The sequence below is a fragment of the Borostomias antarcticus genome (genome assembly GCF_949987555.1).
Source record: "Borostomias antarcticus genome assembly, chromosome: 29".
Lineage (NCBI taxonomy): Eukaryota > Metazoa > Chordata > Actinopteri > Stomiiformes > Stomiidae > Borostomias > Borostomias antarcticus.
In genome coordinates, this window is record NC_140262.1 from 3,501,948 (window position 1) to 3,574,036 (window position 72,089).

Here is a 72,089-nt window from a genome sequence, read left to right on the forward strand (position 1 = left end):
CTTTTTTCAGTTCCATAGGCCTATCTGTGAATAAATGTTTTGTGCCTTTGTAGATCCACTGTGATCTGTGAGTTATAATGCACATATATAGGCTAAATGATAAATTAAGGCATAATATTGAAATATTGAAAAACAAAGGTAAAGATTTGGAGTTGACGTTATTTCTAGGTTATTTTGCTATTATTTTACTGGCCCGGCCCACTTGAGATCAGATTGGGCTCTATGTGGCCCCTGAAGCAAAATGAGTTTGACACCCCTGATCTAATCTATCTAATCTATCTATCCATCACCCCCTCTCTCAGCCTCTCTCATATGAATGCCCCTGTGCTGTTCACATTGTGTAATGTGTTTTCTTCCTTGCCAGTTTCCCCCCACAGGAGGAGCTCAACTCTGCTCTGGCATGCCCCCCCCCCGCCCCCTCCCCCCCCCCCCCCCCCCACCACTCCTACAGTTGCCGTGCAACAGCCACGCACAGGCGGAGGCTTTTCAGCGCACGCGGCGCCGTTTGAATGAAAATGATCCAGAATATGCTAATAAAGACGGCTTAATACTCCCACTGCTTCCACTCGCAAACACTCCTCCCTCCCGTTGCCCTGTTCCCAAGGAAGGACCGGAGGTGCCCTGGCTCCCGAGCGTAGATCAGAGCAGCTGGGCTTTGAGGGCCCGCGTGCTTTGAGGGGGCCCCATAGAAGCCAGGTAGGCTACTGTGTTTATGCAGGGGATACCATTCCAAACTCCCATCTGCAACCCCCCCCCTGTGTAGTGCTAAAGACAGCTGGCCAAGCAAACAGGGACAAGGGACATACTGAATTTAGTGGTTGTCACATTGGGAGCGCTTGGAAGAGTCGGCTGCATTGAGTTATATATCACTTAGAGTACTGCAGTGGCACATATTTCTAGGTGTTTATAAGGGGGGTGTACACACTCCAAGACACTGTATAATGTATAAATGGATGGAGTAGAAAGATGAGGTGCGGGATGGAGCAGCCAGGATACTGTATCATGAGGCCATGTTTTTAAATAGATTTGCTGTCACTTCAACGATCTCATACACAAAATGAGTTGCTTGAGCTTGTTTGTGTTGAGTTATGTTTTTCATTTTGAGAGAGAGAGAGAGAGAGAGAGAGAGAGCATTAGCTTAAAAGTATTGTGTGAATTTTCATCTACCCCTCGGTTTCAAGTCAGCATCTGAAAACCCTCGTTTTGGAGGGCTGTTTGAACGTCCACTAGCCCTCGATATGCCCCCTAGCCCTAGAAGCTAAAAGGAATGGGACACACTACCCTACGCGTGAACGCGCAAAATGTAGGGGTAGGGGCTAGGGATAAGGGGGGTATTGGGATTGGGCCATAGTCTTCATTAGGACCAATGATGCAGATGCAGTGTGGGAATAGTATAGTCTTCATTAGGACCAATGCACCTGATGAAGTGTGTGGGAATAGTATAGTCTTCATTAGGACCAATGCACCGGATGAAGTGTGTGGGAAAAGTATAGTCTTCATTAGGACCGATGCACCTGATGAAGTGTGTGGGAAAAGTATAGTCTTCATTAGGACCAATGCACCTGATGAAGTGTGTGGGAATAGTATAGTCTTCATTAGGACCAATGCTCATGATGAAGTATATGGGAATAGTATAGTCTTCATTAGGACAAATGCACATGATGAAGTGTGTGGGAATAGTATAGTAGGAGAAGATGAGAGCTCCTATGGTGAGCAGGTTATTGTTTATTGTTGTCGGCAGTAGGCCTAATGTGTGTGATGCTAATAAAAAATTCAAATTTTTCGTTGCGCTCCTAAATTTCTTTCTGTGCTCCTAAATTTTTTCATTTAGGAGCACATGTGCTCCTAGTGAAAAATGTTAGCTTAGAGCCCTGGGAAGGACCCTTAAAGCGTTGTACATACAGTAGAATCCCTTGTCGCACACATTGTGTCTCTGTCTCTCTCTCCTTAACACTTCCACTCCTCTCCATCACCCTCCCCCTTGATCTTTTTCTCTCTCCCTCTCTCCCTCCTCTCACTCTGTCTTGCACATTTCCCCCTTCCCCCACCATCTCTCTCTCTCTCTCTCTCTCTTTCTCTCTCTCCCTCTGACTCTCTCTCTTCCTCTCTCTCCCTCCCTCTCTCTCTCTCCCTCCCCTTCTCCCTCCCTCTCTCTCCCTCCCTCTCTCTCTCTCTCTCTCTCTCCCTCATTCCCTCCCTCTCTCTCGTTCTCTGGGCTGAGGGGAGGGAGCAGGGAGCGGAGTGGGTCCCTCCCAGACCCTGAGTGTGCCGGTGAACGAGGAGCCGCCAGTCAGTCAGCGGCGATGGTGTGTGAGAGCGTATCTCCTGACTGACAGACCGCCGGCAGCACAGGGACTTTTATAGATCTCCATCATTAGTATCGTTGACTAACCAGGAAGCCTGGGTGGAGAGGGGGAGAGGGAGGGAGAGATAGAGGGAGAGATAGAGATAGAGGGAGGGAGAGGCAGAGGGAGGGAGAGAGAGAGAGAGAGAGAGAGAGAGAGAGAGAGAGAGGGAGAGATAGACAGAGAGACAGGAGACAGAGGGAGAGATAGAGGGAGAGACAGAGGAAGAGGGAGAGAGAGAGAGGGAGAGGGAGAGAGAGCGGCAAGCAGGTAAAGAACAAGGGGAGGGATAAGGAGATAGCGTTGAGTACGCGCAGCACTATAAAGTGGTGAGGGGATGACTGCAGAAAAGTGTGGGCTGGGTTCAACCGGTATTTAAGAAGGGAGCTTTGTCGTGGCTGTGGATCATTTGACTCACAGACAGAAGCAGGGAGACGAGCGCTCGGATGAGAACGCCGCCAGGAAAGTGCACATTCACTGCAGCAACAAGTGCACTTCTAGCCTGCCTCTTCGCCTTGACCGGCTCGTCGTGGTTTTTCATCTTCACTTTCTTCAACTCTGTTGGCGGAGAGTCCGGCGGACCCAGAATGCTCCGGGCGGCGCTGCTACTGCTGCCGGTCCTGGCGCTGTCCAACGGGATACCGGACCACTGGCTGCCAGGAAACTACCTCCCCACCGAGAATGGCGCCCACCTGTTTGCCAGCAAGTACAACGACACGGCCGAGGAGGTCCTCTTCTACAGCACGACCGCCAGCTGGAACTACAACACCAACCTGACGGACCACAACTCCCATTTGCAGGTACTGTACTGTCAGGATTACCTCGGCACACGCACACACACACACACACACACACACACACACACACACACACACACACACACACACACACACACACACACACACACACACACACACACACCCTAGGACAGTATACTGTATGTTTACCTTCAGCTTCAAGGTTTACAGTTGACAATGTTTGTCTTTGACGTTATGTCCCCCAGCCCTCATAGGAAAGTTGGCAGAGTAAATAAAAAAAAAAAGACCACAAAAATGCCGTCTCTCGTGTTGCGTTTGCCAGCGGCAGCCGAACGGCTCTCTTGTATCACAACTGAACCCCGCAGTGGGTCCTGTCGAGCTGAGCCCTGCAGGACTCTGGACACGTTACGTCGTCTATTCACGGCCGTCCAGAATGACACGCTCGGTTCCCTCGGCGATGGGCCAGCCCAGCGTGTGTGCTTATTGGTCCCATCAAAAGGGGTCCGAACACATGTGGCTCGAACGTCTTCGAGTTCCAGGGGAGGTTTGGGGGAAATTATGGAGTTTGTTTAGTCAGATGTTTGTTGGTTTAAGCGCCCGATTCGTATTATTTATTCTGCTCTGAGGGCAATGCAGTTTTACAAGCTCGTAACTGTAGTTTTCACAAGGCCGATAGTCTAGTCTGATCTAGAGATAATATTGGACAGAAAAGGGCTTCTCTCCTCTTGAGGTTTTAGAAGTAGGACTTATCAGCATGGAGGTGCAGAAGCTATTAGTTTAATAGTATCCCGCAAATGGCTCCACGTTTACGTCTCTCTCTCTCTCACCATATGCTAGACGTCCATTTGCATACGTGTGCACACGAAGAGGAGACGGCGAGATGGAGAAAGCACTGGGATCCAGACAGTTGATAGTGTAGTGGAGTTAGCATAGCGTAGTAGAGTTAGCGTAGCGCAGTAGAGTTAACGTAGCGTAGTGGAGTTAGCGTAGCGGAGTTGGATCAATGACACGGTGGAGGCGTACCGGGGGTTATTCTTCCCGCAAAAATACACACGCACACACACACACACACACACGCAGGCAGCATACTGTAAGCGTACATGCACACGCACTCACTCATGCAATTCAGATGCACGTACACGCATGCACGCACGCACACACACGCAGGCAGCATACTGTAAGCATACATGCACACGCACTCACTCATGCAATACAGATGCACGTACACGCATGCACGCACGCACACACGCGCGCACGCGCAAATACACACGGTACACACACGTACAGGCATCGACCGCCTTTGCTTCAGTTTTTTTCCCCCTTCTTCTCTTGTGAGGCAGCTGTCTCAACAGTTTTTTTTTTACACCACCAGCCAGGCTTAGGGCTCTGGACTCAGCATGTCCAACACAACAGGTGGAGCCTCTCCGCCCCTCGCTGAGGTCCCCGGGGTCGACCAATACAATGCCTGCCGCTCCCAGAGAGCGCCCAGGATGTGAGGTGCAAGAAAAGCAAGCCCCCGCTCCGACCAGCGGTTTGTCAGCTATGAAGGCTATTATTCTGGACACTTCAAAAGGTGGGATCAAAGGGAATTCTGGGGCTTTGAGCCGGATTGGATCTGGCAGCCAGAGGGGAGCCTGGTTATTGCTGGGCTCAGCTCAGTCCTGAAGCCCTCGCAACGGAGTACACTGGCGCACCCACACCCGGCATACCGGTCAACCTGCGGGCCCGCTCACACCCGGCATACCGGTCAATCTGTGGTCGCGCGAGCTGCGATTCGCCGGGTTCATCTTTGTCTCAGTCCCTTGACATTGAGCTTAAGTGGGAACACACAATTCCAACGTGTTATGTTGGGCATGTTACGTAATAAAAGTAATCAAGTAAAGTTACTGATTACTTTCTCTGAATTGTAATTAGGTTTATTGACTAATTATTCTCTCAGGATCAGTTTTGCATTTTCAGTAACTCAGTAACTGTAATCTGATTCCTGAAAATTCAAATGTAATCCCTTACAAACAAGTTACTGGAAAAGGTAATCTGATAACAGCAATCCATTACTTTGTAATCAGCTACTCCCAAACACCGTCATGGAGTGGCCTAGAGAGTCACACACACACACACACACACACACACACACACACACACACACACACCTTTGAGCTTTCGGTGAGAGATAATTTAATCTCAATGCAAAAGAGGCAGGAGTAGTGCTGACGATCAAACAGAGTGAGGAGGACCAGTGAGCAGCAGTGATAGTGGGCAACCCTTCTGGCTCTTTGAAACACTGCTAGAATACCAACCAGGAACCACTAACTGTCAAAACTGGCCCCAAAACCGTGGCTTGTTTGCTTTCAAAGAGGCTGCTTTCAACTCACACAGTATGATTTCGGTTTCTCAGGGTGAATTGGAGGGGTTGAATGAGTCCCTCAAACCTCTTGAGGTTCACTGCAGCTCACGCCTGCTTTCAAACGAGGTGTTAAAAGATTCCACTTTCAGAAAGACCTTCCCCTTTGAACTTTTACAGTTTAACTTTATATCGACAGACTTAACAAGTCCGTGGACCTTGGGGTGTTTGTGTAACCAAACTACTGCCTCAGTGAAAGTCAGGCATTTACAACAGGAGGGAGTGTGCGAACACACGCACACACACACACACAGTGAGATTGAGTGAACTATGGCAGAGAAACAAAAAACCTTATCTTTATTGTAATACTGTGTCTGGAAAAATTGTGAGGAGTTCAACGTGATTCTCTCGTCGGGCGTGGGGGGGGGGGGGCAACCAGAAACGGGGAGAGAGAGAGGGAGGAGAGAAAAGAGGGAGAGAGGAGTAGAGAAAGAGGTCAGAGTTAATGCCTCAGCGCTGTCACCAATTTTCCGTTCATCGCTGGGTTAATCAGTGGTTGCCAGGGGCAGGACAGATAAGCCAGGATGCAGTGAGGAGACATGACGCTGGGTGAGGAGCTACCGTTCTGTCAGCTGTCTCGCCACTTCAGGATCCTGGGGCTGGGGTCTCCATGATGCACTGTGGTTAAGATAACACCAGCAGAGAGTGTGTGTGTGTGTGTGTGTGTGTGTGTGTGTTTGTATTGTAATGGAGTTCTTAGAGCTCCTTTTCTCCAAACTCTAAATTTAATCATGCGGGCCTAATCTAAGATTTTTTAATTTCATTCAGACTGTATCATGTCAAGTCATACAGTGAAACGGTACACAGCCATTCTGTAGAGTCACTTCCTGACAGCCTTGGAACATCTCGACAGCTGTTTGATGTCAGCATGATGAAACGCCCTTCACCTTTGACCTTTGACCCGGTGTACTTTGTGCTGCCGTCAACGCCACGACACCTCTACCGAAGAACCCGTTCTTTGTGCAATGTTCCTCAGTGGCATTGCCTCAGAGAACACTACAGTAACTTATCACACAGAGGAACACTCGGTAGCCTGCAGTAGCGTGCCATGGGAGGTTCTAGGAGAACAGAGAACATGATGTGTGCTGTTATGCGTGACGACCTCTTGTCAGCTCTGGCCTCTCCTCCGCACTGAGGTGCTTGCCGCTCTCTCTGAGGGCCCCCGGGAGCAGAAAGACATGGCTCTTCTGCTAACTGCTGGGGGAATGGACGACCTCCTTGCTTCCTGCCATCCATATCATACATACAACAATTTGCAGTCCAGTTCCCACAAAATACACATTATACATTATGTACACATATACAGTACACATGAAACACTTCAAAAAGATAAACACTGTATGGAGCCTAGAGCTTACTCTAGATTTATGGAGCTTAATTTGTATATATGTGTACATATGATAAGTAGGCTATTTTGTGGGAATTGGACTGAACGTTTTGGATGCATGTGGTGTTTATTGACGTGAATTGCTCACATGCCCTCTGAGGTGACCCCATGATTTGAGTGCATGTGGAGGAAATGTTTGCCTGTGCTGTTTTATGTCTGAAGAAGGGCTTGCGCCCGAAACGTCACCCTGAGGTGGGGATAATTGTCCATGGGAGCACATCTAGTGGGCGGATTCTGTTTACAATCTACTTGTACTTCTGTCCAGCGCCTAGGACTCATCACATTTGTATGTGACACTGTGTGCTAGTTACAGTACATAGTGTACTGTAGATTAAACATGTATGCTATCAGTGGGGTTGAATACAAATGATGCTGTACCTATGTGCACTGCCTTACTATTTTCAGTTTGGATTGTACCCCTCAGGCTCTGTCTACCATCTTGTTCCTTGCGGCAAAACAGAATTCGGTCAAAGTTGATTTACCACAGCTATCTTCATTTTGAAGTATCACCATACACTGACCTCTGACCCTGACTTGTGTCGCCAGGTGAACGCGTCCATGGAGAAGCAGGCCTTCACAGAGGCCTGGGGTAAGAAGGCCAAGGTCACCTTCCCTGCTGACCTCGTCAACAGCTTCACTGACCCTCTGTTGAAGAAGCTCATTAACAAGATTAAGGAACTGGGAGCTGCCAATCTGCCCACAGCTGAGAGAGAAGAGGTCGGTGTCCTTGTTCAGTACGAGTCAGAGCCGAGTGTTATCCATATTCATATCACTCTCCACATTTAAACAACTGTTTTCTGTATCTGGCGATGCCAAAAACTATAACATTGTATCTAATGTAAGTTCATGGTGATATTGTCAGAGGTTTCAATATGTACTGAGCAACTACTCTATCTGGCTGCAGATGTTTTGAGTGAGGATGAATGATTCTGTAAAATAGGCTTTGTTGCTCATTTTTTAAATTGTTGTATTGTTGTTTAATGTTTGTTGGCCAGGACTCTCTTGTAAAAGACATTTTAATCTCAGTGAAACCGCACTTTTTCCCAGTTAAATAAAGATTCAATGAAAATAAAAAGTGGTAGCATTAAGGAGTACACTAGCATAAAGGAGTCATTTATGATATTTAATCAAATTTCTCGCAGTATAACAGCATTCTCAGCAACATGGACCAGATTTACTCCACGGCCGAAGTCTGCCCCAAACCTGGCGAACCCTGCTGGAATTTGGAACCTGGTACGTGTTAATGACATCATCGCTACTCCACCTCTGAGCAGTCTTCTGATCTTATCTGACAGAATAAAAAAAATTGGCCAAATAATTTGTCAAAGATTGAGATCCTGTTAAAACAGTGATCTCTTAATGGTCCTCTCTCAATTAATTTGTAACGGCCATAGCTCAGGCTTTGTAAAGAGCATTGCTTTGTGGGGAGTTTAGGATTTGGTCCTTGAATGAGTAAAGTGAAGAACATGGTCAGAGAACATACTGTAATGGCGTATAAAAAGAAGAAGCAGGCAGAGACCAAAGATGGTATATAGTACAAAAAATATGAGAGAAGAGGTCCAGAGAGCGATTGTATCGACTTCAGGAAAAAAAACAGGAAAAGGACAATTAGTTTGAGAAGGTCTCAGGAATAAGTGCAAGTGTTATTGCCGGTTTATAATGGACAAGGCTACAGAAACAGTATGACAGACGTTCATTGTGCCGCAAACTCAAAAACACATTGACTTTGTCATTCTTAATCACCAAAGTGTTTGTTGAAACAATGGGAGTGGACCCATGTGTGCTACAACAGCCAAAATTGAATTGAGAGCTTGCCTGCAATTTCCAAAAATATATTAGAGACAGACTGTGATTTATTGTCTTTGTTAAATAGCATTTGCTTTGTTGCTCAGTTGCACAACACTCAGTAGACTTGTAATCGTAGTGCAATACCATCTGGCAATGGACTGAAACCTCAACAGTTCCATATGCTCTGACAGAGTGATACCAAACTAACTACAGCAACACTTCATTCTCAAAGCCTGTTCCTAGACTATTAAAATGGTTCCTGTTCATGGTAGTACACTTGTTTACCGATCTCTGGGCACTTTGAATTGCCTTGTTGCTGAAATGTGCTATACAAATAAATTGCCTTGCCTCTGTGAGATGGGTCATACAACTTGACTATTCCTCATTTCATAATCTACCAAAGTAAACCTTGGGTGGAACACATTTCCCCCAAACTATCTCCTTTATTATCATAACAAACAGGGACCCCTACACTTAAGGGGTCATCTCTTTTTTCCACCCAGCTCACTTTGTTCCGAGGCCTTCAACTTTTCTCTTTCTTAGCCTTTCTTTCCCCGCGGCCGACCTGTTAAACACATGTTGTTTTGTGCCGATCTCTGCCTCCGCGGCGTCATGACAACCCAAGGCTAATCTCAGGACTAATGTGTCTGTTGTGCACCTCTCCCACCGAGAGGGAGTGTGAAGTCAACTAAACACTCATGCGTCTCGTTTAGTCCGAAATGTCGTTGGTAGCCCCCGTAGCCCGTCACATTGCAGTATTAGTGAAGTAGTAATGAAGATGGTGAAGTAAGTCTTTAACCACCTCCACTCCTTCTTTCCAGAGATAACAGAGATCATGGCCACCTCGCGGAGCTACAAGAGGCTGCTCTATGCCTGGGAGGGCTGGCACAACGCCTCAGGCGTGCCACTCAGGGAGCTCTACCCCAGGTTCGTGGAGCTCAGCAACATCGCCTCCAAAGCTGACGGTAAGAATCGCACCACGCTGATCTTGCTTTGGCCTATGACTGCTGAGAGATAATGAGTTTGTGATGACATCATGAGGTCCTCCGATGTGGCTGAAGGCTCCGTTGGGGCACTACTAGATCTTAGTGCAGCTTTTGATACAGTAGATCACTGCATCCCAATAGAAAGGCTCAGGCAGTGGGTAGGTATCTCTGGCAGTGCCCTGGACTGGTAGGAGTTTATCTGTGGCAGTTGGTCCCTATATGTCTGAAACTGCTGCCCTGTCCTGTGGTGTGCCCCAGGGTTCTGTTTTGGGTCCTATCTTGTTTGCTTTATATATGCTTCCTCTAGGACTGATTATTAGCAAATTGTTGTCTCTCATCACTTCTACGCTGATGATATTCAGCTGTATATATCAGACTGACAAGCTATTGGTTTTACATGACTGTTTGGCTGCTGTTAAGGATTGGATGGCCAACAATTTCCTTGAGCTTAACGGTGACAAGACTGAGGTTCTTATTATTGGTTCACATAATGTCACCACTAAAGTTGCTCAATGTTGGGGGCCCCTCTCAACAACTGTACAGTCTAAGCTCAGAAATCTTGGTGTTATTTTTGATCAGGCACTGCACTTTGATCATCACATTAAATCATTGATCCGAAATATTTTTTTCCATCCTAGAAATGTTGCCAAACTCCGATCTGTGGTGTTCCAAGCTGAGCTGGAAATTATTATTCATGCTTTTGTATCATCTCGCTTGGACTACTGTAATTCCCTTTTCACCTGCCTCAGCAAGGCATCTCTGGACCATCTATAAATGGTCCAAAATGCTGCTACAAAGCTGTTGACTAGGTCCAGAAAGTCATGTCACATAACTATCATCCTAGCCTCCTTACACTGGCATCCCCATCAGTTTAAGGATGCTAGGATGAGATGGTCAGGCACCTGCATACATCTGTGACCTGTTCCATCCCTACATCACAAGCAGGTCTCTCGGGTTGTCTGACAAGGCCTGCTGATTGGCCCTGTTCAAAGCTAAAGACCGAGCCTTCGAAGTTGTTCTAAGCTGTGGAACACCCTTCCATTGGACTTATGATCTGTGGTCTCTGTTGACTCTTTTAAAACACAGTTAAAGACTCATCTTTTCAGACTGGCCTTTGCGTTTTTCAACATTGTTTTTAATGACATGGCGATTTGTGAAGCACTCTGTTCTGTGAGAGGTGCTATATAAATAAAATGTACTTACTTAGTGTGAGACTGAGAGACGGAGACAAAGAACCAATAGATTATATGAAATGCCCCAGTTGACGAACAGGACTTTCCCATATACTGTAGGTTACGCCGACACGGGAGCCTACTGGCGCTCCTGGTACGAGTCAGACACCTTCGAGCACGACCTGGAGGAGATCTACAAAACCATCCAGCCTCTCTACAATCATCTGCATGCATTCGTCCGCCGCAAGCTCTACAACTTCTACGGCCCCAAGTACATCAACCTCAAGGGACCTATCCCTGCTCACTTGCTAGGTACAGTACACACACCTTTCTCATTTCTTAATATATTTGATCCTTTTCAGTAAGAATTTGAAATAACATTCAACCCTGTTAACAACCCAAAAAAGGCCCACGTTTTATAGCTCCCAAATCTTCCCTCTTAAACACCTATTGTAGACTATTTTAGATTGCTATTCTTGCACTTTGCCTTCAGCACTAGATTATGCTCTTAGTCACTTTTTTAGAAAGGAGATGCACTTGTGAGTTCTGGCAAGTAATAGTACATGATCTTTTCCTACATTAAAATGCATTTATTGTGAGTCAGTTTGGATAAAAGCGTCAGCTAAAATGACTGTAATGTAAAATAACTACAATGTCTAGCCACTGCTGGTTTCTGCACTATCTGCCTTCAATCAATGATAGCATATCAGCAGTGCTCACAGTGTTTGTGAATGGGGAGGGTCGGGGTTTCATCAACGCTAAGTGCCCGTGCCCCATTTCCTCAGGAAACATGTGGTCTCAAACCTGGAACAACATATATGACATGATGATCCCGTTCCCTGGAAAACCCAACATGGACGTGACAGAGGAGATGGTGAAACAAGTACGTGTGTGAAACATGAGGAGTTCTTATCGGTTCGAAATGACCTGCTGACCCGTGGGAACATCTGCGTCAACTGGGCAAGAAAACATTATATATATATATATATATATATATATATATATATATATAATGTATATATATATATATATATATATATTGAACACTATACTACATATACAACACATACTACATTAGAGCTGAACACACAAACCAATTTATAATTCGCTAATACTGTACAACCCACCCAAGGAGAAACGTAGATTCCACTAAAGCAAATGTCTGTCAGCATAACACGAGCTTGGCTATAGCTACTGTACTGAAGTCTCTCTCTTCCTTTCTCTCTCTCTCCCTCTCTCTTTCTGCCCCTCTCTCTCCCTCTCTCAGGGTTATAACCCCGTGAGGATGTTTCTTGTGGCGGAGGAGTTCTTCACCTCCCTGGGCCTGATCAAGATGCCTGCTAAGTTCTGGGAGATGTCCATGATAGAAAAACCGGACAATCCCGATCACAGGGTGGTGTGTCACGCCTCCGCCTGGGACTTCTACAACCGCGAGGACTTCAGGTGAATCCACAGATTTGTGTCTAAGTGAAAAAATCTCAGGGGGGGCCCCCACAAAGATTGTTCATGTATAGGGCCCTACATTTTGTGTAACGCCCCGGCCCCTGTCCCACAGGATCAAGCAGTGCACCACCGTCACCATGGAGCAGCTGTTCACCGTTCACCACGAGATGGGTCACGTGGAGTACTACCTGCAGTACAAGGACCAGCCGGTGGGCTTCCGCCGCGGGGCCAACCCGGGCTTCCACGAGGCAGTAGGGGACGTGCTGTCCCTGTCCGTCTCCACCCCCAAGCACCTGCACACCATCGGCCTGCTGGACACGCTGACCAACGACATTGGTGCCCAAGAACTCACGACACTTTTGAACGTGGCGTTATTTATAAGGCACTTATAAGGCATTGTTAGGATGTTTTATGTTATGAAAATGTGTGTGTGTGCGTTTGTGCGTGTGTGTGTGTGTGCGCAGAGACTGACATCAACTACCTGCTGAAGATGGCCCTGGAGAAGATGGCCTTCCTCCCGTTCGGCTATCTGATTGACCAGTGGCGGTGGGGGGTGTTCAGCGGGCGGACCCCCCCGGAACGCTACAACGCAGAGTGGTGGAACCTCAGGTCAGCAGCGTTAGCGTCCGCTTGAACCAGCTCTGCCCTCACATACTGATCACAACAGCATCGCAGGTCGGGGGGGTTGGAACGCCGGGCTTACCATGAGTGCAATTCAGATGTCTAGAATAGAATATAGAATAGAATATAGAATAGAATATAGAATAGAATAGAATAGAATATAGAATAGAATAGAATATAGAATATAATGCCTTCTTTGTCATTGTGCCAAGGTACAACAACATTAAAATAGGTTCAACTTAGGTGCTCAGGACAACATACAACAATACAAACAACAACACACGATCGTAAGAAAATATAAAGATATAGGCTACGTATTTAAATTTATGTCTAAATAACCTTTAAAGTCTGCGCTGTATTATACGGACACCAGTGTTGAATTGCATTTAGAGGTGTAGGAGGATGACTTTTTTCTCCCCTTGTAAAGGACAAAATACCAGGGAATCTGTCCGCCCACCAGGCGCACAGAGGAGCACTTTGACGCCGGAGCGAAATACCACATTCCTGGAAACACGCCGTACATCAGGTAGCTAAGGGCTCCCTCCAAACCATCTCACCTGCCTGCATTTACTCACACACACACACACACACACACACACACACACACACACACACACACACACACACACACACACGCACACACACTGGTTGAATTACTCATTGACACTGACTGCTTTGTGCTCTGCAGATATTTCGTGAGCTTCATCCTACAGTTCCAGTTCCATGAGCGGCTGTGCGAGGCAGCCAATCACACGGGGCCACTGCACAGATGTGACATCTACAACTCCACTGAGGCGGGAGCCATGTTAGAGTCAGTATTCCGAGGATGACAGGGCCCCATACAACCCTTCATTCATTTTCACTACTCAAAACCTATCCTAAACCATACCAAAGCTTTGTTTGTAACAAATCGGATAAGCTATTCCAGCATGTTTCCCTCAGAGCCCTTTGCTAATCCCCCATTCCCAAGGAACATATAAAGAAAGAAGTTTCAAGACACCACACCTATATAGCTTGTGACAGTTCGTCAGAGCCCCCCTCAATGGAAACGTACTTTCCCAGTGCGACGGTGGTTCCCACGTAGAACGCGATAGTATGACTTATCTTCCTTCTTTATATGTTCTTTGCCCATTCCAAGGACGGTTCTTCGGTCCGGGTCGTCCAAGCCCTGGCAGGATGTGCTGCAGGCCGCCTTGGGCACCAGGAAGATGGACGCCTCTGCCCTGATGAGATACTTCCAGCCCATCATCGACTGGCTGAAGGAACAGAACCGAAACGAGACGCTGGGGTGGCCCGACTTCAACTGGGTCCCACCCATCCCAGAGGGCTACCCTGAGGATATTGGTAAGAGATAAGTGGACGTGTGGATTTGAATGAGTGCAGTAAACAGGGAGGTTTTTGAATGACTGTAGATGCGCCAAGCCAGCTAATTATCACCGGCGTTTTAATGATGATTCATTTTCTGTATTCACCGTTGACCTCGTCATAAGGTTTCGTATACTATAGCATACAATTGGTGCTGATCAGGCATTGTTACGTGAGGCTGACCACCTCTCTACAGATAAGATCGCAGATGAAGTGCAGGCCAAGGCGTTCCTGGCGAACTACAGCAGCTCAGCAGAGGTGGTGTGGAACGCCTACACAGAAGCTTCCTGGACCTACAACACGAACATCACCGAGACCAACAAGCAGAACATGGTGGGGCTCGAGTCTGTCTCTCTCTTCCTCCCTCTGTCCCCCTCCCCCACACCTCTCCCTCAAACATGTGTGTGTACAGTACACACACACACACACACACACACACACACACACACACACACACACACACACACTCTTTAAAACTGTGTGTGTGTGTGTGTGTGTACTGTATGTCTCTGTCTCCAGCTTCAGAAGAACTTGGAAATGTCCAAACACACGCTGGCCTACGGAACGGAGGCCCGCAAGTACGACCCCACGGACTTCCAGGACCCCTCGGTGACAAGAATCCTGAAGAAGCTCAGCGACATCGAGCGGGCGGGACTTCCTGCCCACGAACTGGAAGAGGTGGGAGCGGAATTGTTGACACAACACCGTAAAATGTTATCAACTGATAGCACATGGAAATCAAGGGGTACACAATTTACTGCACTGACCACAGTGGAGTTTTTGGGGGCCAAGCAGCGAAGCTGCTGCTGAAGCACCAAGACCCATGTCCACAGCTCGAACCCTCTAGCGCCACCAACGTGTCAAAGTTTTGACCTGTAAGGCCGATTTTCAAAAACTAGGGACGATTGGATTCCTTGGCTCAAGCCGAGTTCAACGCACCCTATGACATCATTTTCCGCCATATTGGATTTCCCGCCATTTTGGATTTTATGAAAAACACTTTATCTCCTCCTAGGAATTTCGACCAATCTGCACGAAACTCGGTATAGGCATTCTCTAGACCAATGTGTACAAAAGTTGTACAGGGATTTTCGATTGTCGAAGGCATTCACCTGCTACAGCCAATTGAATTTGGCATCTCAGTAACTTACATGTCTCAGTAACGTTTTGATGCATCATAACCACATTAGGAACACTCATCGGAGACCCTGTCGCCAAGTCTATGTCGACACCTCAAACTCTCTAGCGCCACCACCCTGTCAAAGGTGGAAGTGCGTTTATTCTGAACCGTATGCCTGATTTTCAAAACTGCGGTAGGGATTCGAATGCAGCTATGCCGTGTTTCACTTGATGCCCTGGTCGTGCTTCTTGCTTTGCCATCAAATTGCTGCTTGCAGCTATATTTTGTTTTTGTTTTTTGTAGTACAACAATCTGCTGGCCGACATGGAGACGAAATACAGCGTGGCGCAGGTGTGCAGAGAAAATGGCACCTGCCATCCTCTAGATCCAGGTAATTCACCTGCTACTGTATTCACATGCCTTAGATCCCTACAGAGATCCTCACTTCCCCGCTAGTCTACCTTTACATCCATGCCGGTTCTATGGGGACTGTAGGTCTGGCATGAACATACTAGAAGTCAAACATCTTCCAGGGGAGACCACACCCACTTCCAGACCTCTGCCCTCCATCATGCAAGGACCATTGAGCCTCACAGCTCGCTCGTCTGCGATTGTACTGTATCAACTTGAAGAGTGCATTTGCAAAACCAGATATCTCCGTTTTTATGAATTTTCATAAATCATTTTTTCAATCAAATCAATTGCAAATGAACTCTCACTTGCCTTGAGGGAACAGTGGAGTAGATAGCGAAGATGAAACTATGGGATGATAAACAAAGTTGTGTTCGTTTCCTCCAGACCTCCAGAAGATCATGGCTGAGTCCAGAGACTACAACGAGCTGCTGTTCGCCTGGCAGGGCTGGAGGAACGTCTCGGGCAGAGTCCTGCGCGACGATTACAAGAGATATGTACAGCTGGCCAACAAAGCCGCCACAAGCAACGGTATGGCCTTTCAAAATAAAAGTCCCTGTCTAAAAGAATACATTTTCACACAGACTGACATAGACGGTGCTTTAGTTGCGATGATTGCTGTAGCTTTATGATTGGGGGGATTGTCTTTTTTGTTCTGCGTTGCTTGTTAAAGGATCCATTGCAACAGTATTTTGTTGTTGACGAAAACACAAACTCCGCCCTCATCCTGTGCCGTCTCTCCAGGTCACTCTGATAACGGGGCCTTCTGGCGATCCCTGTACGAAACACCCACCTTCGAGGAGGACCTGGAGCGCCTGTGGAAGGAACTGGAGCCTCTCTACCTCAACGTGCACGCCTACGTGCGCAGAGCCCTCTACAAGAAGTATGGCGCTAAGCGCATCAACCTGAAAGGCCCCATTCCTGCTCACCTACTAGGTAGGAGTCGTATCCTGTATAGCTCAGGGGGTAGAGCGGGTCGTGCAATGATCGTAGGGTTGGCGGTTCAAATCCCGGCTCCTCCTGACTACCTGTCGAAGTGCCCTTGGGCACTGAACCCCAAATTGTTCGCAATGAGCAGGCCAGCGCCTTGCATGGCAGCTGCCGCCATTGGTGTGTGAATGTGTGTGTGAATGGGTGAATGAGAGGCCTTCATTGTAAAGCGCTTTGGATAAAAGTCAATTTACCATTTAGTATACAAGGCCTGTCCAGAAACGGATAAATATGGATATATGGATATGGATAAATAATGACTCTGTTTGTCGTTCTGGCCTGGTTAGGTAACATGTGGGCACAGACCTGGTCTGGTATCATGGATTTGGCCATCCCCTACCCAGACGCCACACAAGTCGATGCTACCCCAGCCATGATAGCTAAGGTAAACCCTAAACTTGCTATGTTGTACTGTATATGGCCACATTCATATACAGATAGAGCACACATGTACGCAACACACACACACACACACACACACACACACACACACACACACACACACCATGAGGTCCCATTCAGAAGGGATTTTGGACTGGCTTCTCCACAGGGCTGGAATGCCACCAAGATGTTCGAGGAGTCTGACATGTTCTTCCGGTCCCTGGGCCTGATCGAGATGCCGCCCGAGTTCTGGGCCAAGTCCATGCTGGAGAAGCCCTCGGACGGACGCAAGGTGGTGTGCCACGCCTCCGCCTGGGACTTCTACAACCGCAAGGACTTCAGGTGCGGGTGTGAAACCGTCTGAAGCTTTAGCGCTGGGGTGTCCAGCTGTCTGGTATGCCGGAATGCAGATGTTGGATGCAGTAATGACGTGGGGTTCAACCTCTCACACCTAAACACCCTGCTGCACCTCAACCCCACTGCCCCACACACTGCCCCCTGGGGACATCACATGTTGGACCCCTCCCCCTCTCACACACACGGGAAGATGCCCAAATTACACACGCACGCACACACACACACACACACACACACACACACACACACACACACACACACACACACACACACACACACACACACACACACACACACACACAATTAACCTGGACTACACCTCTTTGCTCCTGCAATGGACATTTCATGACTAGATTTTATAATTACAGGTCTACTGCATTATTTGTATTATATTTTTTATAATATTCACAATAATGGTTATACACTGCTCATAGTGTTGACTGTTAAAAACATACACTGTGAGATAATCATATTTCTTATACACTGTTTTTATTCTGGTTCATTATCTATTTTATTCTGTCAGTCATGGCTACACTGTTCCCTACTGTGTGTTTACATACGGGTGTGCACACTGCACTCCAAACGCCAGTAGTCCCACCATGCCACAGACCCGCCTTCCTAGCGCCGTAGTCCACGAGGAATGCCATTTTGTATCCGTATCCTATGTATGTGGATGAATGACAAATACACAAACTTGATCTTGAACTTCAAGGGGCCCGGCCCACTCGTTCTGCCCTCTGAAGCGACCCCCACCCGGGCTCTTTGATCCTCAAAGCTTTGTTTACATTCTCCATCAAAACGGCGTGCCCGCGCCCTTCCTCTGTCATAATAATTGGCTCCCCCACTCCCCCCTCCAGGATCAAACAGTGCACAGTGGTGACCATGGATGACCTCATCACCGTGCACCACGAGATGGGCCACGTTCAGTATTTCCTGCAGTACAAGGAGCTGCCGGTCTCGTTCCGCGACGGCGCCAACCCGGGCTTCCACGAGGCCATCGGAGATGTGCTGGCCCTGTCGGTGGCCACTCCCGCACACCTGGAGAAAATTGGCCTGCTGGAAAATGTGAAGACCAACAATGGTAGGTTCCCAGAACTGGACATGCATGGCTCTAAAGATGAATGTTATTGCGGATATTACTCATTTTCATCTCTGTTTCGTCCGCTGTTACAGCTGTATACTGCAAACATGAGAGCGCGCTGTGGTGATGAGATTTAGTGGCGTTACAGTCCATTATGCGGCCACCGGTGTTCTGGTCAGCAGTCCTCAAAATGGGCTGGTGGTCAAAAACAACAACACTGTGTGTATATATATATATACTGTTTTCCTTTTTTTCATATTACGGAGAAACCACTCAATATAACAAACAAACCGTTTTAGACACCTAATAGTCATATTTTGTCAACAAAGTTTCCTGACTGGGAAACATTCAGCTCTAAATCTCTGAGGCACTTTTTCTCTACTTAGTGGTTTCAGGTGTACCAACATTCACAGAAGCATATCTTCTTCCAATATTAGCAGATTTCAATGCACGACACATCATTTGAAAGCTTACAATTTACACTTTTGTAATCTGCAAAAAAGGACCTTGCCCTACTTATGGACTTCTGGATACAGTTCAGTGCCTAATGATTAACACAACTTTTGTGTGTGTGTGTGTCTACCTCCACAGAGAGCGATATCAACTTCCTGATGAGCATCGCCCTGGACAAGATCGCCTTCCTGCCCTTTGGCTACCTGATGGACCAGTGGAGGTGGAAGGTGTTCGACGGACGCATCCCAGAAACCGAGTACAACAAGGAGTGGTGGAACCTCAGGTACGCGTCCCTACAGACTCCTAGTGACATCTAGTAAGACGGAAGGAGGGAAGGAAGGAAGGAAAGAAGGAAGGAAGGAAGGAAGGAAGGAAGGAAGCAAGGAAGGAAGGAAGGAAGGAAGGAAGGAAGGATGGAAAGAAGGAAGGAAGGAAGGGAGCTAGGATGAAAGGAAGGATGGATGGAAGGAAGGAAGGAAGGAAAGAACGAAGAAAGGAAGGAAGGAAGGGTGGCAGGGAGGAAGGAAGGGTGGCAGGGAGGAAGGAAGGAAGGAGGAAGGATGAATGAACGGATGGATAGATAAGTGAGTGAACAAATGAATGAATGAATTAATTAATTAATTAATTTGAACAGTACAGTATTTTACCTGTCTGTCTCTTTCAGAATGAAGTACCAGGGCCTATGTCCACCTGTGACCCGCACTGAGCAGGACTTTGACCCGGGCGCAAAGTTCCACATCCCTGCTAATGTCCCCTACGTCAGGTAAAGCATCTCCATGTGACACGCCCACAACCATGACCACTGCTGAACCCAGAGAGACGTCTTAGAGTATTGAATACACCGTAACTTAAGGACAAGGAGTGTATATTCCAATGACACAAACAATCAACGACCACATTAAATGTCATCGTCACTACTCTTTCTTTATCGCAAGAGTAGAACATATATTAAATACAGAACTATTGAGATACGTGCAGGAAGAGAAGTGGTGTGAATACTGTGTAACCTTGTGTGTATGTATGTGTGTGTGTGTGTGTGTGTGTGTGTGCTATCCCCTCAGGTACTTTGTCAGCTTCATCATTCAGTTCCAGTTCCACCAGGCCCTGTGTAAGGCGGCCAATCACACAGGCGACCTCCACACCTGCGACATCCACCAGTCTAAAGAGGCGGGAAAACTGCTGGGGTGAGCAGTAGCGTTACTCATCATCAAACCTCACACTGCACGACAACTCAGTTCAATTTGATTCATTTCAATTCCACTACAGCATGTTGTTTTTCGATCGTTCCGAAGCATTCGATGCACTGTGTACGAGTCGCAGGTATTTAGACCTGCAACTTTAACGAAGGATCGAAACAGCGTGTCAAATATCTAACACGGGGGACTACGCTAGAGTCACTCCGAGACACGCTGCTCTCTGCCTTACCCTCCGACCCCCTGCTGTTAACAGCGACGTGATGAAGCTAGGCTTCAGCAAGCCCTGGCCCGAGGCCATGGCCCTGATCACCGGGGAGCCCATCATGTCGGCCCTGCCCCTGGTGGAGTACTTCAAACCTCTCACCGCCTGGCTGGAGGAGGAGAACAACAGGAACGCGGAGGTCCGTGGCTGGCCGGAGTACGACTGGAAACCTCCCAGTAAGTCCTGACTGACAGCTGCGTGGCCTCATACCTCATTAAAAAGCTCTGCAAACCTTTCCACTGGTTTCAACTTGCCGGTCTTTACACCAACCGACTTTCCCCCCGATTTCAAAGTCTCAGACAAAATTCCAAAGTCGGAATAAAATCTTGAGGGTCTTGCTGGGGGTGCGGCGCGCTCCCGTGATCAGTCGTTAGGTGTAAGGTGGTCTTAAAACATGATTCTGGCCAGTCTTTGTCACGTCTTGGCCTTACGACAATATCAAACATGTTTGATATTCTCGCAAGTCTTTAGTCTTGTCTTATGCAAATTGTGTGGTTTCAATGACGTGACCATTATCAACAACCAATAGGCGATTTGCAGAATCCTAGTCTGTGACCTAAAACTCTTTTAAAAGTCTTTAGATGTGAGAGGGTGTCAGATGAGAACAAAAAAGTTTTATCAAAGTCTTCTAGTGTATGGACAGCAGTACTGCACATGAACAAAGCATGTCAATATCCTAGTGTGTTGATGAAGATAGAACCAACGCTGTGTTAAAGCTCAACATTGATTGTCTCTCTGTTTGAGAACTCTTTGAGTTGTAATCATTGATTTTGCCACGGCTTCAGTTGTGGCTCACAATGAAATCAATCTGGGTCTCCGGTCACTGATGAGTTCTTGCTGAAAGGATGTGTTGGAGATTAGATACAGTGAGAAGCTCATAGTCTGAGCAGACAGAAACACTAGAGCTGACCAGAACAATGGAGAGATATAGACTCGGAAGGTGAGGGAGGAGAGAGGAAGAGAATACGATAGATAGCGTGGGGCCAGCATAGAGGGGGAAGTCATGAGAGGGACACCCCTGCCCCCCCCCCCCCCCCCCCCCCCCCCCCCCCTGTCTGTGACCAGTCTGACTAGTCACACAATCTTTGACTTGGTCCCATGTAATGAATGTGCTCCAGAAATATTGCAAAATGCACAATTTGGATTGGATGTGAATGGTTTCCTTCATTATTTGCAAATGGCCGTGAATGATATGGGCCAGTTACTATATGCAACAATGATTACCTTGCTCAATTCTTTGACCGTGTGTGTGTGTGTGTGTGTGTGTGTGTGTGTGTGTGTGTGTGTGTGTCCACAGCTGACGAGGCCGTCGATCCCCAACCCCCCAGCCCTATACCACCCCCCACCCCCGGCCCAGGCTATGATAAAGTGGATTTCCTGGGCATGAGCGTGGACAGCGCAGCGGCTGTCGCAGGCCAGTGGATCCTGCTGGTCCTGGGCCTGGTCCTCCTGGTGGCTTCCATCCTCATCGGCTACAAGTACAGGAAGTCAAAACACAATGGTCGGTCTTCATCCAAAATAGAGCTTCAAAAATTGGATGCTAGCTAATTGGCCTAGGCAGCCTAAGGCCACACCCACTGTAGCTACTGTACCATAGAACCAACCTCAGTGTGCAACATCGGTGTTTGTGTGTGTGCTATGAAGTACACTTGGTCGGTTTCAATTTTCTTCCTGTCTGCTTTCTTGTACTTTGTCTTGTATATTTATTGTATACATTTTTAAGTCAAAATAATTTTGACTATGCAAAAAAATAAGCAAACAGTTTTATAATTTATTTGTAATATTGCAATGCCTGGACTGAGAAATGTTAAAATTAGGGCTGTCAATGGATAAAAAAAAAAAAAATCGAATTAATTACATGATCTGTAATTAATTAATCAAATTAATCACAATTAGTCACATTTTGCTGGTAAAAGCAAATTAATATATTTAAATTAAAATACTTTATTGTGACAGACGAGTAAAGCATAGATTTATTGAATATAAAAGGTGGCTTTAGAAGTCAATATATTATTTTATTAAATCATTATTTGCAATATCTTGTTACTGCCTACATCATGGACACAGACATAGTCATCCATGATCAGATGGGATGAGTAGATGAGGATGATACTGACAGACTGCTAGACGACAGATAGTATAGTAAATTGACAGTTTTGGAATCTTTAAATGTCTAGCTGAGTACCTAGGACTGGAACGAGGAACTGATTAGCACTGACAAGATACTTTAAACTAAGACTAGTGATTACAAGAATTCCAATGTTCCTGTACCCATACATGGCAAATAAATGTTCTATTCTATTCTAAGCCCTTGTCTTATACCGTAGCAATTGACCTGCAGTCCATAGCAATTCATTTTGTGACTGTGTCAATTTATCTGAGGTAGACTTAGCCTACTCAATCTGTGCTGCCTGCTCTCTGTAGCCTACGGGGTCCGCTGACCAAAATCGATGAATAAAAATAAAAGTAAAAAAGTGATTAATTTGCGTTAATCTAATTAACGCTTTAAATTGACAGCCCTAGTTAAAATGAATGTTTGTAAAGTCTTAATTGTGTATGCATTTTTAATATATATATTTTGATTTTATTGGTGAATACTTTGCCTTTCTAGAATATATATAGAGAAATTTACTTTTTCTTGTACTGTATTCATTTGCTAATAGTTGTGTTCAGTAGGATACAATGAGTCAGTTATACATATTTGCTCCAAAAAGCAGCCAGCATATCAGAGCACATTGAGCTTTTTAAAAACAGTTTAATTACACTTGGAACGGCACAGTATAAAAGATCCCCTCCCCCCCGACTGGCTTAGTCAATGTTAGTCAATGGAACCACTGTACACCAGAGACCACCGATTATATGGACAATCTCCTAGCAGAATACCTCTGGTGTCTCAGGTGACGGACACCAAAGTAGTAACAAAACAAGTACTGCATTCTTGTGATGCCAGACGTTACACAACTGTTTGTTGACTGAGAAAAGCTAATAGCCAGTCTGCAGTGTGCCAGGCTGAGCACAAGAGTCAGCCATCTTGACTTGTACAGCAACATGAGACACTATCAGTACGAAACGCAAACACATGGTAATGCAAAATAGTGTGATGATTTGAAACCAGGAGAAATGACTGTAGTTCATTCAAGCACTCGTGCTTATTTTGTCTCACTTGATGTGACATGCGTTTGAGTAGCCTAGATGTGGTGGATTTGCAGACACAGACTGGTCCTCGACTAAGAATTACTTTCAGTTGTACAGTAGAAATCAAATTAAAAAAAACTAAAAAGAAACATCTCAATCTAGGATAAGACTTAATCTAGGTATGGAACACCAACCCCAAATCAATAACCCATACTGTATGTGAATTAAAATCCACTGTTTCACTCAAGAGTTTAGTTTTTATAGCACTAGCTACGCTGTATCCACCAACATCATGGAACCTGATGACGGACAGTCTATACATTTAGTCCAGTGTTGCGACTCCCTCCAGGAACTACAGAAGAACCAGATGGGTACAGTTCTTATACAGTACAGTGTAATAAATAAGAATTCAGTGAAGTACATCAGACACGGACAATTCAAGTGCACTCCATCCCACCATCAAATATTGTCTGATTCCAAATATGGTAAAAGGCTGTTCTATTTCTTGCCGGAGTGCTAAATGGTCCATAAAGGTGGGGAAAGCTGTTGCAAGAGTCATTCTGTATCCTATTGTTCTACTGTTTCTATTCCACTTCCTGAAATCAACAGGGACAAATATTTGTGGGATAACTTTAAAGGTTCCCTACTACTATCCTTTTCAACCTTCAAGTTAATATAGGTCTGCGTGATTCCCCAAAACATATCTTTGAATATTTTTGCTGAAAATACCACTCAGATTCTACATGAGCAGTGTGTATACACACTCATATAGATGCATTCTAGTAGATCCCTGTTTCAGTCCTGTTCTGGACGTGCCGTTTCTGGGTCTGTAGCTTTAATGCAAATGAGCTGCTGCTCCCCTCCCACTCGGTCCTGCCTCCAGTTCAAACAATGCAAATGCACCAGTTTCCCATTGGTTAGTTAACACATTTTTTTTTTCTTCAGGTGGGGGGCAATTCTAATGAGTCCTGTTCTGACATCAGAACAGGAGACAAATATTAATGTTTTTTTGAATCACGTCATGAATTTGGCTGCCCACAAAAAACTGACTTATTTCACAGTTTGTGTAGTAGGCCCACCAGAGACCCGACTGTATGTGCACATACAAGCACCAAAAAGTGAGTTTTTCCATAATAGGGGACCTTTAAACACCCATAAATATAGTCTCTGTATGTCTAAAGCTAAGCAGATGACGCCTGTGTTTTCACCCATGTCTGCCAGGCCGTGGATTACAAACTGGACAACCTCACATACGTTACAAACATAATCAATATGGAAATCAATATCGAATTGATCACGTATAAGGCACTCCTGCTGTTCCGTTAACATGAAGAGGTCATTGGTTACGGTAATGCATGATAATCGCTAACATTGTAGAACGGCTCAAAACGATGTCCCACAACTACTGCTTTAGGTCTGTGTGACATCATGATATACAATCAAAGACCAAAATATAATGACATATATAAGAGCGGGGGGGGAATGTAGACACATGATTAGAGAAAAGGATGATGACCGTTGATAACCATCACCGGGAATCGCAAAATAGATCATGGAACAAAAAATATACACCACATGTCCGTTCCAGTATGTAACGGCAGGAAAATGAATCAATTTACAACCGAACTGGGATTGTTGAGCAAACCCCCTTTTTCAATGTACAACACTGATTTCATCAAAATACTTTAAAGATCATGATTGCCGGAACAGAACAACTGGGATATTGCACTCAGGAACAAGGAAAAGGACCACATTTTTTAATGAAATCTACTAGGACTTGTAGAGGAGAAAGTTCCAGAATCAACACGGTATTCACAATTGGTCCACGTTTGTGAAAGTACATCATGGTGGACCTCACCATGACAACCCCAGTGTCCTCTCTCGTCCTCTGACTTGGTCAGGGCCAAGAGTTCAGGGTCCAAGGGGTCAAAAGGTCCAGGGTTCAGGGGTTCAGTAGTAGTAGGGCCGCATCTCTGTCCAGCTGGTGATCCAGTACTTCTTCTGTGGATCTTCGGGCTGGAAGCCCATGTTGAACTGGTATCGCTCGTCTTTGCGGATTTTCACTCCGTGGTATTTTGGCATGATCCTGTAGTAGATAGCCCGCTTGAAAAAACCAAACTGTTTGGATTGGGAGGGTGGGGAGAAAAAATGGAGGCATTAGAGGCAGCTATATTGTAAATAGTGAATTAGGATGGTAAAAGGTTCATTAGTATGTAGCACTTTTTCTAATCTGGAGGCTGAACTGAATAATGAATAGGGTTGCAAAGGTGCAGAAAATTTCCGGTAAATGTCCGGAAACTTTCCAGACATTTTCCATGGGAAGTTAAGCCTGGGAATTTTGGTGCATGTTTGCCTGCATTTCTGCTTATAACAAAACAAAAGGTTTATATTTGTCTGTTTATGACAAGGCAAATACAGCTGGTATAAATAGGCCCACAATTCCCAGTTTATTCCCTTTAATTCCCATAAATTCCTGTTAATTCCCATGGGAAGTTTCCAACTTTGAATATTCCTGGAATTTTGCAACCCTAATAATGAATGTAGGCTAGATTAGTAGGGAGGAAAGGACACAGGGAGAGAGAGAGAACGAGAAGAGAGAGAAAGGCCCTCCAGTCAGGAGAGGGGAAGCAGTTGCCAGAAGACTTGAGGAGCTACAGACCTAGTAATGGAGAAGAGTGGGAGAACGGAAAAGAAACATACATGTTAGTTTGGAAAGTGAAATCTCGAAGGGGTGGAGAGAGATCGGAGAAGAAGCACCGGTGGCCAGGAAGTGGCGAAAAAGTCTCCCAAATCCACACATTAGTGAGAGCGCATTCCCAAACTCCATTACCCAGGAGCCCTAGTGGCGTGTGCTGGCAGGCAGCCCCCCCCCACCTCCCCAGGGGGCCCCTGGTCTCAGTAGTCCTCAGTCAGTCTCTCCGTCTCAGAGGGCTGGATCTTCATCTCAGCCTTCTGGGCCTTGGCCTCGTACATCTCCCTCCTGCTGGCCCGCCTGAAGAAGCCACACTGGGGGAGGAGGGGACGTGGGGAGGAGGAGGGGGAGGGTGGGGGGGTTAGGGTGATGGGGGCGGGGTTAGATAGGTGGCTAAAACAGACGCTAGTCACTGCCGCTGTGAGGCTGTACAGTACAGACGGTACCAGAACATAGAACAGCCAGGTTTGACTGTGCTGATACTGTACATGCATACATACATATATACATACATTTACATACATTTATATACATATACATACATACATTTACATATACATACATTTACACATACATACATATATACATACATACAAAAAAACAAACAAGCTGAGATGAACCCTGGACTGGGCCGCGGGGTTAATGCAGGTCAGAGGTCACTCTTTCCTCTCACCTTCCATAGTATGAGGCTGATGACCCCCAACAGTAGGATCCCTGCCACCGCGGCAACGATGACGATCCAGAGGGGGACCTGGTAGGGGGCCTCCTCCCCCAGCTCTGGGTCTATGTTCACTGTGAACTGGAGAGGACGGGGACATTAATCCCCAAGGGGACGTTTTTGAAGACGTGCAATACGCCGTTATCAAGGTCAACACCATAATTGATCAATAACTAATTGTCATCATCATCATCATCATCATCATCATCATCATCACTACACTGACCTCTCTGGTCATACTGTCCATCTTTATGGTGGGTTTGTCAGTTATCAGTTTCAATGTGGCCTGTCCCTTAACCGTGACTCTCAGAGCATTGGAGTAGTCCTGTAAAACACACACACACACACACACACACACACACAAGGAATTACAGCACAGCAGGAGGCTCATTACAGTCATCCCAGTCGCTCCTTCTATTGACCTCTCACCTCTAGCATGGTGCTGTTCCACACGCGCGACCTGACCACGATCTCGGCAGCCTTGGACATGTTTTTCAGAGGACAGGTGAACGTCACGCAGCGGGCCGTCCTCTGGGAGCAGTCCTTCACGGGGACAGAGAGAGACCACAGTAAATGTGCATGTCCTGCCATCCATCATCCGTCCGTCCGTCCGTCCGTCCGTCCGTCCGTCCGTCCATCTATCCATCCCTCCATCCATCCATCATCCATCCATCCATCTATCTATCTATCCATCCATCATCCATCCCTCCATCCGTCCATCCGTCCCTCCATCATCCATCCCTCCACCCATCCATCCATCCCTCCGTCCCTCCGTCCGTCCGTCCGTCCGTCCGTCCGTCCGTCCGTCCGTCCGTCCGTCCGTCCGTCCGTCCGTCCGTCCGTCCGTCCGTCCGTCCGTCCGTCCGTCCGTCCGTCCGTCCGTCCGTCCGTCCGTCCGTCCGTCCGTCTATCTATCTATCTATCTATCTATCTATCTATCTATCTATCTATCTATCTATCCATCCATCCATCTCTCCATCCATCCATCCATCCCTCCATCCATCCATCCATCCATCCATCCATCCATCCATCTCTCCATCCATCCATCCATCCATCTCTCCATCCATCCATCCATCCATCCATCCATCCATCCATCCATCCATCCATCCATCCATCCATCCATCCATCCATCCATCCATCCATCCATCCATCCATCATCCATCCCTCCATCTGTCCATCCATCCATCCATCCATCATCCATCCCTCCATCCATCATCCATCCCTCCCTCCCTCCCTCCCTCCCTCCCTCCCTCCCTCCCTCCCTCCCTCCCTCCCTCCCTCCCTCCCTCCCTCCCTCCCTCCATCCATCACCCATCCATCCCTCCCTCCATCCCTCCATCCATTCTTCTATCCATCCATCCGTTCGTCCATCCATCCATCCATCCCTCCATCCACCGTGCGTTGGTCCCATGTGACCAGTGACCGTCGCGGAGGACGCAGACGTCTCACCAGCAGGAAGGTTTCCTTGCGCGGCCCCAACACCGTAATGGCCGCCTGCGGCTCGATGACCTGAGGCCTGCTGATGTCATCGTCCACCTCCCTCTTGGGCCGCCTGCTCCTCCTCTCCGAGAGCTGGAGGGAGAGAGAGAGAGATGGACAGGACAGGAAGGAGAGGTGGAGAGAGGGGGAAGGGAGAAAGGAGGAGAGGATAGGTGGGGGCCAGAGAGAAGGAGAGGAGACGAGAATAACGAGGAGGAAAAACCACATGACATCATTTTAATAACGGCCTTTGAGATGAAGGCATCTATTTAGACCAGACTGCTTTTTATCCTCCCAAAATATCATTGACCTTTAAAGTCTATATCTGGAAGCAGACATAATAGTGTGATCTTTTGTAGACACTGTTTGTGCGTAAGGTTTATACGCCCCCACAGATCCACAGTGCAGTCATACAGTAATGGGTGTGTATTCTACATTTTGTGAGCTACATCTATTTAGTTATCTCATATCAATGACTTGTTTTGATGAACACTGTTTCTAAGAGACAGTGGACTGTAGAGCATGAGTATACATACAGTACTGTGCAAGGTTAAAACGATAGAAAGAAAGAAAGAAAGAGAAAGAAAGAGAAAGAAAGAAAGAAAGAAAGAAAGAAAGAAAGAAAGAAAGAAAGAAAGAAAGAAAGAAAGAAAGAAAGAAAGAAAGAAAGAAAGAAAGAAAGAAAGAGACAGAGAGAGAAAGACAGAGTCTAAGGTCTCTGGTCACTCACAGTGAGGTTGAGGAGGTTGACGATGTCGCCGGGCGGGACACAGTGGCTCTCTGCCGTCCCTGTGATGACGATCTCAGTCAGGTAGAGCAGCCACTTCCCGTTCATCACCTCGAAGGGCCACTCAAACTCCACCGCCAGGGTCCCCAGGTCACCCAGGGGCTCACCCCTCACTGCCACCTGGTGGTGGGAGGGTGTTAACGCAACGCACTCTGGGACACCAGTACAGCACAGTCAAGGGTTTTAATTAGTGGCTTTAAAATGCTGACAGTGACATAAAACGCTGGCGGCTGTGGCTCAGTGGTAGAGCGGGCCGTCCAATGACCGTAGGGTCGGTGGTTCGAATCCCGCCTCCTCCTGTCCACATGTCGAAGTGTCCTTCGGCGAGACACTGAACCCCAAATTGCTCCCAATTAGCAGGCTAGCACCTTCCATGGCTGCTGCCACCATTGGTGTGTGAATGGGTGAATGAAAGGCCTTCATTGTAAAAATAAAAGCGCTATATAAGTGCTGTCCATTTACATAAAGAAGATATGTTATGATACTCTTTACACTCTATGTTTAGTTATCTCAAATAACTCTCTTTCCATGACAGAATACCCCACCTCGGCATAACACTAAAAGCTTAAATTACAGGCCACGGACCTAAAGGAAAAACAGCTCATCGAGCCCTATAAGGTCACCGAGTGACTCACCTTAAAGGTGTATTCCACCAGACTGCCCACATCGCTGGTGGTTTGCATGGCCGACTCCCCCATCACCTCACCACTGAAGTGGCTGAGCAGAGAGTTCTCCACTCTGGCCGACAGAGAGGAGGAGAGGAGGAGAGAGAGAGAGAGAGAGAGAGAGAGAGTTAGTTAGAGAACATGTATCTGTCCCAAACAAAACTACCTTTTTTTGGGGGGGGGACCAGAAAAAGAACGTTCTTTCTGCACATTTGAACATGTTTACACTCATAGACCCTCTTGTTTTTAAAGAACACTGTTTCTAAGAGACGGTGGACTGTACAGCATGAGTATGCATACAGTACTGTGCAAGGTCAAAACGAAGAGTAAGAAAGAAAGAAAGAAAGAAAGAAAGAACATTTAAACAGGTTTACACTCATAAACCCTCTTAACATAGCATTGCTGAATGCAATGACGTAAAAATGTGCACAGAAAAAAAATATGAGTGTAGAGTGGACTAGGGCATCAGTGTAGGTGAGCAGATGAATGGTCTGTAGTAGATATGGAGGCTGGCGCCGGTGTGTGTGTGTGTGTGTGTGTGTGTGTGTGTGTGTGTCAACGCTCACATGCTGAAGGAGCTGAGCAGCGTGTTCTCGATGAGCAGCTTCACAGGAACGGACGCCAGGTCGGCCTGCTCGCTCAACCTGGGGACAAGAACGCCACGCAGCTCAGGTTAGCTCGGGTCATCTCGGGTCATCTCGACGGCTCGTACGCCGCGTCATACACAGTACTACACCATAACGTCACCCAGATAGCAAGCGGATCTGGGCCATATACAGGCCAGATCTGGCCCTTGTGGCTTAGTTCTGGCCCATATATGGCCCAGATCCGCTTGCTATCTGGGCATCCTCCATCATCATTACCGACGGCGTGAAATCAAAACTATTTTGTCTCCTGCGACTTACGTGGACAGCAGCAAGTGAGACACGACCTCTTGTGTGTAGAGGGTGATCCCTGACGTCTCGAAGATGAGCTGCAGTGAGACCTAAGGTGAGCAGGGGTTAAAGGTTAGACGGCGGTCCTCGTATCGCCCTGTAGACGGCGGGATGGCGGCGCGTACGGAGGTGGCGCGCTTACCTTCTCGTTGCTCCGCAGTGGATTCCCCAGTTCACACATGACTGTCTCCTCGGCACTGCACTCTACATCGGGATCCTGCGCACACACACACACACACACACACACACACACACACACACACACACATCAAGGGTCCCTCCTGTGTTTAATGCTCCATTTAAAGCTCCATTACAGCCAGCAGATGGTCAATACCAGGGAGAGCTTTTGTCTTTGGCGACATTCCGTACAGCGTGTGGGTGGAAAAGAACTGGAGTTCACACAGTGTGTGTGTGTGTGTGTGTGTGTGCATTCACTGTTAAATGTGCCATCGGAGAGCCTCATTAAGTGGCTTCACGCATTCTAAAGCGGACACAGACAAACACTTACAGTAGGTTATAGCAACTAACTCAACACTGAAATGACTCCTTCATAATGTGTAGTCCCACGCTACAAGAGTCCATCCGACTCTCTGCTGCCCCCCGGTGGACCCACCTGGGATCTGACCCCGGAGTAGCTGAGCGCGTGAGGGATGGTGACGTTGAGCATGGCCTGGTGGGCGTCCTCCGCCACCTTCCCTGGGCGGGGCACGTTGGTCACCTCCACCAGCAGCATCACCTTCTTCACATCACTGCTATACTGGAGCACCTGCTGCTTGCCCTGACTGCGAACACACACACACACACACACACACACAAACATTCGTTTGTTCATGAGAGATTCAAATGTGCGTTGTATGAGGAAACCATCCACAGCTCCCATCTCCCATAATCCCACACACCTGGAAAACGGTTTGAGCTTCTCATTAGCGAACTTGGCCGTCAGGCGCAGATTACTGGTGCACTTGTTGTCTGAGCCGCACTCCTTCTGGAAGTTGATCTGAACGGGGAGACAGAACACCGCGGGTTTCACGCACCCCATCCAAACAATCGAACGGTGAACTCTATATTACGTTAAAAGGCTGAGGCGGGTACGAGGAGGCGCGAGGAGTGAGGAGGCGCGGGGAGCGAAGGAACGGTACCTCCACTCTCTCCGTGAGTTTCTGTTTCTGGCTGAGGATGGGGAAGGAGTCCAGGTTCTGGAGGGAGCGTCTGGCTTTGGGCTTTTGCTCGTGCAGAGACACGTTGAGAGAGAACACCACCGGCTCCAGTTTGTCCCTCACAGGCCTCTGTAGGGAGTACAATTAAGAAAGTGGTCTTTTTTTTCCCATCAGTGTACAATTGAGTGTATTCATTCAATAATAATAATAATAATAATAATAATAATAAAATAAAAATAAAATAAAAAATAATAACAATAACAATAACAATAATAATATTAATAATAATAATAACCATTATTGCTATTATTATTATTATTATTAAATAATAATAATAATAATGATACAATCATAATAATAATAATAATAATAATAATTACAGGTCAAAGTACAAATGTCAAGTGTGTGATTCTGGATGTGAGTGTGTGTGCGAATCCCGTATTACCTCGACGTGGAGCTCCAGCACCTTGCACTCGACTTTGGGGGAGGGCAGGGTCAGCAGGCCCGTGTACGTGTCGTGCTTGCTGAGCAGGAAGCGAACCCGGGGGCTCCGGCGGTCCCGGTCTGCCTCCACCGTGTACTTCACCGCTGCACAGCACAGGGACATGCATGTATGTACAGGATGTATGTATGTATATATGTATGTATGTGTGTATGTATGTATGTATGTATGTATGTATGTATGTATGTATGTATGTATGTATGTATGTATGTATGTATGTATGTATGTATGTATGTATGTGTGTATGTATGTATGTATGTATGTATGTATGTACGTAGATGTCTATGTAGTTATGTTATAAAAAGAAAGTTAACTCACTGATGTTCTTCTTCAAGTCTTTGTTCCCATTGCTGAGTGTGTAGGAGAAACACACCGTCACACTGATACTGAAAGCACAGAGCAGAGAAGGGTCCAGAAATCATTGCTTGTGACTATTGATCGAGCCAATCGCCACTGACATTAAAATCGTATGCTACTTCACAGTCTGTATCTAACAGGTACAAACATAAAACATTAGCGAAGTGCTTGAGAATTCTCACCAAGCCTTTTTCCCAGGGGGGCACTGGCTCGGGTCAACAATCTTTGGCTGCACAACGAAGTTCTTGGAGAGATGCATAACTGGACGAGCCCTGGAAACGACCAATAAAAATAAACATTCACACAGTGTTAAACATCCAGAGATAGATGTTGAGAAGGAAGAGGACCAAAAGTGTGTGTACCACAGGCGTGCTTGTGTACTTGTAGTTCAGACATAATCCCTTGAACCCCTCCCATCCACTTCCTCACCTGAGGAGAGCGATGCGATCGTCCAGGGAGCCCACCACAATATCCGGGTATTTGTTCTCATCCATGTCTATGCCCCCGTTGATGGAGTAGCCAAAGGTCTGGAATCCACTGTTTACTGACTTCCCTTCAATCACCTACAGGGGGCAATGAAGAGTCATAAACCGCCCTGAACAATACAGCGAGTTGGCCTTGCAGTGTGGCCTGGAGGAGCAGTGTTCATTTTGACACCTGTTTTTACACCACTTCGTTTTGTTTTGCTTCAAATGCTTGTTAGTTTTAGTGACATGTTGTCATTTCATCCTGATTGTGTCTAGTTCTGTCAAGTTGACTAAATCTCTGGTAATTTCTCTCTACTCAAAATGTTTTTAGTCACATTTTTTCCATAGAAAATGGCTGGGCTTTATATGTGCTGGCTTGCCAAATTAATTAAAGGTTTATCACAGACAAAGGAGGCTATGCCTTTTTATTTTTCTCCTTTTCGAACGTCTAACATTTCTCCTTATGGAACTGGAACAGCGGACCTATGTGTGAGTTAGTTGGGGTTCTGGAGTAAGGGAACTACCAACCAATACTTTCTTTAGTGTGATGCTCTAAAATGTTGAGTTAAATTGAAAACTGAATAAACTCAGCTCAATATTATACTGTATTTTGTTAATTTTTGTGGAAATATAACAAAGTTTGCTTTAATGATTAATCTCTGATTAATCTCGGAAAAGACGATTCATACCTGACTGGGTTCCTCAGAAATGCCTTGCTTGCTTCCCATCCATATATAAACCTTCCCAGTTTCATGGAATGGGGCCCCAACTGCAAAGTCTATGAAATAAACCATGATACGAGATGAATGTTAAAAATACCTACTCAAATGTCATCAAACTAATTAAAAACGGTTCAATAAGGATAATACAGTAATATAGCCCAGTCTGTCTCTGGCTCAATTTGAGCTCTGTGAAGCCCCTGTGAGGTGTGTATCTGTGCACTAGATGGCAGCACCACACCACACTGGCACATTTGCAATGGCTTTGGTCCATTGTAAAGTATAAAAGTAAGCCTACTGATTATCAGCTAGGTTCCATGGGCCTTTTAGGCTATAGGCTAACTGAGACAATTCAAATGCTTACCCTTTAAAATACCGTTGAGCATGAAAAAGTATTTGTCCAACTCTAGGTAATTATCACAATAACACTGTGATGACCTCGTCAGTGGAAACCAAAGGCGTTTATCCCGCCTTTATCCAAATAGATCTAATATGCAGTGTATATCACTTCCTGAGAATATTGCTAAAACTATTCTAAACATACCGTTCTGTGTATAATGTATTTGTGTTACCTTGGAAGCCATCTTGATTGACATCTCCGATGGCTGCCACGGCGAAGCCGAACGCAGATCCCTTAGGGCCCTTCAGAACGAGGCTGGGGCTCTTCTGGAAGGAGCCGTTCTCGTTCATGTACACGTACACCGCACCTCCCAGCTCCTTCTTCCGGTCGAAGTAGAACGGGGCTCCGACAATCAGGTCGTTCCAGCTGGAACAGCGACCAGGTAAGGGCGCAAGAACACATGAGCACACGTTATGCCACATCCCCATCATCATGTGAACCCCTAAAGGACAGGTTCGGAATTCAGCATTATAAGCCACTCAAATCACTCTGGGTGGCTCAAACTCCAGACTCATAGAAAACATCCAAAATGTTCCCAATGAGTCTGGTTTACCAGGCTGCCTGCACTATGCACTCAAAAGGTATCCTTTTTAGATTGCACTCCTCAATGTAATCTTTAAACCTGAGCTCTCTGACGTGATAAGAAAACATGCGGACCAAAGCTCAGGGCCTCATTCATGCATGAAAGGAGTGTGCAGCACACATGCCCAGGCCATGACGTCATGACGGATGCCTTATTTGGCGTGGTGAAAAGATGAAGGAAGTCTTTTCAATTCTACTAGTGCCTAAATTCTTGGAAAAACTGCCCAGACGGGGATTAGCTACAGACCAATCCATAGCACAGAAATAAGCACAGACCACAGTTACGTATGGCTTCCGAGATAGCAAGCGGATCTGGGCCTTATATGGGCCAGAACTAAGCCACAAGGGCCAGATCTGGCCTGTATATGGTCCAGATCCGCTTGCTATCTGGGTTATAGGCAAACGTGGGAGTTGTTTATGGGGTGATGATATAGATGTCAGTGTAATGATGTCATAATTGTGTTGACATTCTTTGAAAAATAACATGAACTGACGAACTATTGTACATAGTCACTCTGTTCTCCAATCATTTCTAAGTGTTTGTATGTTTAATGTCAGAAAAGTGCAGATTGCTTGCTTGCATATGGCGTGCAAAAAAATCAACTATAGAATGTGAATTCCCGAAAAATGCGTGGTGACATACTCGTCATTGTTGAGGTCGGTGACAGCCAGACTGTTCCCAAAGTAAGACCCCACTTGCTCCCCGGGGAGGGTGAGTGCATCCACCAGGTGGGTGTCATCCTTCTTGCCCAGGGTCACCGAGCCCTTGGACTCGTCCCTGGGAGACCCCGTAACCACAGTGTAGCTGTCTCGACTCAGCAGCTTCCTGTCTTCGTAGACGGAATAACCTGCGGTCGAAAAAAGAGCCCAGACATTATAAAAACATTGGAATGCTACAGTGACATGGCATTCATGTCAGTACAGTAGTATTCTGTGGTGTCCCTAAACCTTTCAACGCTAAGGTCAACGTTGACTTCCTGTGATACAGTTGCCGCTATTCTAAACTGAGTGAGCACCACGATTCAGAGAACACAGTCACACAGTAATTCCTCTTTATGGTTCCTCACTCAATTCACACTGTCAGAGAAGTGCGTATCCTGCCCCGGATAGCAAGCGGATCTGGGCCATATATGGGTCAGAACTAAGCCACAAGGGCCAGATCTGGCCTGTATATGGCCCAGATCCGCTTGCTATCTGGGGCTGTATGGGAAGTGGTTACGTTTAAGAGGCTTTTCAAGCAGGACAGCAGAGTCTTTCTTTAAGAATATTAACACTATGATCTACAGTAACTAGCATGGCTGTCAATTGTCCTGCAGACGGTTAACGCGGGAGACGTACCCATGTAGCTGTATCTTCTGTTGTTCAGCTGTGAAAAGTCTTTGACGTTGGAGTCCCAGGAGTTGGCTGGATCGGGGTCCCTCCACGTTACGTGAACGTTGCCTGTGTAAAAGGCAAACAACATCGTAACTCTCTTCTTGAAAATGGCTCAATATAATGTACAGCATAGCCGAAAGCTCGGGCAGGCTGTTTTTCTGTCGCGAATGTCCCCTAAGAAAAGCGAAGCGTCGGTATGCGTCGATAGTGTGAAACACAACACGTTAACTACAACGTCCATCTGGGCGCACCATATGAAGGCTAGTCCTTCGCGTGGCGGACCTGGGTTCGATTCCCGGCTCGGACCTGGGTTCGATGCTCGGGTCCTGTGCCGCATGTCCCCCCCTCTCTCTCTCCCACGTTTCCTGTCTCTCTACACTGTCCTATACCATTAAAGCTGAAAAGCCCTAAAAAATATCTTAATATTTTAAATAAATATTAAGTATTAAATATTTAATATTTCCAAAAAATATCTACAACGTCCATCTCTCGGACTCCGTTAACCCTTCGGTGCCCACCTTGCCAGTAGTAGCTGCCCGTGGAGCCGATGTAGACGTCCGTCTCGGTCATGCCCGCCGAGATGCCCATGTTGCACATCCCCTCCAGCTCCACGTCGAAGTTGGGGTTGCACACCTCGTAGCTGTAGACCTGCCACTCGTCGTCGGGGTCGTAGGTCAGGTCGTTGCCCCTGACGTAGCACCTGCCCACCATGCGCCTCTGCTCCTCCGTGCCCCCCTGGACCACCTTCACGTAGCGATGGCCGCACGCCTGGACACGACAGAGAGAGAGACAGAGACAGAGACAGAGACAGAGACAGAGACAGAGACAGAGACAGACAGACAGATAGACAGATAGACAGATAGACAGATAGACAGATAGATAGATAGATAGATAGATAGATAGATAGATAGATAGATAGATAGATAGATACTTTAGTGATGGCGTTTCAGCAGTGGAATTACAGCAAGGAGGGCAAAGAAACACTAGATCCAGAGTAGTAGCCTAAACCAGAGGAAGAACAGGGACTATATTAATATACACCCATATGTACAGCATGTGAACAGTAAAGAATTGAATTTAAAAAATACACACATCCATTGTGTATAAATAGATATACACATACAATAGATATGTCTAGGAGGACTCATATATGTATTCTTAACCACGCCATGACATATCGTCAAGTTTCTGACCCTTCTGACGTTTTCGACACACAGACATTAAAACAGACATTTAAGACACATCCTATCCACTGACAGTGTCCGGTGAGAAGAGGGTGGGGTCTCACCAGCACGCGTCCGCCCGCCTGCTCTCTCTGGCTGGCCACCGTCACGCCCAGCCACATCCCCTCCACCATCTCAGAGGGGTCCGCTGTGCACGGAGGGGGAGACGCGTGTTCACGGGCAGAAGACCACCAACATGCCCCTCAAGACAGTTGGGCGTCTGTATATACAGTAATAAACTGGAGTGTATGGAAACCCTGCTGTATCTTGTACACTCCGCTCAAACTATCGGCAGTGGTTTTTTGTTCACTGTGAATAATATGTGTGTGTGTGTGGGAAGGTTAAGCGCGTGAAAATGTCTGATGTTCAGGTAAATGGTAAATGGACTACACTTATATAGCTCTTTTCCACCTTAGCGGCACTCAAAGCGCTTTACAATGTCCTCTCATTCACCCATTCACACACCAATGGCGGTAGCTGCCATGCAAGGTGCTAACCTGCTCATTGGGAGCAATTTGGGGCTAGGTGTCTTGCTCAAGGACACTTCGACATGTGGACAGTCGGAGCTGGGATTCGAACCACTGACCCTTCAATCATTGAACGACCCGCTCTACCAACTGAGCTACAGCCGCCCCAGGTACTAACTTTGAGTCCTAACAAAACAGATAAAGCAGGTGAGACTTTTCAATTTTCTAGTTATTACAAAGACTGACATTGTGCTTTCAGGTGTGTAAAACTAAAACACACACTAGCGTTATGATGACTGTGATAACTGGCATGAAAGCGAGACACCTAGAAGACAAAGACTGCTAAGTTAGAACCGCCGTGCGTCAAGCCCAAACAGGACAAGTACACCACAAAAATTCTTGTTGTCTGCGTCAATACCCCAACATCAAACGTAAATCCCTTATTATGGTTCTTACTTTCTGCCTCCAGGGAACCATGCACCCCCGTGGGTACCCGGTACAGTCATAAAACTATCTGTAGAACTGTCAATTTAGAAGGTTGCGCTCTCAGACCAATCAGGAGCAGGTTAGAACACGTCTTTGTCAGGGAGGGCAGGTAAGGGGTTAGTTCGGGAGGCGGGGGGATTTGGGCTTTGTGATGATTTGATACGCTGACTTTTGTGAGCAGGGAGGAAGGATCAGACTGACTCTAGATTGAGTAAGAGATTAGAAAAACGGTTGGATATATGAGGAAATGTGGGTTACTGGTGGTGCGGTTCAGCCACAAGAACGGAAGTTATTTATCTCAACATGAATCATTGCCACTGGGGGAAAGCATGACGCTTGTCTTTTAAGAGGCGAGATAGCTAAGATATTGACTACTTTCACATACTGCAGTGGCACATGTTAAGGTAATCTCCACTCTAATAAGTCTATTCAAGAGCTTTTCTGCCATGTTGAAACCTACAGGATGTCATCCATTTATAGAGGTAACCAATGAGATTGAAGGATAGTGGCGTCATGGTGACGATGGCGGGGCTTACTTGAGCTGACTAGGTCCATCCTGGAGCAGTCGGAGGTTTCCGTGGTGACAGGGCAGGAGTAGATGGCGCCCGTCTCATTGACGTTCTGCAACGAGAAAGCTTTCTCCTTAGGAGCTCCTGCTAGAACCCTGGGGATAGATGGACAGACAGACAGAGAGTCAGACAGACAGGCAGGCAGGCAGGCAGAAAGACAGACAGGCAAAGTCAGGGAGAGACAGAAAGGCAGGCAGACAGAATGACAGACAGGCAGAGAGACAGACAGGAAGGCAGACAGACACACACACAGACACACACACACCAGATTAGATCAATGCCATTTCCATCTCCACACACAGAACAACACAGAAAATACAGTTTGATCATTGACGCAGTCACTCACAAAACTCAACATTTACAATGTTGATGTAGAACACAACCCAACCTTTAAGTGAACAGAGTGAGACGTCTTTGACTCAATACTGTTGTGAGCTCATTTCACGATAGCAGCTCAAGGTGAGATATGGTCAACACCCTACTGCCCCACCTCATCACACACTACAACCCCGCCGCCCCCCCCACCCCCCCCACCACCAAGGGTCTCCGGCTGAATGAGCGTTCACAATGACCTGACCTCTAAAAAAAAATAAAACCTCTGAGGGCAGACAGATGAAAGAGTGAAGGAGTTGGAGCGCAAACCCGGCAAGCCCAGACAGGATGCCATCTTAGGGAGCCAGCCCTGTACTTTATCCTCCCACCTCATACCCCAGCCAAGAAGCTTTGAAGTGGGGAGATTGTCTACCAGGGACAGGTCCTGTGGGTAAATACAGCGTTCACAGCCAGGGTTAGAAGTATTAGCCTCCATTCACGTATGTGAGCCTAGTATTTTGTCACATTTGTATGACGCATGGGTGGCCGTTAGCTGTAGTTACAGTGTAACAGTATTTACAAATTTGCATTTGTTACCACCGCTTAGGCTACCAGTGTTTGGATGGTAAAACGTTGGTCCTGCTACCACTATTTTAGCTGAATAACGTCGACAGGAACACAGAGAATCAAACTGTTTTTGGGGCCTCAAGGTGCCGGCACAATCCTGAACAGAGTTGTGCTTCGGAGCAGAGGCAGAACTGGGACACCAAGGAGCTGAACACTCAGCTTCCTACCGCACTGATAAGATGGAGGAGTAAACATAGATATGAAAGGCCCTTCTACTGTAAAAGACCATGGCCTCGCCTGCTGAACAGGGAGATATGACTCTAAAAATGTCTTGCATCTATCAACATGGTTTCTACTGTCAGTTGTTTTACTAAAGCTCTTGAATAGTTTCATTTTTTTCCCTTGAGGAAAGCATTTGAGTTTGACACTCACCAGGTGAATGTTCAAAAATAAAAAAAAATCTAATAAAAAAAGGACATACATCATAGCATTGCTCACCGTGAGCCATACCTGAGTTGCGTGGGGTTGTGGGTTGTCTGAAAATGAAGGGTTGTGTCTGGTGTATATAAAAACGCTGAAGATTAAGCAGATTGTGAGTAGCGTGCCTGGCACTGCGCCTCACACAAGCTCTTGTGTTTATTCATACCCACACCATTCACGGTTAATGAGTACCTTTCTTACACAACCATATCAGCTACAACAGACCTGGGAGCCTTTACTGTACATTACCTTTGCTTTGTCACACAGTATAATAGTGAACCTAAACAGATTCTCAAGTCTGCTTTTCCTCTCTGGACCAAGTTAATTCAAGCTGGAGGGTTGAAGCTAGCCCTAACAACAGATCCAGGATCACATTACCCCATTCCGAATTCTAACCTACACCATTAGTGCGCCGAGGAATATCTGACCTTAGATCAGGTGATGTGGGACAACCTTAACGGAATTCATAATTCAGCCTTTGCGGTTACACAGTAAACTGCGACCAGCTGTAGCTGATAAGAGGTGTGAAAGAACCTGTCTGCGAGAGTCTGGCCTTCCAGAGGCGCCGCGGTCCTCCCTAGGAGCACAGGACTGACATTCTCCAGCCACGGCCGCACCACTCCAAACAGGACCACAATTATCCCCCTTTCCTCCATATACCTGCAGGCATTATCATCCATTAATCAATTACCTTGCCAGGGTGACGACAAACAGTTAAGAGCCGAAATGGTCTCTCAGTTGCACACTGTTCCATGTGTTTCCAAAGGCTGTGAGGGAAAAAGGATGGCTCCATTGTTGGGGGTAGAGTAGCCTTGGCTCTAGTAATCACTCAGAAATAGACTCTCTATCTGAGATTCCACAGATGTTTGGGGGAGCAGCAGGACTGACAGATATGCAGGGAATTATGGGGCATGAAGGAGAGGCCGTTATGTCAGTGGTTCGTTTTGAGGGCCGTGATACAGGGGAGCCTTCTTTATAATTCGATGTGTGTGTGTGTGTGTGTGTGTCAGTGAGGGGAATGTGTGTGTGTGTGTGTGTGGACTGGAATGTACAGTGACTCAACTGAAAAATGATTCACAATCATAAATCAGGGCCACGCAAAAAGTTAATCAACTGAAAAACCTACAGCAAGAGACTAATGGAATTAGGACTTTCGAGGCTAATGGGAAAACGCCATTAGAAGAGATTATCTAGGATATATCAACACCCAGGCTGCATTCTGCTCATTGTGAGAAAGTAAACAAGATGGTACACAAAAACAGGATTCATTATTGTTTATTGTTCATTATTGCAAAAAAAAGAGAAATTGGAGCACTAGAGTCCAACACTAATCTAGGCAATGAGAAGAAAGCAAGGGCTTGGCTAGCTAGCTGTTTGTTATTGTAGCACACCTCCCAAAAATAATAGTGGTCCAGTTTGATTCACACAGACATACAAAATGTTGAGAATATCCACACCATCCCTCGCCCTACTGCCTGGCCCACATGGGTCGGGTCACCCCTGTTTGTTGTGGCAATTCAGCCCAGTCGCTAGTCTTCCTGTGAGGTACAGGTGCCACAGTAACTGTGTTGTAAGTGGCACACGTTGTAAAAAGTAGCTAATGTAAACTATAGAAGCTAGAGACAGATAAATAAAACAAAACCGTCTGAGAAAATGTCGCTTTTTTTCAAGCAGCGTCCTCAGAGAGGCGTCGGGTTTGGAGCTAGCCTTGGCAGTTAGACTAAAGAGCAACACAACATTCTCCCTCCCGACCTTCACACACGCTGATAGTCTCCCATTCCGAATGAAAACAATGGGCCCGCACACAGAATCTCCCTCCCTGCTCGTCACCTTGTAATAAAGTGTCTGAATCCTCGGTGTGACTCAGGAACTAGGAGCTAGGAGGCTACATTCCAACTCGGAGGACATGTTGAAATCCGCCCCTTGACTGGCTCGGCCGTAGCTAAACCAAACATTTGAAATAGCTCACGCCCCACAAAAGGTGTGTTGCCACATTCTCGACGTTTGGTGGAAAAACACTCGAAAAGGGAAGCAGAGTTCGACAGGCCTGAATCAGGCTCTTATCGCCTTTTTAGGACATTAAAACACTTCAGCGGAGAATTGCTGAGTCACAAAGTGCATTCTCATGCCAGATTAAACAAAGAAGACCTCAATTAAGGTCTTCCCAGCCGTCTCCTTCCCAGCCTCAAACCTAACAAGTGTCTAGCGATACCCAGGCGATACCCAGGGAAGGCCCAGCAACGGCAACTGTTAGCGAGAGAACTTAAACGGACAGTTGGAGTGGGTATTTCTGACAGACTTGTACAGACGAGCAGCTAGAGACGATGTGCAGCACTGGTCCGACAGGGAGGGCCCAGAGAGAACGTAATCTCCGTCAGGGAGCATCTATCTCCATCCATCTCCGGCCAAAGCTGTTCCCAGATAAGGCCTGACACGGCTCTGCTGGAGACGGACGATGGCCATCGCCCCGGCTGGCATTCCGCCTAAAGTGCCTGGAGGTGTGAGTGTTTGAGAGAGAAAGTGTGTGTGTGCGTGTGTGAGAGAGAGTATATTCCTGCCTATATGTGTGTGTGTGTGTGTGTGTAAGAGTATATGCCTGCTTATATGTGTGTGTGTGTGTGTGTGTGTGTGTGTGTGAGAGAGAGAGTATATTCCTGTCTATGTGTGTGTGTGTGTGTGTGCGCACCAAACAGGTGATTGATCACATGTCCTGATAAGCTCCAGGGGAAACCTGTTTTCATTGTCTTCCAGCGTCTGGGGGGGTGGTCTTAGATCTGGCTTACTGAGCGGAGGTTTGGGGGGGTGGTCTTAGATCTGGCTTACTGAGCGGAGGTTTGGGGGGGTGGTCTTAGATCTGGCTTACTGAGCGGAGGTTTGGAGGGGAGGTCTTAGATCTGGCTTACTGAGCGGCACTCATCAGAGACTCATGAGACATAAGCATAGAAGCATGAGACGTTAGCATAGCTTTTAATGTCTCTTTTATAATGCACTTCACTCTTACTATTTCTCAATTGTTATTTATGTTTTGGTTTTTAATGTCTCTTTTGTAAAGCACTTTGAACTGCATTTTATGTCACGAAAGGTGCTCTATAAGTTTATTATTATGATTATTATTATTATACAGAATCACCAGCAGCACCCAGGCAGGACAGTACACCACCACGAGGTGAAACAAGACACAACTAGATATTATGATAAAAAAAAGACATCGCCTGAGGTAATATGAGCCGAGACAAGCGAATAGACAACTAGCTTTATAGGAACGACCGAATCGATTCCCGGAAAAATGTTGTCGCTTGACCCGATTAGACCTGATAAGCTAATAGATGGGAGTAATACTGAATATACAGTAGTGACTCAATTTGCAGATTCAATTTAGCATTAGAACAAGGGGGACCGGGTCTATGATCTAGTTATGTCTTTGTAATGGTGCAACAGCTCGTTTGGAAGACGACGTTATGTCTCATGTGTCATGAGAAGATGGCGTTGGAACAAGAGCTCATGTTAGAATGTTCCAGGAGCATGCAGTCCAACAGTCCAGACAGCAGGCCTCACGTGAGTCCATTCACTTCCCCTCCGTCAGTGTGTGTTTGTCTGTGTGTGTGGGGAGGAGTGAGGGGATTAGAATGAGCCTGAGCTCAGTCATAATGTACTGCTACACCGAAGTAGCGCTTTTCATTTCATTTGGTCTCAGATACACATATTATCCTCTATGTCTTTTCCCACCCTAGAACACTCACCAGAGTGAATACAACACCTCGAGACTATATAACCTGTCTATAACCATCTAGAACAACTCGAGACTATATAACCTGTCTATAACCATCTAGAACACCTCGAGACTATATAACCTGTCTATAGCCATCTACATCTACAACACCTCAGACTATATAACCTGTCTATAACCATCTACATTTACAACACCGAGACTATATAACCTGTCTATAACCATCTACATTTACAACAACGAGACTATATAACCTGTCTATATCCATCTACATTTACAACACCTCAAGACTATATAACCTGTCTATAACCATCTACATTTACAACACCTTGAGACTATATAACCTGTCTATAACCATCTACATTTACAACACCTTGAGACTATATAACCTGTCTATAACCATCTACAACACCTCGAGACTATATAACCTGTCTATAACCATCTACATTTACAACACCTTGAGACTATATAACCTGTCTATAACCAACTACATTTACAACACCTCTAGACTATATAACCTGTCTATATCCATCTACATTTTCAGGAAAAAAAAACAAATCTTCTGGAGACACACACTCTAGTCTATTGCTTACAGAATACCTTTTACGTGAGTGCATACTGCTTGTAGACTATTCTGTGTGAGCTTCGCAGTTAACACATTCTGTGTGTACACACACACACACACACACACACACACACACATAGCACATAGCTGGCAGATGAGTCTTCACACAGCAAACACTCACCAGGGGGCTGCAGTCAGGGTTGGACCACCTGTTGCCAGTGGAAATGTGGTTGTCACACACACACACACACACACACACACACACACACACACACACACACACGAACGCCAACAACATTATTCACCACCTGGGACACACCCAGTGCCATGCTGCTGACCGTCCGACGGACAAATGTTTCTCATTCATCAGGGTTTCAACAACCTTTAATGCTCATTACAAACGGCATCTTAGAATCTTGGTTATGAGAAAGTAAGTATTGACGGCAGCTTGCGTGGAATTCTGGGACCACCAGAGCGACCACACACCCACCAACACAAGAGCAACTCAGAGCAATGCCTTCGGTGGATAGCATATCATAGCATATCATACAGTACTGAGGTGCTTCGTTCACCTGGGCCTTCGATCATCACCTGGGCCTTCGTTCACATGGGCCTTCGTTCACCTGGGCCTTCGTTCACCTGGGCCTTCGTTCACATGGGCCTTCGTTCACATGGGCCTTCGATCATCACCTGGGCCTTCATTCACATGGGCCTTCATTCACCTGGGCCTTCGTTCACCTGGGCCTTCGATCACCTGGGCCTTCGATCACCTGGGCCTTCGATCACCTGGGCCTTCGTTCACATGGGCCTTCGTTCACCTGGGCCTTCGTTCACCTGGGCCTTCGTTCACCTGGGCCTTCGTTCACATGGGCCTTCGATCACATGGGCCTTCGATCACCTGGGCCTTCGTTCAACTGGGCCTTCATTCACCTGGGCCATCGTTCACCTGGGCCTTCGTTCACATGGGCCTTCGTTCACCTGGGCCTTCGTTCACATGGGCCTTCGATCACCTGGGCCACCGTTCACCTGGGCCTTCGATCACCTGGGCCTTCGTTCACATGGGCCTTCGTTCACATGGGCCTTCGTTCACCTGTGCCTTTGTTCAACTGGGCCATCGTTCAACTGGGCCATCGTTCAACTGGGCCATCTTCACCTGGGCCATCTTCACCTGGGCCACCGTTCACCCGATGTTTGCTTACAGTATTTCGGTGTGAATGATGAGCCGGTGAGTGGTGGTTAGAGGCGAGCCGCTGACTGACACAGCTACAGAACCAAAGACAGGGAATTCTGAGGGCAGCTAGTGGCCAACCAGTAATCGCTCACGCCCGAACAAAACGATTCGATGATATCTCCTTAGACGCCGTCAAAATGAAACATCGGAGGAACTCAGGTTTGCTTACTGTACCAACATGGAACTCCGCATTTTTAAAGCTACCGAACTCGAAAAATGTCTTGATTTCAGCTAGGTTTCTCCAGGCTAACTGACTGCAACTGAAGCCGTAGGGAGTGGGGAGGGAGAGCGAGCTAGGCCTTTGTTTACCTGCTCCTCTCACTTCCCGTCTTCCAAGAGATACTTTTCACACCGTACCACTGGTCAAACACCGCTCCGCCTCACCATGCTGTCTGTCAGACATTTTAGACGGCATTCCAGGCAGCGCTTGAATGCAAGCGGGGAATACAAGAAGAGAATTGAGGCATCACTGGGATCAATAGTGAGTGGGTCTTCCGGCAGTATGCCGCACGGTTTAAAAGGAAATGTCATATAGTCTGTACTTGTCAGGAAGGAAGAGTGGTCTACCACTGTGTGAACACACACACACACACACACACACACACACAGACACACACACACACACACACACACACACACACACCTGTCAGGGGCATCTCAATTAGACAAACATCCTGTTTGAAGACCACAACCTGCCTTGGTGAGTGGTGACAAAAGAGCAAACTCCGAGCCTGGTAATAAAACATGTGACATAGTAGGGTTGCTACATGGTACGCATATCCCTACGCTGGACAGAACAATGTAATGACACTGGACGACCGTTACAGCGTTTGTTGACAGTGGGGCCCCCCTGCTTCTGCAAACGCATTGAGGTGCCATAAACCATTAGTATACTGTAGCACGAGCCCCAATACACACACACACACACACACACACATGCGCGCGCTCACAGCTCTGTGGACCACAGACACATGTTTCTAGGTGTCCTGGGAGATGTTTGGTCCCAGTTCCCTAATCTTTACGAGACTGCAAAATCAGTGGCCTTATTTGGGCTAACCAGGGCCGTGCACTTCCACCCAGATGCAGACATCCCTTAAAGAGCTGTAAATAGTGGAATTTACAACAGGCGAACCCTGGGATTACCCTTATTGACCCCACGCAAGCGGGATGCAGGTGGAACCGCTCAGGGGGATGACAAAGAACAACAAAGAACACTGACAGCGGAGACTCTGCTAGCGACTCTGCTAACATGTTTGGCTAACGCTAACCTAATCTACTGTAGTTAGCCTAGCATTGTGTGATTGGGTTTCTCTCTTAGAATACAACCTATATTTAAGCAATAAACCACGAGAGGCCATGTGTTATAGTGATTTTATAACAGCTAGGGGGCGTTGTTAGGCACGACGCGAATCGGAATGCCTAAAACCCCCCTATCTATTATAAAATCACTATAACACACGGCCTCGAGTGGTTTATTGCTTTTATACAATGGTTACTACAGCTATTAGTGTAAAATAAACACACAGCAATGTAAAATATTAACATTTATTTAATTCCGCCAAGCAAAATAGTTCCCCTAACAGACGGGTTGCCAAGCAACAACAACAACTACAATGCATTGTATCAAATGGGAGGCGCATTCATACTGAAAATGGAATGATATGCGGTCCCAGGTGTGTGTTACAAAGTATTTTAACACGGCTTCCAGCCAATCAGAATCAAGAACCAGAACTAACCGTTGTATAAGTTTACATATTCAGGCTTGAATACTTGCCATCTTTGCAGTTGAATGCCTGTTAAAATCTGACTGAAGAAATACACCTATACTACAACATTACTAGCCTATTTTTAATTTGAGTAAATATGATGCGGCATGTTTGTTAAATTAGAGGAGAAACCACTAGTCACCTCATTCATATTCCCCTATACAGCCTATACAATGTGGGTGTTGAAAGACATAGGTCACATAGTACATACCAAAGGTAAACGTACCCCTCACTATCATATTACCTTCAGAGATGAAAAATGACATGCAGAAAGAGCTAGATAGCATGTTGCTCCCTTGACGACCATACACCCATTAACCCCGAGGTAACACTGTAGGTGTCTCCGCCGTGCTGTTTCAGCGTTTGGACGAGCACGGGAGACAAAGGCGGTGTTCCTGTTGTGTTGGGTAAGGAGCAGCGTGTTCCCCGCGGGTGCTTCCTAGTGAAAGGCCCTCTGGGGAGATTCTCCATGGCTGAGGTAGTAGAGAGCCTCTGCTCCCGCTGGGACTCATTTCAGGACGTTGTTAGAACCTGTCAGTCATGGTGGTGTAACACAGGCCCGGCTCAGCCATGTGGTCCCTTGGGGATCGGTTACAGCCAATAAATGCCACTGTGATTATTGTCGATCACCATGGATAACCATGACCTTAGTTGAGGCGCTGCAGTTTTTTTTTTTGTTAAAGTCTGTATTGAGTTTAGATGGTAGTCTAAAGTAGCCTCGTTCATCTTGCGATTGTCAACCCTGAGCAACATCGATCAAAGGATATGTAATAAAAGTTTCAGCATTACTGTGCATGTTCTGAAACTTCTCTTGGCAACAGCATTGGCGATGGTGCTATGCACTGAGAGCTGACCTAATGGATTGTTCCGGAGCTAATGCACGAAAACAGCAGACTAACAGAAAGGGAAGCAAAGCTGGCTTAATGCATTTAGGATCATTATTGATAAGGACTACATCTTTTTTTTCCGTACCATACAGCATCTCTGACTCAGCACTCACAGATTCAGTAGGTGCTGTAGAGCCTATCTGTGTTATTCTCTTATACATGTACTGTATATATACACAAATATAACTGGATTTATTATTTCAAGTTTCTTATACTACCAAAAGTAACCTTTGAGTATAAAGTATCTGTCACCAGGACTTTGTAATGTATCACTGTGCACTGTCAGTGTGGGCTGTCATGTCATACATGCGTGTACGAGGTCCTACTGGACAACACGGCATTCTTATCACAGAAACTTGTCACTGTAGCGTGACACTAGTACTTTGAAAGGACCTACTTCAGAGACAAGGACTACTGCTATTACCCTGGCATGGAATGTTGGACCCTAGCCAAGTCCGAACTCATCCTCCCCATCCCTCCTACTCTGTTATGGTGCATCATGGGAGCACTTTATACAGTATATACGTTATTCATAATTAACTTTCTGTCCTAATTCTTTTGTTAGTATCTGTGTTGGTTTTTATTAGGACCAAGAGGGGGAACGCTGCTCTGGCAGTTTTGTATGACATTCTCTTGTTGACATAAACTTCACAAAGGAGTAGGGTGACATAGAGGTATGAGGTTTAGGCTGGTTGTGAAAGCAAAACACAGAGCATTTGAGGAAACTGATTTTTTCTTTAAAAATGGATACTTGTCACAACACATCTGCTGTGTGTGCGTGTGTATGTGTGTATATGTGTGTGTTTGTATGCACACGTGTGTGTGTGCGAGTCATTCTAATCTACACTTCTGTGGAGAAAGGGGAAGGCCCCGTCCAATTAAAAGGCAGAGTTTCATGGCCTTGGGCCACAGCCCTTAGACGGCGATAAACTGGCGAAGCTTCACCTCTCCGCGCTGATTAACGCTGGGTCTGGGTCTGAGGAATCATGACCATCGATTGGCCAACCCAGGAACACTGAGGTTGGTCAACTTAGCATGTGCCAAAAAGTGACAGATCAGCTTGTCTGTCTGCTGAAGGTCATGGCAAGGCGCATCCAAGATGGATTAAGTTTCAGAAAACGGGGATGGCATTCTTGAATCTCCCCCTACAAACTCCGCACCGTGGTCCTGCCCCAACCTGCAACCTGGCAGGTTGCGAGTGTGCAGGGAAGGGTGAGACATTCCACACATGCCACGGGGTCAGGGGCCTGGAAGAGCCAATGAGAGGCCGGCTGGTAGCCTGGTCCCTCCCCCTTGCTCCAATGAAGAACAAAAAGCCCACAGACCCTCCACAGAAATCTCTAGGTAGTATGACGGTTAGGGGAGGGAGGGGGGCGGAGAGGGAATGCCATGTATTGGCATCAGGTACTGGGGATGAGCAGGGTGCTGCCCCAGTGTCCAGGCCATGGATAGTGTGGTTTGCTCAAGGGAATTGACCTCCCATCTCCCCCACTATGGTCAGGGAGATGAACGCACAGCACTGTATCTGGAACCAGTCAGATTGGATAATAGCATTCCACTTGCAAAAACAATCTTAAGTTCTGTTTTATTGCATGAGTTAAAACTCTGTTAGTTCGTTCATCCTAACCTCTGTCTGACACGCACATATTTACACAAAAAATGTCAGCTTTTTTCATTTTGGAAAGAGTCACACTGGCTCTCTCTCTCCAGTAATGGGGAGATGTGTGTAGTGAGGTTTGTGGGCAGCCCTTTGCTGTGGTGAAACTAGACAGACGCAGGGTTAAAGGGCCATACCGGTCTAAATATGATTTGATCTCCTTAAAATAGTCACCCAACGTATATCACATTACCGCTATCAATTTTCCGAAGCAAAGCTCACGTTAAAAGATGTTTGCATATTTACTTACATTTCAAAAGTTGAACGTGATGGCTTCAAAAAGTATTTTTAAATTATTCCCTTGTTGCGTTGACAAACTCGCCCCAGTTAGTTTCAAAGAGTTTTCAGTCGTTTTTATTTTATATTATTTTCGTTTGAATCTGTTGAACTCCTGCGCTGTATTCTCTAATCCACCTACGCTAGATTCTCTACCCAGCGCTCCTAGCAACGGCTACCATGTAAACAGGAAGAAGACAGACCGTTGGCTGCCCAAAGAGGGTTAAAACTAAAATAATAAGTACTGAAAATGATTTGAAACTAACCGGGGCGAGTTTGTCAACCCAACGAGGGAACAATTTACAAATAGGCTTTGAAGCCATCGCGTTCAACTTTTGAAATGTATGTAAAACACGAAAATGCAAATATCTTTTTAACATGAGCTTTACTTTGGAAAATGGATGCGGTAGTGTGATACGTTGGGTGACTAGTTTTAGGAGATCAAATCATATTAAGACCGGTATGGTCCTTTAAGAGACCAGAAAACTCAGACAGCACATAGAACAGACAGCACAGTGACCCCCCCCCCTGACTCACACAGTCCAGTGACCCCCCCAATCTGACTCACACAGTCAAGGCAGGACACTGCTCTGTCTCTGATAAATCCATAACATGGCACGTTAACTAAACTACAAACTAATAACACATGCTGCTCTGGATACACAAACTCCATGCCTGACTGGAGCAAACAAAAATCTAATTCAACTAGGACACATATACATACTGTATATTTGATTATGCTCCTTTCTATATAAAGACACAGGCGACTGAGTTTATTGACATGGCTAATTGGCTAACATGTCTTCCACACCTTCAACCAGTACAGGTAACATATTGTCTATTTTTCCTATTGAAGGGTAGAGCTTGAAAACAATATCGACTGTAGGTTCACGGACCACTTTCTCTCTGCCAATAAGTCATTGTGTTCCAGCAGGGTTTTTCCCCCCACAATCCCTATGAACGTCTCCCAAAGTCCCTTTGGTCCCCAGCCTCATAACCAAGGCCATGTGGCCCCCTTCTTGGGTTGCAGGTTCTGGACTGTGGCACCATCCCACAGGGGACAGGGCCAAGATGGAGGATCGATCAAGTGTCAGCTGTGCATGTTCTCAGACTTCTCTTGGCAACAGTATTGGCGATGGCAGTGCTCTCCAGTGAGAGAGCTACGGCAGGGCGATGGATAGCTGACACCTGATCGATCTGCCTTTCTACAGGCTACGTCGTAAAGGTAAACTACTCCCTAACAGCCCTCGGCTAATAACAATGTGCATGAATTACTGGCCAATAGACTGTTTTATTGTGAAACACAAGCTGACCTCCAACTCGGTTGAGTGCAATCGCCTCAGGGCACAAAAGAATGAGCGTTGAGGTTTTCTTTGTGTTCTTTGCTCGGCTGCGAGGTACTGTATCCCTCGAGCACACGGCCTACTTAGAAATGAGAGTGATAAGTGCAAGGGACAATTGTCTTGAGGTAATGCTGCTGCTAACTTATATCCAGGTTCAAAAACAGCACCATGTAGTCCCTCTCCTACGACGGAATATCCCTTGAGGGTGCACTTTATTAGAGGCATATGACTCCTTTAAGAACACACAAACCACAAGCCTGCAGGCTGCAGCACAGCTCACCTGGCCCACCTGTTTCACCTGCAGCTAAAAGCACGGCCCATTCAAAGAGAAGTGCGGCTCGCATTTACAGCCGACACAGACTCCACACTTTTGATCTCTTATACAGGGCAAAGGGACCTTTAAATTCACTTTACAAAATGAATGCCTTGTTTCAGAGAATTACTACAAGAGTATGCGTTTTAAGCAGGCGTAACAGTTATGGAAGGATAGAAGGTATTGCATGGCTTGCTATGCCAGTCAGAAAAATACGTATTCGATACCCTAGCTTTTTTCGTGCAGGAGACCGTGGAAGAGGTCCATATAAGGAAAAGCACATACTACATAAGGACATACAAATAGGGTACTATAGTGGAAGAAAAACCCTTTAGTTTCAATGTTCCGTTTTTAACACTTTCGCTCATAGTGTCCTTCAAAATTATAATAGCCTACAGCAATGCAATTTGAAAGTTTTGACATTAGTAGAAACGTGGAAAAAAAAGAGAAATCAAATAGGCATTTATTCTTGAATTCTATTTATGAATTGTAGTATTTTCTACTAACTGTAGTATTTTCTGCATTATTGTATACATTGTATGTATTGTACTGTATGTTTTAGTTGAGGACTCTTGGAAGACTAGCCGATGGCTAAAAGAGATCCTAATAAACAAACAAACAAACAAGCTATGGTCCATGGTCATCAGGTGAGCATGCGCACGCTTTCTTTCATTAAATGAAAGAGGTGTTCTTTCACCTTCAACCAGTACAGGTAGGACTTCTGTCTATGCACAGTTGCACACAAAGAGTAACGATATTGGCGCATCTTTTTTTCATGAATCGCGTAGCCTTCACGCAGCAAGGGGTGATCTGACTGAAGATGAATCACGTTTAACGTCTCCGAAGTGTCAAATAATACGCCTTTGGTTATATCAGACGGGACAGTCACAATTGCATCATGGGGACATTGAATTATAGTGCCATTTGACGTAGGCAATGTCGTAATGTAGGTAATGGTCGAAGTGAAGGAAGCGGTGCGCGGTGACAGGTGTGAGGTCTGACGTGTTGGACAGGAGATTTTGTGAGCTTTCATGCAAAATTGAGATTTAGCCAACTCAAGTGGTTAAACTATCAACAACGAAACTTTGAGTAGGCCTATACCTTCCCAAAACATTTTGAAAGGCACATAGGCGACATTGTTCGACGTCAATATAGGCTATAACCCTTCGAGTGACATATGCACAATGTGGAACATAGGACGAGGATACAGACGAGGTTTAAAGAGATGCGACCGTATACTCACAGGTATTTCTTGGACCCTTGCGTTTGAGTATGCAGGGCTACTGAGAATCCAAAGAAACTGCCCTTGGTTTCTCCTCGTTTGATAACTGGGAACCGTTCGTCTATATTAAATCCAAAGCAGGTTTGAGTCACATATAACACAGTCAAGACCCCACGCAGTATACGATGTTGGGCCATGTTCATTCCTTCCCGCTGCTCCACGGTCTCCGCGGGACTGGTAACAGGTTTGCACCGAGGTTCCACACAGGTATGGTTCTAAAATACGAACTCCATTGAAAAACGTCTCTCCCCTCTCGTCCTGTGATCGTATCTGCCTAGGTGTCGGTGTGTGCCTCCCTCTCTCTGTGCTCACTCCCCTCCCTCCTCCTCCTCCTCCTCCTCCTCCTCGCCTCTCCTCCACACCCATTAGAACGAGTAGCCCACACACAATTAAAACCTGCCAGCACTACTTTCACCAACTCTTCCGGTGTGGATTGGATGCATGCATACAGAGACAGGAGTGAAAACTACTCCGAGTGAATTATGGCTCGGTATATAAAGCTGAACGTTACTTCAGTAGCAATCACACTCAAAGCGATTAAATAGAAAATGCATTCACAAGAGACTCTCATTCAACCATCTCTCTCTCTCTCTCTCTCTCTCTCTCTCTCTCTCTCTCTCTCACATGCGTGCGGACGCACGCACAAATCCACCTGTTGAATGTAGCTTTCCAGCTGTAACTTCCCAACTGAATTTCAGATTTTATGGACAGATTATTTTTTGTAAGAGATGATTCTATTCACATGAATTGCATTAGTTATTTAAACAAAAATTGTGCACTGCAGAATAATTGTGCCGAGTATATTAGCGGTCCATTGCAGCCTGATTCCACACCGTCGCTTATTAAGGCGTATTAAGTGGAGGGGGGTGAGGTTCTCTTGTTCTGTTTTTGGGAGCCTCGTGAGAGCCCCCTGGCCTCCTGACTCTCCTCCAGGCCAACTCATTTGCACTAGGCTCTCCCTAACACCAGCACGCCGATAAGAACCAACCACCACGTCTACTCCACCGCCTGGTAGTCAAACCTCTGACCTGCAATGGCCACTTCATTAAACCCTTAATCCCCTTAGCGAGTTCAGAGAGAGGGGGGCAGTGTTTTAAAAGTACCCCCCCCCCCCCCACATATCCCCGTCTACCTTTTCTTGTTCTTCAACCCAACCCCCCCAATCCTCGTTCTCTCGTCTTTCTCCCCCCGTTTGAGACCACCTTCCCCGATTCTCCATCACCCTCCCTCCCCGACTTGTGTCAGAGTGTGTCCGCCATGTTGGATGAGTTCTGGTATACAAATCTGGCATCACTGACCCCCTCCCTCATCGCTGAGCTAGTCTCTCTCTCTGCTCTCCCCATGGGAGGTTTGCTCTTGCTACAGGGGAAGGTAATCCCTCTTCTCTGCCCAGTGAAATAATGCCTTTTGGAGATAACAGTTCACAGTGTACATTCCACAGGCCGACAACCAACCAGCCACAGTACTGTACTGTCCTCTTCTGTCATTGCAGTCCTCTTAAGTTGTTTGTGTTAAGATGCTGGATACAGATACTGCTGCATTCATCATGCTAGTCATATCTGGATCTTCCGGTGAAAGTGGTCTACATGGGGAAGTATTGTACAAACAGTTAAATTACAATAGGTAGGCCTGTGATAGGTCTTGTTGGGAGTGGTGTATTCATATGCTGTAGGCTATTCATTCATTAAAGGAGTAGTAAGGGGAAAATGCATGTTTAGCCCTGTTTTAAGGTTACTTATGATCATATACAATGGTTCAGATCAAAACATTGACAAAACTAGCACTTTTGAGAAAGTCTGATAATTGCTCTACCACCGTTTAGGTCATACAATGGATGTGGGTGGGCACCTTGAAAAATCATTCAAAAACATTAAAACACACACAATCATTAAAACAGGGCTAAACATGCATTTTCCCTTTACTACTCCTTTAAGAACAGAACTGCACTACAACGTGGATTGATAGTGCAGCTATTCTCAGTTTTGTAATAGAGAGCATTCTTTCACAAATGTTCCTCAAAAACTAAAGTGCGCGGTATTCAACCCGGAGGTGAGTGCACAACTCACTCTACTCGCTGTAAATATACGGCGTTACCGTCCTGACTCTGCGTTGTCATCGCGGCGTGCCGCACCGCGTTGACGGAGAACAGATCCGCAGGATAATACTAACAGACCAAGACATGACCTCTCTGCCTCCAGTCAAGACGGACGACCACGGGAGACCTGGGAGGCTCTCTAGAGAGGACGTTAGGTGGAGGAATGTTAAGTGACCGTCAGACTATACTAGACTAGCTATACACAACCTCTCCCTGTCAGCCTAGCGACGTGATTAATGGGAGTTATAATTCTGTGATGGTGGTAGAAAGACAAGTTTGCCTGCCATCAGATCCCCCCCCCTCCAGGTCTAGGCCTCGCCCTGCAGCAGACCAGGCCTGCCGCGTCACGCTTCCAGACCGACAGCTGACACCCCTGAGCAAACTGTCTAGTGTTCAACTGAGCCAGTCTTATCACCAGAGTCAGGAAGTGTTGTGGGTAGGATTTCATGGATAGCATGCAGCACTTTACAGTGTTGAAAATCACGTCGCATTGCATCGTATGACGCTGAATTGTACTGCCACTGGATTCTAGCTACAGCCTGTGGTGAGTACTGAGTTTGTTTTTCAATTATTTATTTATCTTTACACATATTTTGTGTCTGTTCCGTGTCCTCTTTGTCCATTCCACATACTGGGTGCACGGCCCCCTTAGCACGCAGTACAGTAACAATGGACCCTACCTTGACTGTGTGCTTCCCAAGCCCAACTGTAAACTTACACCAGCCTCTCTGAACAGTACAAAGGCCCCAATGCAACTACCAGCCTCTCTGAACAGTACAAAGGCCCTAATGCAACTGCCACTACCCACGGAGACCCCCCCCTACCACCCCCTCAGCCCACAAAACACACATGGAATGCAATTTGCAACTTATCTCCCAGTTTCCTGTTTTCCCCTTCTTACCCCCTCCTCCCTGCCCCCCCCCCCCTTCCCCATATGATTCTGGAAAAACAGATTTCTTCCTCCATCTCATTATTTCTGTGTTTCCTCTCTCGCTGGTAATATCCGTCTAATTCAGGGGGTTAACGCGACATGGTTTCACTCAGCGTAACCCTGCTCAGAGTGTGGTATTTTCTCTGTGGCTTGGGCTCTGTCCTCCAAACACTGCTCTGCTGAAGTCCTCTCTCTCTCTCTCTCTCTCTCTCTCTCTCTCTCTCTCTCTAGGCGACATCCCTTCAAAAGGGGACTCGGGGTGGAATGACTTCCTGATGTGGACGTGCGATAGCAGAAGTGGACCTGCGACTGCGTGTGAGAGTGCTTCTGGTCTGGCCAGGCAGAGGGGGGGGGCACTTGAGCGGGCCACACAGATCTGGCTCCAGCTGCCCTCTTGCTACCAAGTGCACAGTAAACATGTGGTCCCCCACCCATGATGCATCACCCCTTTGTGTCAATGAAGCATTGGAAGCAAGGTTAACAAGTGAGGATTGATTTTCAGCTTTATTCTGCGGGTAATACTGTGATCAGATGAGCAGGTAGGCTCCTACAGTATCTGACAATATCAACACCAATAGACGGACAATTCGTTAGAGATTCGACAAGAGAGAAGCTAACGTGTTTGATGTTACTCAAACAACTCAGACAAGCGACCTATGGGCTCGACTGATGGTTGGACATACACACGACCGAGCCATACACTATCACTAGTCTACTCTACTATCCACCAATATCAACATAATTAATCCGGTGAAATACAAGGACTATAGCTAATAATAACTACCCACAATGCATCAGAGCAAACAACAACTCCTCAAGCTCTAAACCCAGTGGATTTGCAGAGCAGAAGGGCCGTTGGAAAGAAGAAAGGCCCTTGAGAGTGGAAGTGAAAAAGGAAACAAAAGTTTGACACGGCCTATTCAACACTGCCTTATGTTAAGCATGAGAGTGAATGAGGCGCGAGCACGCGGCGGTCATTGGTGAAATATGAAGCAGCGCACGCTCCGCCGAGTCCTCCCTGCACCTCCGTGAGGGAGCCAGCGGTTGCCATGGAGCTCTCAGTTGCTATGTGCTCAGCGGGTTTCCGAGGCCGTGTGGCACGGCAGCAGCGTCGGGAGGGGAAGACACTGCGCTCTTCTTCAACTACAGACAAGTCTCCCACTGGGCCGATATGACCTTTGAAATAAGGAATACACAATATCCAATGCTGGGCTATTGGCCAGTAAACTCCCCCCATCACACACACACACACGCACATACAGTACATACACACACACGCGCGCACACGCATACACACACACACACACACACACACACACACAGTACACACTCAATCAGAAACACACACACACACATGTATACACACACACACACACAGTACACATTCAATCAGAAACACACACACACACACACACACACTCTGAAACTCATAACATCCCACATAAAATCCCAGTTCATGTAACCATTAGATGTGTTCTATATTTACCTTGAGATAACAATGCACACTATTGTGCTTGTATAGACAGCTAGGCACCCGGTCTGCGTAATAACTGGCTCTTTATGAACACTTGGCAAGATTTTAGAATATCAAGTGAACTTTTTATCCCCCCTGAGGAGACAAAGGACAAAGAATCTCAACACACTTTGCAGCAGAAATTTGACACAAACGGTAGAACCTCAGTGTATTTTTAGCATTTTCTAACTGTACACACAAGTCGTGTGCTCATACAGGGCGTGTGTGCTCAGAACAAGTCATGTGCTCAACATTGTGCTCAGAACAAGTCGTGTACTCAACATTGCGTATATGCCTGGGCAAACTAAACTGAAATAATGTCCGTTGCATGAAGCAGTTGTCTGAACAGGCAGGATCTCTCCCTTCTGCTGTCCTCTGATGACAGATGGGGATTATATACTGTACAAATACTCGGCTGTGTAGCTCAGGCATAATTATATTAGTATTCCATCTATGCCTTCAATTCATCCTAACACATGTTTAACAATGGGAGCAGAAGTATAGTTTAACCAACAATATCTACCACATGCAACGAGGGGGAGTGACTCTCCAGAGTTATTTCAAACACCCCTCCAATAATCAGACCTCCCTTACTAAGAGAGTGTATCAAGTTCAAATGATCTAAATCGTGATACTGTATGAAGCACATACAGATCCCTGGGAAATAATGGTGGGATTTTTAAATGGTCAGGGTTGAGGTGATGGACATGCAGTATCAACTACAGCCCCCTACAGTATGGATCACCGCCCCCTACAGTATGGATCACCGCCCCCTACAGTTTGGATCACAGCCCCGTACAGTATGGATCACAGCCCCCTACAGTATGGATCACCGCCCTCTACAGTATGGATCACATATGTTTTGTACATCATTTTTAGAGGCTGTTGTTATATGATACCAATCCAGAGGTTTTCCCCTCTCCTGATCTCTTGTTAAAAAGATTGCGTGTGCGTGTGTGTGTGTGTGTGAGTGAGTGTGTGTTGTGTGTGTGTTCATATTCACTACAGTATGTACATGCCTGTGTGTGTGTGTGTGCATATGTGCGTGTGTTTGTGTGCGTGCGTGTGTGCGTGCGTGTGTGTGTGCGTGTGTGTGTGTTTGTGTGCGTGCGTGTGTGTTTATGTGCCTGCGTGTGCGTGCGTGCGTGTGTGTGTGCGCGTGCGTGCGTGCGTGTGTGTGCGCGTGTGTGCGTGCGTGTGAACGGAAATGCAGGCCAGATTTGGGACCCACACAGCAGGCTGTTCCTCAGGTCTCGTCAGCCCCCAGTAGAGGAATGTGCCCCGGGGAGCCGGGGACGGAGGGAGGGCCCTCCAGGAGCCCACAGCCTCTCACTGTCCCAGAGCACCTGTTTCTCAGCTCGGCTTTCATACCCTGAGAGGGCATATACCCACTGTGTTTTGGAAACAAAACAGCTGTTGGGCCTCATATAATACATACAGTCACAGCACAAGAATGACATACAGCGCTGCCTTACTGTATATTTTGACTACGTAAAAAAAAAAATCCTTGTTGTCTAATGCCACAGGCTCAGAGCATTAAAACTGTGTGCCTGTCAGTCATTCTCAAATACCACAAGCCACATTATCAGCACCTTTTTACAGTAGAAGAGGAAGTGGAATTTATCATTTTTCTAAAAAATGCTCTCAGGGCTGATTCATTTACTTTCCATCCCTCTGATTCATTCACTTCATCCCAAATGCACAGTCCTGTGAATGTGTTTCCTTAGGGGGAGACAGCGATGTGGAATTTAGTACTTTATAAGTACTTATTTGAATGGAGATTGAGCGTGAACTGGCTGAGTGCCCAGGAGTTTTTACACGGGACACAAGCTGGAACACATTCACATATAGAGAAAGGCTTAGACGTGATAACAGACTGAGGCCGCATTCGTCAAGGTACGTTTTTCTATCGTATATCTATGGACTTTGAGAGGAGAGACAACAGGTCAGTGGAATTACTGCCTGACATCTGCTTGACCTTCAGCCAGAGGCCAGTCACAACAGGGCTCTGTTTAAACGGCTGAGGGGGAGTTTAGCCAATCACAGCGCCCTGCCCTTATCTCAAAGCACGTCAGTCTATGATAGTCTTCTCCCATAGAAACCAGTCTATGATAGTCTTCTCACATAGAAATCAGTTTATGATAGTCTTCTCCCATAGAAACCAGTCTATGATAGTCTTCTCCCATAGAAACCAGTCTATGATAGTCTTCTCCCATAGAAATCAGTCTATGATAGTCTTCTCCCATAGAAACCAGTCTATGATAGTCTTCTCCCATAGAAACAAGTCTATGATAGTCTTCTCCCATAGAAACCAGTCTATGATAGTCTTCTCCCATAGAAACCAGTCTATGATCGTCTTCTCCCATAGAAATCAGTCTATGATAGTCTTCTCCCATAGAAACCAGTCTATAATAGTCTTCTCCCATAGAAACTAGTCTATGATAGTCTTCTCCCATAGAAACCAGTCTATGATAGTCTTCTCCCATAGAAACGAGTGGCAGATAAAACGGAAGAAAACAATGTCCTCTGAGTCTGTAGGAGTAATGGAGTTTGGACAAGATTTGACCAACCTTACTTTCATGGAGTTCGCTCATCAGTGCCTCCGTACCCTCGGACCCCCATACCATAACCAGCCTGTAATGTTTGCTAAGGGGGCAGCGCAGTCTTGGAAGACTAAACGTAAACATTCTCACCATTCAGGCCTCCTAGTTAACGACACGCAAGAACAAGTCCGCTTCGACGCGCACGGCTGTCCTGGCTCACACACACACACAGGGTAACACACACACAGATGGATGACAATGATATTGCCCAAGGGAGGGAACATTGCTGTCCATTGCTTCAAAATTGTCCCCATAAATTACACTGACACTGAGATATTGCAAACTTGTCAGTTGGATTATTTTGTAATCAGCCTCCACTTAATCCCATTTAACCGGGCCCCTATTCTTCACCTAGGCTATGGGTTGGAGTTACAGGGTAGTAAAGGTGATGTATAGACACTGTGATGAAGCCTAATCTAATCTACTGGAGCTCTCTGGTGAATGATGACACAATTGGGGGGGGAGGGCAGTGAATCCAGGAGAAAGGCCACAGCACCATGACCCCCACCAACCCCTCCCCCCACCCACACACCCCTTGGGGTAAGTGAGCTGGTATGATTTACGGAGTCCCCGTGATAGAGCCTCTTCCGTGGGAGGCGGCCTGGGTCTGCGGTCATCCTTGCGTCCTCTCATAAACACACTTCCTGTTTCCTGTCCTCCTTTGATAAAGTGTCTCCTGTGGTTCCTCGCTGACCACATGGTCATTTGTTTATGACCTGCCTCGTAAGACCTGTAAATAAATATCTTAAACTTAAAAACGGAATTTAAAAGGATGGTTTTGTTTTGGACACGCGTGTAACTGTAGACTGTTGTCTTTGTTTTGTGGTATCCTGAGCCATTGGTTTGGGACAATGTTTATTATGAGAATGCTTCATAATGCTATAGATCTGTTATGTTTTACTAGCATTAATAAACTTATTTGGGGAAAATATATCAAATGCTGTGTGCTAGACAGATAACATTCTTCTACCAGTATTTCAAAGCAAATGTTGAAAAGAGAGGTACTGTAGATCACTGTACTGTAGAGAGGTCCAGTGTCAACTGTAAATCTGATTTTATCTTAAGTAAAACATCAAAAGCAAGACATTAACTTCCTAGAATCAGGAAGCCGGGTGTATTTTTTTGGTCAGTTTGAGGAGAAAATCTATAATATTTATACCCACGTATATTGTCTCTTTGAGTGAATCCACCTTGTCAGTAAGCTTAGTTTCACTTTTACGTCATAGTACGATAACTCATGGAATATGTACCTCACTCTCTTCCTTCTCTCTCTCTCTTCTCTCTCTCTCTCTCTCTCTCTCTCTCTCACTCACCTTCTCTCTTCTCAGAGTGTGTAAATGCTGAGTGGGGGCCTTTGTTTCCTGTGACAAGGCCTAGGCCTGCTCTACGGACCTGCGCATTTTCCACTCAATTGAGTGGCTCTCTCGGATCATTAAATGTCCATTCATTAATACCAGGCAGGGTGGGGGGCACAGGCAGGGACTCGGAGGCAAAGCAAACACAGGGAGGCCTCGCTGGGAGTTGGGGGGGACACAGTCACAGTCCACTTTGCTCGGCAGATAACAATGCCCTGTAGTACTGTGGGTGGTATGTGTACACTGCGGTCATACGCTGGCATATCTACGATGTCTATCTATGTGAACACATGCAGCGCTACAAGGTACAGTACGTTGCTTGAATTTCCCAAGGCCTCCTAGAACAATATACCGACGTGGAAGTATGTTTGCTCGAACAGAAATAGAACTCATTAGCGTAGCTGAGTGGTCCTTCAGTGAGGCGGCCAAGCTACAGACAACGCCGCCCAACTTTGTAGGGAAATTGGGGAACTCAATGCGAGGCTCAAAGACACACTAGATTCTGATGAGAGGGTGGAGCAGTGTACTAGCAAGAGCCAGATGAGGCCACGTTTGGAACAGAAAAATACAATTTAGCTAGTAATTGAGAATAATAACATTCCTTGGATGGGCCCAGGTTAAAATGTCCATTCGTGGCCGCTGGTCCGGGCGCCCGTCTTTGCGGCCCACGTCCGTCAGCAGCTGGAACAAACAAAATGTCTGCGGCCGTCTCTTTATACATGGTAGTCTATCTGGCTGGTCAGCTGGAGGCTAACGGGCGCCAGTCGCCCTACGGCTCCACTCAAACATCGCTGTCCCCGCACATCTGCTTACAGCTGAGCCAGATAGCAAGCGGATCTGGGCCATATACAGGCCAGATCTGGCCCTTGTGGCTTAGTTCCGGCCCATATATGGCCCAGAATCATTACACATCCGCTTGCTATCTGGGGACCCGGGTGTAGGCAAGTACACAGCAAACCAAACCTAAAGGCATCACTGCAACTGAAATCAAATGCATTAAAATAACTCACAGCAAACCTAATTAATACACCCAAACCAAACCAAAACACACTTAAATCACACATTAAATTGACAGGGCAGAATCCACCCCGTGACACTTCCACACGCTGTCCTACTTCCGATGTGGTAAATATGGAACGAGTCTCCCTTGTTCCAGGGCTCCAGGGCTTTCACCCTGTCAATCACTCCCTTGGGAACCCTGGAGAAACACAAGACAGGACAGGACAGGACAGGACAGGAGGGGTGGGGTGAGTGTATAAAAGCCCCCTGGGGGCCCCAAATATTTATGCGTCAACTTACTCGAGTGGCTAGATTAAGCATGGTTGTTGACAGACGCACTACGGCTCAACCTAACTTGAAAGTTGTGACATAGAGAGAGTTATGTGGTTTTCTTTCTGAGGCATGTAGGGTTGAGTTTTGTGGTTTTCTTTCTGAGCCCTGTAGGGTTGAGTTTTGTGGTTTTCGTTCTGAGGCCTATAGGTTGAGTTATGTGGAAGTTGAGGCGGGAAGTGCGACGACTCGGGAGGAGGAAGGAACAGAGTCGGGAACTCCCAGAATCCTCCATGCTCGGACATGCCTGGAGAAATGACAGTACATGGTGCTGGTCAAAGTCCTTTCACAAGACGGCGCCATAGTTTTCCTCTCATGAACAGAAAAATCCTGTCACAGCTTTTGAACTCAGACGCTCGACACGCATGGCTGATATCAAATCCATGGCTACGCTGGTTTCTATGACTACTCTCTCTAGGTCCGTCAGGTCACCAATTCATACTTTGGCATTAGTGGGGATTTTGAATTAAATATCTCATGTTCTGTTCTTGAATAATAAAGGCAGAGCCTTGAGTTTCCTTGCTCTTCACCAGCAGGTAATCTCTACCATCGACCTCGAGCACTCGAGGAGAGAGCACATGCATGTGGTAACCAAGGCTTCATGCTCACAGTTTCCCAATAACCAATAAGAGTGGATCGGGGTGAGAGGTCAAACTCAACCGGATCACAGTTGGAGCACAAATTGAACACTTGGGGGTAAGTTGACTAGAACAGAGAAATGTATTTTGGCTCATTACTTGTATAAGAACTAAAAGTGAAAGTGTTCAACTTAGTTTAGTTTAGTTTATTTAGTCCTTTCAGGAAATTCATCTTTACAGTCAGTGCATAACAACTTCTGAACGGCATCAAATTCTGGAACTCAGAACACAAGCACAACTTCAATCATTACAGATCAATGCAGCGCCCGGTCAAGCTTGAGTCTTGTCATTGCCTTACCCCTCTCTTGGCAGCAAAGTCCCACCCAGGAGGAGGTCCGGAGTATAAGAGACTTGAAGGGTTTGAAGGACCAAAGGGCCTGGAGGAGGAAAAAAGGAGGTCTGTCTTTTGATCAGCCCCCAAACAGCTGTTTCTAGACGACCTCTCCAGGCCTCATCCACCTCATCCACTCTGGGTTAAGAGAGAGTTCTAGAATAAATGTAATTCTTGTTGACGGGGCTGGTGTTTCCAGGGTTAGGGTTAGGGTTAGGGGCTGGTGTTTCCAGGGGCGGTAGATGCCTCGTGGTCTCTCTGGCGCTGGTACCAGACGGGATACCGGTGGTCTTGGTCTGTCCACCTGACTGTCCGGCTGAACGTGTTCGGAGGATTTTGCGGATGGCGGAGTCAACTGTTCTGTAAGGTGGCTAGACAGAGCAACACGCAGAGATGCAGTGCACATGGTAAACGTGTTGAAGTGCGCGTAGGTTTGTGCGTCCGCGCGTTTGCGCATGTGTCCGTGCGTGTATGTGTGAGAGAGAGAGAGAGAGAGAAGGAGAGAGAGAAGGAGAGAGAGAGAGAGAAGGAGAGATAGAAGGAGAGGAGAGAGAAGGAGAGAGAGAGAGAGAAGGAGAGAGAGAAGGAGAGAGAGAGAGAGAAGGAGAGAGAGAAGGAGAGAGAGAGAGAGAGAAGGAGAGAGAGAGAGAGAGAGAGATGTCCATTGAGCTAAAAGTAGAACAACAGGGTCTATTCTAACCAAAAGGGCGAACGGAGCCAAACCCCAGAAGGAAGATGCCAGTCTAGCAGCCTGGACACAGACAGCACTCACATTGCTGGGCTTCTAACGAGAGCCGCCTTTTTGGCAGGGGGGCATTGTCCAGCTTGCCGGACTGGTGTTGCTCACAGTAAGTTGGCACGGCTGAGTCAATTAGCCCAGTAGGCCTACAATGTTACAAATCTTGACTGGCATGTGATGGAGCAAGGGTCAGAGCCCCGGTCTCTGGGTAACCAGGGGGGTTGTTGGTTTGCAACCCGCTGCAATTTTTCAGTGGCCACTCATTTAAGCATCTTTAAGTACTGAGGAGCCCCGAGATCTTGAGTACTGAGGATACTGCAAATGCCCCATTATTATCATTATAATTGCTGAAAGCAAACGTTTTCCTGAGAACATTAATCTTTGATTCAATTTAGCTGGCACATTGTATTCTATCTATACGATCTTATCAGTTCTCCTCCATTGAAACCAATTTCCTTCATTATTGATAATGAGTATGTGAGCACCTAGAATCTGTGGACCTGGACAGACTGGACTGTTCTAATGGTCCTGATGGAGACACTTGAGTCTATAACAACACACACGCACGCACACGCACACACACACACACATACACACACACACACATATATATGTAAACACATGCATGCACGTGCACGTGCACACACACGCACACAGACTCACACATACACCCCCCCACCCCACACACGCACACACACCTACACCCACACACACACACACACACACACACACACACATATATGTAAACACATGCATGCACGTGCACGTGCACACACACGCACACAGACTCACACACACGCACATACTGTACACACACATACACCCCCCCCACCCCACACACACGCACAAACCTACACACACACACACACACACACACACACCCACACACACATCAAGGGTCCCTCCTGTGTTTAATGCTCTGCAGGGTTGGAGGCTGGTGGGGGCGTGGAGGGGGCGGGTGAGCGAGCGCGGGCGTTGGGAGCGGAAGTGTGTTCACTCTTGAGCTCGGCCACTGAGAGAGGAACGTCATTAAAGCTCCATTACAGCCAGCAGATGGTCAATACCAGGGAGAGCTTTTGTCTTTGGCGACGTTCCGTACATCGTGTGGGTGGAAAAGAGCTGGAGTTCACACAGTGTGTGTGTGTGTGTGTGTGTGTGTGTGTGTGTGTGTGTGGTGTATGGTGAGGGGTATCCCCCTCTAACATCTGGGCACATCTGTCTCCTATTATCTCTATGTGACTCCTTCAGCAGCTGTGCACCCCTGGGAACACATTATCCAGGCTTTACCTGGGAGCCTATCCTCCTGGCACACACACACACACACACACACGCACGCACGCACATGCACACATGCACAGACACACATATATGCATAATACACACACACATGATTCCGCCCCGCCCCGCCCTCCCCACACACACACGCACACACACATACACACACACACATATGCATAATACACACACATATGATTCCGCCCTGCACCCCCCCCCACACACACACGCACACACACACACACACACATATATGCATAATACACACACACATGATTCCGCCCCCCCCCACACACACACTCACACACACAGACTCAGTGTGAAAGAGCATGTGAACGCTGCGGCCTTTTGTTACATGTAGCTGAGCCGTGACTGGGTCCGGGCCCGGTTACAGGACCCGTGGGACGGCCGCGGTGCCATTGCTACGGTCAGGGACGTACAGTACTGTGTCCAAGACGAGGTCCAGCCTTCTTTACGGGAGGTGCTGAGTTTCAAGCTTAGTGGAAGAGACAGAGTGGTTCGGCCGCAGTGAGCCACGGCCTTCACAGAGCCTCGATGCTGTAAGGTGATCTTGACTATTGCGCGGCGGCCAATTTGGTTATAATGACCGTGGCTTATTATTAGACGGCGACGTGTCTTACGGTGGAAATGTCTCGCTGTGGACAGAAGACATGGACCGTGCGTGAGTTGGAAATGGTCACTTTCCCTTCAGGAAAACCAGATAGCAAGCGGATGTGTAATAATTCTGGGCCATATATGGGCCGGAACTAAGCCACAAGGGCCAGATCTGGCCTGTATATGGCCCAGATCCGCTTGCTATCTGGGAAGTGTCGTAGGCAGAGCGCTCTTCCACTGAGAGAGCTGGGGAACGACTGACTCAGACACGGGACAGAAGCCTCCATGTCCTTGACCGCTCTTCTTTTTTATCTCCAACCATAGAGAGAGAGAGAGAGAGAGAGAGAGAGAGAGAGAGAGAGAAAGAGAGAGAGGTAGAGAGAGAGAGTGAGAGAGAGAGAGAGAGAGAGAGAGAGAGAGAGAGAGAGAGCAATATCAGTGTGCTCCGAACTCCCTAAGAGGAGAGAGAGAGAGAGAGAGAGAGAGAGAGAGAGCAATATCAGTGTGCTCCGAACTCCCTAAGAGGAGAGAGGGAGGAGAGAGAGAGAGAGAGAGAGAGAGAGAGAGAGAGAGAGAGCAATATCGGTGTGCTGTGACTCCCTAATCCAGCCACCCGTTCAGTCTAATCAGCTCAAACTCAAAGTAGCCAGTAGTCTCACCTCACCACCTAAAGGAGCCCCCGTCTGGAGGTTCTCAAAGGGAAATGAAATGACGTCGGTTAGTGTGGGGAGGAAGAGGTAGGAAGAGAAGCAAGGGTTTGTTGTTGTTGTGTCACTGACCTCTCTTAATTAAATTCTAAACATCCTCGGCGTGTATGTGTGTGTGTGTGTGTGTGTGCGAGAGTGAGAGAGAGAGAGAGAGAGAGAGAGAGAGAGAGAGAGAGAGAGAGAGAGAGAGAGAGAGAGAGAGAGTTTCCCATTGAGTGAGAGTTCATACGTGTGGGCAGGCATGCATGTTTGTACATGCCGAAGACGTTCCCTGTAATAATCTGGTATCATTCTAAAACTCAACATGGAACTTTCCCCTCCCCATTCTAGCTATTGTAGACACACAACCACACTATTAGACAATAGGCTATTATGGCAGCCACAAACGATGCACACAACATGACGCCCCCCCATGAGACTGGAGGCAGACTTAGATAGGGAGGAAGTAGGACTATAAAAAGCCTAAATAAGTAAATTTATTGTATAAGGAACAGGGGGAGGTAGGTCTTCAACGACTCACTAGAGTGAGAGTTCGACTTGCCTGCTTGTGATAAATGTGACCATTGTCATGTTAGCAGTGTCTTGTGGGAGTATCAGACAAGCCACCTCTTTGGCCTTGTGATACTCCTACATGCCTTGGTCTGTTGGTCAGTGACATTAGTGTTGCTCCTTTTGGCCCAAGAGGGCTTCCGTAATCACACAGCTTACTGTAAGTACGATTTGAGAGTCTTGGGACAGAACATAGCTCTTAAGAAGGAAAATGGATCAATTTGTAATGTTCTTGACTAAAGGTGAGTTCTGTCCAGACAGCCATTGGAACAACATCTAGTTTGGCAGTAATGACTGGTTTATAGGGAGAGCCTTTGTAATGACTGGTTTATAGGGAGAGCCTTTGTCCTTTCCTGGAAAACAGCCACGAGCTCCACTTTAAAACATTGGATGAGGAACAGAACATTTCCACAAAAGCTCATTCACATTATTGTAACATTATGTTATGAGTGTTTGATTGCTGCTGCAGGAAGGTCAGAGGGTTTATTTATCCATGCTTACAGTAGGAGAGAAACAAAATAATCCATCTAGCAGTTCTACAGTTCTAACAGCTGACCTCAGAGTCGAGATAACGCTGACATTCAGCAGTAGGCATTCCGTAGTTTTTATCATTCACACTTTAAATCTGCTATGATGTGACATGTGCGCCACCTGCTGGATAGTGAATTGCACTACAATTGCATGTTTTTCATATTGGGTTCTTAGGGAGGAACCCCTTGCGAACACGGGGCCCAGTGCCCGCACAGAATGGCCCAGACACCTTCTTGGTTTAGGTATAAGTTCTAGGTACTACCCCACCTTGCCGGACGTCAGTTTTGGGGTTTCGTGTTTCGCTCAAGGACACTTCGTCACACTCCGGAGGCTGGGTGGCAGGGGACCCCAGCTGGCCACTCTATCTCCTGAGCTACGTGCCATCCCATAATAATCATACTTACCTAACCAAGGCCGCTGACAGCTATGTGTGCATAGAGAGAACTGCATGACAAGTGGCTTTTGCCTTCTTACCAGACTTCGGTATCAATGCGGATGTTTGTACATCACCGTACCAGAGGGGGGCAGTAGAACCTCGTGTTTAAACTGACATTGTCCAAAGTGTTGTATCAGGGACAATGCTTGATGTAGGCTAGATCTTTACCTGAAGCCCGTTTGGTCATGGTCTACCTGTGAAGGCCTAGGCCCTAGTTGTCAGGATACAGGGGCAGTTATGCATGTAAGCATACTTGACTAGCATGCATGTAAGCATACTTGACTAGCCTTAGATAGGTGCATACTCAGAGGGGCGGTGTTGGAGGTGGGGACCACCTGTACACACAACCATTAGCCATAAAGATGTACACTAGGGGACAGTCTTTACCATATATTCAACACTCCCTGGATCAGACTCGACTGGATTGGACAGTGGGTTATATGTAGCCTAGTCATAGAAGGATCATAACGGTAAGTCATCAAACACTTGAGAGGTATATTATTGTTCAGTGATCATAATTCATTGAAGAATTACACATCTGCAGTCTACTGATTTGATGGAATTGCAGTGGCTACGCGGGCGTGCGCACACAGACCGCCCCCACCCCAACACACACACACACACACACACACACACACACACGCACGCACACGGTGCAACAAAAGAATTCCCCCAAGGGCAATCGATGGGTTTCAATGCCTCATCAATGGATCATTTCGATCTCTTTCACAAAGCGCACTGCCCGACGACGTATTTGAATATGAATGCATTGGGGCACGTTAGCAGCTGAATGCAACGTTTTAGGTCCCTTAAGAAAACATTAGGTAGGCAATAGAGCAGACACTCAGTCTACATTGGGATAAAGTTTCAAGAGCACACTTTGGGCTTGGTCTTTTAGCCTAGCCTACCAGTCGGCCTACTGAAGACTTCAGGATCTCTGAGAGGTGCATGTTCATTTTCAGTTCTTGATGTCAACGGGAAAATAACAATAACCCGTCTCCAAACGCCAGACACGGCGCGCCAAAGGGGATGCGTGTGGAGGCACACACTGCGGCTGGGTAGAGTTTAGCAGAGCGCCACCATTTCGCCTTGAGGGTAAGAGAGAGGCAGAAAAAAAAACTGTCCACAGGAGCCAATGAGAGCGCAGCTTCCAGCCCAGTTGTCTATAACTCAGTATCACTGGGGCAGAACACCGCCACAACCAAGTTGCTACAGCTGAGAGAGTTTGAGCTCTCCAAGGACGCGCGTTAAGAGCGCACCGCTTCTGCTCTACTCCTCGCCGTTTCTTTGACTACTGCGACCCAGAATTACCGTGGACTTTCTTTTCTCTGGAGGGCTGCGACCCATGATGAGCGCCGGACAGACTTATGAGAAGAAAATAGCAAGCATTTTGACCGATCTCCCCGGATCTATGAGTTGCCACCCGAACTCCAAAGACTCTCCGACTCTCCCCGAGTCTTCAGTCACGGACATGGGCTACTACAGTGGACAGACGGCCCATAGCCATCACGAATATTACCAGAGTCAAGCCTACGGGCAGCCCATGAATTCCTACCATCACCAATTTAATCTAAATGGAATGGGGGGTGCGGGATCTTACCCCGCTAAATCCGAATACCCATACACAAATACCTACAGACAATATGGACATTATAACAGAGACCTCCAGGCTTCACCCCAGGGCTCAGGTAAGATTGAAGAATGTTCTTGATTGTGCTTCAGGGTCACATTTGCTAATGTGAGCGAGATTTTTGAGGTTTACTGAACGTTTGCATTGTCCTTTGGTCAAAGGTCTTGAGCAATTCTTTTTCTTATATTTTTCTTTCTTTTTTTTATAACTATGGATACAACACTTATTTCTTAGTTGGAGAAACATTATGGAAAAACACTTTATGTGTTGTGAATGAACGCTGAAGAAGCACGTTTGTCTTTGTGCTGGAAAATTATATATAGATAGGGCACCACGTTTATTGAGAGGATAGGCCTAGTATTTCATTGTAGTTGTTGAACTTTGTTATGCGAATAATTGCCAGTTATTAACAGCTGGTCATAAAACAATCACGGTTTGATTGCAGTAATTTGTCCTGTATGTGTATATCATTACACAGTTATTAGCCATTATGGACAGCTTAGGCCTACTGACAATTTAGTCATCATTTAGTTTTTGTTATTGCGCGATTAACTTGCTAGGCATTGTCATGTGCAACACTCATAAACATAATGTCATATTCCATGACACTAAGTGTAGACCTAACAATGGTGATGGAGATAATATCCTAACGTATAAGCATTACCCTATTGATGACAGACATGGTAGTATTTCCTGATATTATTGTCATTGCTGTTATCAACTTATTCTCTCGACCGAGAGCTTATGGTCCCATTTTTACTCTGATTTTTTAGTGAAAGAAGAACCCGAGCCTGAAGTTCGTATGGTGAACGGAAAGCCGAAGAAGATCCGCAAGCCCAGGACCATCTACTCCAGCTACCAGCTCGCCGCGCTGCAGAGACGCTTCCAGAAGGCGCAGTACCTGGCGCTCCCGGAGAGAGCCGAGCTAGCCGCGCAGCTCGGCCTGACGCAGACACAGGTAAACATGCGCCGCTTCACATTAGGCATTCAGCAGTGTTTTATCAGTAGGCCAACATGTGAAAACCCACTACTGTTAGATAGAAACCTCTCGAATATTCATTTTACGGCCATATGTAGTTTTATTGTCAGGGTGAAAACGTATTGGCATAGGTCCTATTATTTATCCTGATAAGCCTATTAAAACAATAAATAATAGTTAGGCTATATATAGGCTA

The 72,089-nt window shown here is 46.6% G+C and overlaps 3 protein-coding genes across 3 annotated transcripts in view; 2 read left to right on the forward strand and 1 right to left on the reverse strand.

Annotated features, from left to right (window-relative positions):
• Positions 1-2,932: 2,932 nt before the first annotated feature.
• ace (angiotensin I converting enzyme (peptidyl-dipeptidase A) 1) lies at positions 2,933-22,065 on the forward strand (the record flags this gene model as incomplete). The annotated part of the gene is made up of 25 exons (XM_084459862.1): positions 2,933-3,145; positions 7,438-7,608; positions 8,034-8,124; positions 9,501-9,644; positions 10,958-11,149; positions 11,623-11,720; positions 12,105-12,280; positions 12,393-12,616; positions 12,745-12,889; positions 13,329-13,427; positions 13,590-13,712; positions 14,040-14,245; positions 14,463-14,599; positions 14,786-14,944; positions 15,690-15,777; positions 16,185-16,328; positions 16,542-16,733; positions 17,075-17,172; positions 17,338-17,510; positions 18,383-18,606; positions 19,198-19,342; positions 19,724-19,822; positions 20,121-20,243; positions 20,509-20,693; positions 21,875-22,065. The coding sequence occupies 25 exons, from the start codon at positions 2,933-2,935 to the stop codon at positions 22,063-22,065; spliced, it is 3,840 nt and encodes a 1,279-aa protein (XP_084315988.1).
• A 4,482-nt stretch (positions 22,066-26,547) lies between these two features.
• Positions 26,548-53,774, reverse strand: itga3b (integrin, alpha 3b; the record flags this gene model as incomplete). Its single annotated transcript, XM_084459863.1, has 25 exons — positions 26,548-26,658; positions 27,018-27,143; positions 27,289-27,387; positions 27,492-27,605; positions 28,512-28,634; positions 29,272-29,448; positions 29,964-30,066; positions 30,560-30,637; positions 30,899-30,978; positions 31,071-31,145; positions 31,542-31,710; positions 31,828-31,925; positions 32,068-32,214; positions 32,531-32,673; positions 32,906-32,973; positions 33,127-33,216; positions 33,374-33,507; positions 34,101-34,189; positions 34,703-34,896; positions 35,756-35,960; positions 36,451-36,552; positions 37,005-37,254; positions 37,775-37,857; positions 39,199-39,326; positions 53,599-53,774. The coding sequence occupies 25 exons, from the start codon at positions 53,772-53,774 to the stop codon at positions 26,548-26,550; spliced, it is 3,162 nt and encodes a 1,053-aa protein (XP_084315989.1).
• Positions 53,775-70,632: 16,858 nt separating this feature from the next.
• The window catches only part of dlx3b (distal-less homeobox 3b), a gene marked incomplete at both ends in the record, with an annotated part of 2,025 nt that continues 568 nt past the window's right edge, over positions 70,633-72,089 (forward strand). Inside the window, 2 exons of the mRNA XM_084459963.1 lie at positions 70,633-70,972; positions 71,688-71,872. Of these exons, the coding sequence (XP_084316089.1) occupies positions 70,633-70,972; positions 71,688-71,872 (525 nt within the window). The remainder of the gene's footprint in view (positions 70,973-71,687; positions 71,873-72,089) is intronic.